This window comes from Caloenas nicobarica, chromosome 8 (assembly GCF_036013445.1).
Source record: "Caloenas nicobarica isolate bCalNic1 chromosome 8, bCalNic1.hap1, whole genome shotgun sequence".
Taxonomy (NCBI): Eukaryota; Metazoa; Chordata; class Aves; order Columbiformes; family Columbidae; genus Caloenas; species Caloenas nicobarica.
This window is the reverse complement of record NC_088252.1, coordinates 20,864,777-20,934,001: the sequence shown is the minus strand read 5'-3', so window position 1 is coordinate 20,934,001 and position 69,225 is coordinate 20,864,777. Positions and strand designations below refer to the sequence as shown.

Below are 69,225 nucleotides of genomic sequence, written 5' to 3'. Positions count from 1 at the left end.
GGGATGTGATAACACCAAGTCAAATCCTCCTTTCAAATGGCCTCTCCCACCAAGTCCTACCTGCTGCTTGGACAGAAGCTGAAGCCTCCCAGTTCAAACCCAGGGGTGTTTTGGGGGCACTGAGGGTGCACCTGCATAGGATGGCAGGGGAAGCTCCCACAGCCCCTGAAGAGAGTCCCCATGCAGCCCAGCTCCCCTCCTGACAGTGCTGACCTTATAGCCCCACAGCCTCCTTCAGCCTGGATTTCACCCCAGCTGGCCACCCCATGGCAGATGAGGATTAATTACACACTTGCCCTCATTTGCTGGGAGCTCCCAGGTGTTAGTGTTTTGGTGCTTCCCGTGCCAGCTCCCTCTGGGGTTTGGAGCAGTGGGACATGGGGATGGATGGGGGGTCGAGGGAGTGGTGGGGGGCTGCCATGTGCCCTGGCAGGGGTTATCACATCAGGGTGGCGCAGATGATAACCAGAGCTCCCTCCTGTCGGCACTGTGGGGTGTGAGAGCAGCACAGGGACAGGGACGGTCCCCAAGCCCCATCCCCTACTTCAGGGATGCCCTGGGACAGTCGGTCCCCACTCCCCACCACCTCCCCAATTGGCTTTGTTTCGGCAGGGCCGTGTTCCCACACGCCCAATATTCATGTGGGCCCCTTACCTCCCCGGGGGGTTGCTAATCCCCCCCGAAACGGGCCAGGGGATTGTTGACCGAGCTGCCATATCCCTTGAACAAGCAAGCCCGGGCCCCGCAGCTGCCGCCGGATTAACAGACACCCTTTCGCTGCCATAGCCCCCACACCAAAGCACCCGGCCCCCCCAGGCACACCCGGCCCCCTGTGTGTGATGCTTGTGGGGGGCAGCCGGTGGGATGCCAAGCGGATGGTCACTTGGGGCACTCCTGCAGTAAAAGTTGCCAAGTTTAGCGCGGCTCTCCTGACACCCGAAATGCCTAATCCACCGGGTCTGGCTTGTGCCAGCGGTGCCCGGGGAGGGGAGAGCGGGAGCTGCCATCGCGCAGGGCTGAGCCTGGGGAGGACACGTCTGCTGGGTGGCACCAGCAGTGGCATCAGTGGCTCTCTGGTCTGTCCCCTCCCTGCTGCCACCGGCCATGGCGTGGGCAGAGGGCGAGGAGCAGCTCTCAAGCTGGGGAATTGTGGGTCATCGGAATTAGATTAATTAGTATGTGCTAATGGTAGCTAATTAGCACCCGGCTGCGCTGATGCAGAGCTTACTAAGCCGGGCACCTGCCCCCTGCCCTGCTGCCTCAGTTTACCCACCTGCAGCACCGGCTCTCCGTGATGCCAGGGGACATCAAATGGCAAAATGTCACCATGGAGAGAGGGGACCGGCTGCTGGCTTGTTATTGGGGCTGGCCAGGGCAGCCTCCAGCTATCTTGTTATCTCAAGAGCTCGTTCTGGGTCGGGGTGGACATGTCCTCACGCAGAAGTGGGTGTTGCTGGATGCCCAAACCACCCTGCCCTGGGCAGTGAGGGATGTCTTGAGGGGTTGAATAAATAAGGGTGGGAAAGACAGAGCACCGTGGCTCTGTGCTGCTCCCACTGTGGGGAGGGATGATGGGGCAGCCCCTCACAGGGGGAGGCAGGCACCCATGGGTGCTATTCATACCTGGAGAGATTACAAATGCCTTTGACTTCACTGACAATCTCCCAGAGCCCAGCAGCAGCATTCATCCCAGTTAAGTGCACAGGACAGATAAAGGGTCCTTGAGAGTCCCCAAGGAGCTGGCTGAGACACTCACTGTCTCCAGAATGCATTCTAGCAGAGAGAAAACACCTTGTCCCTCCCTCACAGGGACCCTCTGGCCCCACAGCAGCCCCAGCAGCGGTGCTGAGCACCCGCTGGGCTGCCTGGGGGGTCATAGGATGCTAAGGGGAAAAGCCCCATCTCGGCTCTGTGCCCAACCCAGCCACTCCTGGAGAGCCTCTGCCTTCAGGTAACATGTCGCCTTTGCTGGGGACACCAGAGTGAGGGCGAGCACTCTCCTCCCAAAGCAGCTGGTACAATGGGTGCCATCCCCTGGTGGGTGGGCTTCACCCCTGGCGCTGCGGAGACCTCCTGGGGGCTGCAACCAGTAGCTTGTCCCAGCTCCACAGGACATGGAGGGTTCCACCGCGCCGGCATTTTGGGGCCAACCTCATCTGGACAAGGGGATGGCGTGTGGGGGAAAGGCTACTTCAGAAATTGCAAACGCCGGCACAAGCTGTCCTGCCTTCAATGCAAGCAGCAAGCGTGAAGTTAAGAGATAAAGAGGGAATTAGGAGATAAAGTCTGCGTAATCCCAGTTGCTCTATGCAATTAAAATGAGCTTCACCCTGCTGTAATTGGATGGAAGCTGCCTGCCAGCATCAGTGAGACCGGGAGCATCGGGCGAGCAGGCGCAGAGGATTCGCCGCACCGAGCACGGAGACTTATCTCCCCACCAGAAAAACCGAGAGGGCAGCGGCACAGAGAGCGGGAGTTAATGAGATGAAAGTGGAAAGCCTGGCACAAAGGATTAGCTCCCTGGCAGCTCTGCTGCTGAAATCCCAAGGTTTCCTGGGAAGCCTTCCCTTGCACTGCAGCCCCATACTGCCTGGGCCCGCTCAGCAGAGGAAGGATGTGCTTGGAGCAGAAAAATTTGGCTCTCCTTCACCAATATGACCCCTCTGTGGGGACCTGGCTGTACCAGCCGCCAGCTTCCCCCACTTAATCCCATCTCATCCCATCCCATCTCATCCCATCCCATCCCATCCCATCCCTGCCCCAGTGCCCAGTCGCCCTCTGGAGGGTCCCTGCACAAGATCAGCCCTAACAGCATTTACAGCTGCCAGTATTGAGCAGAAATAATTAAAAAAAAAAAAACGCCACCAAGTGCAGCTTAAAAGGACACTGATGAAACGCCAGGAGAAGAATTACAGCCCTAATAAACCACCACCTTCTGCTGGGGGTGGGTGACGGGGGGGTTTATGAGGCCATTTAAACTTCACTGTCAGAAAGGTGTATTAAAGCCATAAAGGCCTCGTTGCCTCTCCTGTCCCCTGGATGCCAGAGCACGACTGTGATCGTAAATCCACCTGCTCGCAACCTAGAGCTGGGGGCCCAAAGCCCCTCATCGTTGGGAAAAGCCAGGAGGAGCAGTGAGGCCACCTTGGCCGGGGTCTCGGGGGGTGATGTCAGCCCTGGTGGGAGATAAATGCCGGCCATGGGCCAGCGGTGCTGGAGGGGACGGGATTATCTTGATGCGGAGGCTGCGACATGCCTTGTCCATCATCCACCGCCTGCTCGCTGGGAGCGTGTGAACAGGATCCCCCCGGGGCTGGGGCACCCCATCCCCTGCCTGCTGCCTGGGACCACAGCATGGCCACCGTCACGGAGTCAGGGACAGCCGCTGCTCCATACCAGCCCCCAGATATGCTGTGCCTGTGGGTCCATCACCCCAGAGTCAGGGCTGGTGTGGGACGGGTTCTGCCCATCCCTCTGCCCAGCTCTGCCCCATCTCCGTGTGGTCGCACAGGTTCGTTTGCCCAGGGCCGATGACGCCAGCTCAAACACCTCCTGCCGCGGGCTGGGCTCATCCTCCCGCTCCCTGTTCTGCCAGGTTCGGCTGTGGACAGAAACACCCGCCCCCTCCCTGAAGATTTTCACCTCCCTCCTCTCCGTCAGTGATTCCTGTGGGGTCCTTCTGTCCCGTGACATTGCAGGATGGGGATGGGTTTGGGGACAGGGCTGGGGACAGTTCTGGAAGGTGCTTTCCATCGCAAGCCACCCGGCACAGCCTGACTCACCACACCAGGGATGGGTCACAGTTTCAGCTTTGTCCTCCCGGGGTGCAGCCCCGACTCCCCGCCTGGGTGACGATGGGGACAGCAGGATGGGGGAAACCTGCACGGAGCGGGGTGGTGAAGGGTGAGCTACCCCAGGGGGTAGTGGCACAGGGCACCCTTCTCTCAGGGCACCAGCATGGGGCTGCTGGGGGTGTGCTGATGGTCAGTGGGGGTCAGTGGGGAGCCCCAAGAGCAGGTGGGACCCTGTAAGGGACCAGAGTGGGCGGTGGGCACCTCTCCCCACCATGCGTTATGCTAGGAGGAGCTGCTCGCCCCGCTCTCCTTCCCCAGTTTGGGGGCCCTCAGCCCCTGCCGCTTCCCACGCTTGCTCATTAGCGAGTTCAGAGCGAGGAAACCCGTTAACGGCACGAAATGACTGCAGGCTGCGGGGACCCGAGCCCAAACCCTCACACAGGGCGGGGGCTGCTGCTTTTTGTCTTCCCTTTGAACTTCTCCAGTCGCCTGGAGCTGCGGTTCCCTCGAGCACGGACCGCGGCAGCTGGGGCGGTGGGGTGTAGGGGGGTGCAGGGGGGTGCAGCATCCATAATCCCCCACCCACCGCTGCGCTGCCCCCTCCCTGGGCTCAGCCCATCCACCCCGCAGCACCCGGCCTCAGGGCATCGCCCTGGAGCGTCTGGCTCTTGCACCAGGATGGGTCATCGGAGTTTTGGTTTTGCCGGGCTCCCGGTCACGCCATCCCCCGGGGAAGGGGTGGGGAGGGGGTGCTGCCAGGGCCCGGCAAGCACCGGGCCAGCGGGCGAGTGAGCGTGGCGGGAGGTGGCCCGGGAGGTGGCCCGGGAGGTGGCCCGCCCGCCCCGTGACTCAGCCCGCCCCGGCGGAGGCAGAGGTGGGGTAGCGATACCGGAGCTAAAAAAAACCCCGTCGAGCTGCGGGGAGAGGAAATTTCTCATTAGCCAGAAATGTGTGGCTGAACCTGTCTGACACCCGGGGCGGCCCCCGGCGGCGATACCGGCCCCGGCTTCGCGGGAGATCAAAGCGGGAGCGGCGGCAACGGGGGGACAATGAGGGGGGCAATGCGGGGGGGGCCGGCAGCCGGTGGGGCTGAGGCTGTGGAGGGGAGTGGGGTGTGGGGGGAAGGAGTCTCCCCATTTCCCCCAAGTGCTGCTACGGGAGAAGCCCGATTTGGGGGGGCAGGAGGGGCTGAGTGGATGGTGATGTGGGACATGTGGGTGATGCTGCCGTGGGCAGCGATATCCGCTGCAGGGGGATCTGCACCCACCAGCCACCCAGGGATGGGCAAGGGCGACAGCCAGCGAAACCCAGGCGAGGCAAGCTGGCAGGGACCGGGGTGTCTCTACCCTCACTCCCGGCCCTTTGCTTCCCTTGTTTCCAAAGGAGCAAACGTTTCCAGCCAGGGTGGCCCATGAGTGGGGCGATAAAGCAAGGCTGTTCTGGCTTTCCCTCTGATTTCCTCCTGCAGATCCGGCCTTTCCCTTGCATTGGGTCGAGGCATTGCCCTGGTCTTGTTTAATAACCCAAAGTTGCTTTTCGCCTCCTGCTTCAGCATCGGGTCGGACTCTGCTCCTCGAATAAGGCAGGCGGGCAACGGGTGATTAATGCAGTCGTGTTCACTTGCTGGATGCACGCTGCCAAAGACGATGTCAGCCCCCAAGCATCTCGGGGAGAACTACCTCCTGTTCCCCCAGCAGCCCCCGGTTCCCCTTTTCAGGAGCATCCTGGGCTGGCTGGCAGCCCCTGGTGCGGGGGTGCTGGGCACCGCTCAGAGGGGTCTTGTCCCTCATGGTCCCCCTGCGGGGACACACAGTCCCGTTCGTGGGGGCACAGACACAGCCCTGGCTCTGGTGGGCAGAGACGACAGGCGCTACACCATGTGCAAGCCCCCTGCTAGCTACCAAAGGGGACTGGAAGGAAGGAGTGGGAAGAAAATGATTAAAACAATTTATTTTTTTTAAATGATTAAAAAAAAAGCCCTGGGAAAAAGCTGCGTAGGGTCCTGGCACGTGAACAGAGTCTGTAAGTGGTCTTAAAAATTACCAATAAATAATCTTAACGGGAAACAGAAGGAGCAGAACTGGGGTGTTCGTGGGTGTCTCATGGCTCCATGCGAGCATGGGAAAATGTGCCGGGTCCTGTCCCTCGTGCTGCAGGGACAGCCCCTTCCTGGGCCATGGCATGTCCCCAGCTCCAGCTACGAGGAAACGACCCGCCTGGCCGGCGTCTGTCCGTCCTTGGCTGAGCACGGCGGCAGCATGTGTCCCCTGGCACTGCTGCTCTGGCAATTCCCCTGGGCACAGGGTGGTGGCAATGGGGACGAGGCACAATGGGAGACGTGGGGCTTGCCCGTGTCCCTGCTGCCCTGTGCCCCAGGCTGGGCTGCCGGGTCGCGGCCGAGCTGTGCTGAGCTGTGCCGTGATCCCTTCCAGCTGTGCCGGCCCCAGGCGGGTGACGGGGATGCGGGATCGTCTCTCTGCCAAGTCGCCGAGGTGTCAGCCAAGAGTTAGCAGGGAAAACGCCAAGCAGACGGCGAGCCGAGCCGGCCGACCCGTCATTCCCGGCCTTCATCCTCTTCCTCCTCTGCCAGGGAGAGCCTCCCCCCTCCTTCTGGAGCCCTGAACCCCCAGCCCACCCCGGCGGGGTCCCCGTTAGCACCCGCTGTGCCTTCACCCCAGCCGTGCCCCTGGGACCCCCCACTGCTGCTCCCAGGGTGTCCCCCCCGATCTGGCCCCTCCACCTGGGGTGTGCATCCCCCTCCTCTGGGCCTGTCTGGAAAGGGACAGTCCCCCCCTCCCCGAACTTTCCAGCTCTCTGCAGAGCAGGAACAATTGTAGCCTTTGTCTTCTCTTAATCTCCTGGTTAGGAATTAAAAGGGGGGAAAAAAGCCCAGCAGCACAAAAGGCTCTTTTGCACAGGCTGGGAGGGGGGCAGAGCAGGGTGCAGGCAGCATGCAGGCAGGGCTTGCCTTCACCCCCCAGCATGGCCACCATGCTCCCCAAGGGCCACCCCGTGCTGTCCCCATCCCCACTGCCCCAGGATGTCCCCCCAGCAGCACCCAAGGGCTGTTGGCTCAGGGACCATCACCTGTTCCTCCCAGCCCCACAAAGGTCCCCACCCGCCGCTGCCCTCAGAGGTGCTGGGGAGCGTCTTTGGGGAGGCTTGGGCTGGGTTTGCACCCACACAGGGCCAAGTGCCTCCTGCTCACTGCCATGGACCAGCTTTTACACACACACACACACGTGCCCAAACACACCCACATCCAACCAGCGCAGGGCTCCCCGCCACCCAGAGCCCCCCCAAGAACCACACAGGCACCACAGACCTCCATAAAATTCCTTAAATAATTTAATTGAAAAAAAGTCTTTCTGTTAAAAAATATTTTTACAAATGCACGCTCGCATTAATTTCCCTTGCTGCCGTTTTTTCGCTGTTGCTTTTCTTTCACCATTGAACACAGCTTTCTCCCTGTACAGATCTGTATAAAAAGGAAGGTGGTGGGTACAGCACATGAGGAGCCCCTGGGCGCAAACTGTGGGGGAACAAAGCTGTGGGGAGAACCGTGGCTGGCTGCAGGGATGCTGCATCACGCCCCGTGGGAGCAGAGTGAGCATGGAGAAGTAGTTTGCTGTTTAAAACGTGTAGAAACCCTCCCAAAGCAAAGCCAGGCCAGGATGGAGGGTTGTGGTGGGGATGCCTGGCATGCGTTGGGGCTGGTGGGACCCCAAACCTTGCAGCACCAGTGCTGGGGGAGCAAGGGCAGCAGGGGCAGCCCCTGAGCCTCACAGCACTTCCAGCCAGGGGTGCTGAGAGGGTCAGCAAGCCCAAAATGGGCTCTGACATCTATTTGGCCACCTGCTCCTCAAGGCTTCCCAACACTGGGCTGCTTTGGCTGACTTGGGAGTAGGGCGGTCTGCCCAGCACTGCCATTTGGAGTCCCACCGTGGCAGGGGCTGTGGGGCAGCCAGGGTGGGAGCAGGCAGGGCTGGGAAACCCCGGGGAAACGGGGCTGATGTGTCCCTGGCAGCCAGTATCCCTGATCCATCCCACAGAGGAGGGAGGGTGGGATGCGGGTGGCCCGATCCCTGCACAGGACACGCTGCTGGCCGTGTTTGTTGTTCTCTGGGGAGGAGGATGGGGTTAATGAGAAACCGAAGGGCAGGCGAGTTTCAAGGAAAGGGGAAAAATAGCACCTGCTCGGCCAGCCCGGGGAAGGGGGAGGGGAGCAGGGCCAAGAGCAGGGGGAGTACAGCAGTGCAGCCCCTCATTTTGGGGAGCAGCTGCTTGCCCCTCTACCCTGCCAGCAAAGCAGTGAGCCAGGAGGGTGCACTGCAGCCAAGGGGATGTCAGGACCTGAAAACTCCCAGCATGAGCAACCAGAGATTCCACTCGGCTACTTGGCAGCAACCCACCCAAGCTGAGGGCATGGGGACCCCGCAGTCCTGCTCTCCCAGGCACTGCAGCCCCTGGGGGGTTACTTTGCTGCCAGCAGCCGGGATGGCCACCCTGGTGTGTTCCCACTTGGCTCAGCAGCTGCTATGTCCTGGAGAAGCAAGGCCAGCGATTCTGGGGTGCTAGTGGCTGCTGCAACGCTCCTGCCGGGGGCCAGACTGTGCCTGGGGAGAGCAGGGGAGGATGGTGCTCCGGGGAGAAGCCCGGGGCTATGGGGACCCTCCGGTGCTGGGATGGGCAGCACGCACGGCTGCTCCCCACTCAGTTTTCACACACTGGGTTTGGTTTCCACAGTTCCAGCTTGAAGTGGGGATGCGGGGTAAAAAAAAAAAAAAAAAAAAAAGAGATGAGCATGTGCATCGGATTCGGATGGAGTTTCACAGCTGGCTCTGCCCTGGGACTCATGACCTCCACCCTACACACCCGAGGGGAGCACGCCAGGGGCACTGTGGGGTGGGTACAGCATCGTTGCCTGCACTGACCACCCTGATACATGACAGCAAGAGAAGGGAGGAGCAGAAAGGGGCACAGAGCCAGCCTGGGGCTGGCCGGGAGGAGGATCAGGACCTTGGCAGGCAGCCGGGCCCATTGGAGGGAGAGCGCGATCGAGCAAAGGAAACTCTGGTAAAATTCTTATTGCCTTTATTCTGCCCATTGCCTCACAGAGTCCTGCCGGCCAGCACGCACCCACGCACGCATGCACACACTCACGCACACTCAGGCACGCCGGGAGTCTCTCCCTCGGCTCAGAGGAACCGGGCTGCAGTGAATCCTCGGGGAAAGAAAGGTGAGTGAGTCTTTTGGCAGCAATCACAGCGTGTGTCAGGAGCGGGGCGGCCGTGCTGGCGGCACCTGCTCCTTCTGCATAAAAGAGGAGGCTGGGGGAGCCTCGGCCCCCGGTGCAGCCCCCGCCCCAGCCCCGCTCTCCGGCCCCTCATGGGGAACGCGGCTGCTGTGGGTCTGGGAGCTGAGGGTCCCTGTGCAAACGTGCTGATGGCCTCGCTCTGCAGTCCAGAGTCGGCCAGGAGAACCAAGAGGGTCAGAGATGCGGGGCCAGGCGCCTGGTCCCCCTCCCTCCCCTTTCTGCTCCCTCTTATATCTTTTAATATCTCTTTTTTTTTTTCTCTTTCGCTTTTTTTTTTTTTTTTTAACCTAACTCCCTGCATAGTAAATCTCATGGGGTTCGGGTTCTGGCGTGCAAAGCCAAGAAAGGGAGCGAAGCCTTCCCTTCGGACATGTTCCAGTGCAGACCCCTTGGGCGTAGGGGCTGCCAGGGCTGGAGGAGAGGAGTGATTGTCTGCGGCCGATGGCCCCGGCCCTGACGCCGGCTCGGCATCCCCCGGCTGCTTCCATGTCGGGAACAGAGCTAGGGAAGGCTTCGGACGTGTCTGACGGACTCAGCGGACGGGTCAACAGTCTGTGGCCTTGGGAAGGGAAGTGAGGACTTGGGTTGGAAAACGGGGTGAAAATAAATCCAAGAAGCAGAACAACTCTTCAAACCGATGAGCACCGAGACAGGGCGGGAAGTGGGATGTGCCACCTCTGTCCCATAATCCATCTTCAATATGAAGATGCGTTGCTGCCTCGCCGCTCCAGGACACGGGACGAAAAGCTGGGCTCCCTCTCGGCACGAGCGCCTCCGATCCAGGGAAGGGTGTCCCATCCCGTCCCAGGCGACCATCCGAGGCAGAGGAGCGCCGTGTGAAAGGGGAAACGGGAAGCCTGGCTGCACCGCAAACTGAACCTGGTTGGCAGGTTCCCTCGGTCCATTCCAACGCAGAGTCCCCTGCGGTCAAACCTGCACCGGGAGCGTCTGGTTCATCTGCAACCTCATGTCCTGGATGCTGCTCAGGATCTTCTTCTGGTGCCCTGCTAGCGTCACCCCTATCCTCAGCAGGTCTCTGCAAGGAGAAGGTGAAGACTCAGCCCTCTGCCAGCAGCAGTATCAACACATGGCCCTGCCACATCTACCTGCTGCCAAGGGACCCATCTTCATTCCAGCCCTCTGCCAAGCTCCTGTGTCCCTCTACCACCACATGGGACTGGATGCTGAACCCCAGACCTTAACTGACATGGAAACGCCCACGCACAGCTCAGCTCTCCAGATGCTCAGGCAGGAGGAGCTGGCTGCCAGAGAGGTGAGGGACGACGTGCCACAGCCCTCTCCCTCCTCTGCAAGCAGGGACTTACTCTGCGGTCATCTGTGCCACCAGGTCAAAGGAGGCAAAGCCAGCGTTGACGAAGTTCTCCTTGTACCGTCCCATTTTGATGGCATCGAGCCAGTCTCCCACTGTGGTAAAGGTGGTGTAATCCGGGACAGTGCGGTCCAGGAGTGGCTGGGAGATGCTAAAGGGGGCAAGAGAGCCACAGGTCACAGGGAGCAGGGGACAGAGAGGTGTAATGGGAAGCTGGGGAGATTTCTTATCCCTGCCCTCCCACATCTCTTATCCCAAACACCCCAGTGTTCCTTGGGCTTGGAGGGAGTCTTGGCTGCAGGCAGCGATGCCACTGACCCAGACTGGACGCTGGCAATGACTTTCAGGCTGGCAGCATTGCGGATGAGCTTGTCCAGCGTGTTGACAATCTGTGCAAACTTGGGCCGCAGGTTGCGGTCCCGCACCCAGCAGTCCAGCATCAGCTGGTGCAGCGCCGTGGGGCAGTCCATGGGGGGCGGCAGGCGGTAATCCTGCTCTACCGCGTTGATCACCTGTGGAGAAATGCACAGAGAGGCAGGCTGTGAGCCACCTGGGCTCCCATGGGCAGCCCGTAGCTCAACACTCCCCAGGGAGCACTTACATCCTGGTTGGACATGTCCCAGTAGGGTCGCTCCCCATAGGACATCACTTCCCACATGACAATGCCGTAGCTCCACACGTCGCTGGCCGAAGTGAATTTGCGGTAGGCAATGGCCTCAGGAGCCGTCCATCTGATCGGGATCTTACCCCCCTGCAGGGATGCACAGCTCTGTTAGTCAGCACATTCCTGGGGTGTCTCCCCCCACCCCCTGACTGGGGGATCCCCCATGAGTATCCCATACCAGGGAGCTGGTGTAGGTGGGGTCAGCTGGGTCATCCTCCAAAAAGCGAGAAAGCCCGAAGTCAGACACTTTGCAGACCAAGTTGCTGTTGACCAGGATGTTGCGGGCAGCCAGATCCCGGTGCACATAGTTCATCTCCGAAAGGTACTTCATGCCGGCGGCGATGCCTCGTAGCATCCCCACCAGCTGGATGACCGTGAACTGCCCATCATTCAGCTGCCAGAGGAGAGATCAGAAGGGTTTGCAACACCCCAAATGGATTGGGAAAGGATCCCAATGTGCTACCACCACCTTCCTCCTTCCTAGAGCCACCCTCTTCCCCACCTCACAATGTCTGTGCACAGCTTAGCCCTGAGGATGCCAGCACGACAATGCAGAGGAACGCGGGAGGAGGGTCAGAGCTGCTGCCCCCCATGTGCTGCAGCCCCCAGCCCAGGGCAGGAGGGGACGGATGCTCACCCGGAGGAAGGAGTCAAGTGCACAGTTCTCCATGAACTCTGTGATGATCATGACAGGGCGGCTCTTGGTCACCACACCCTCCAGGTGGATGATGTTGGGGTGGTCGAACTGGCCCATGATGCTGGCCTCGCTCAGGAAGTCCCGCCGCTGCCGCTCTGTGTAGCCCACCTTCAGTGTCTTGATGGCCACGAAGATCTCACGGCGGCCAGGCAGCTTCAGGCGCCCACGGCACACCTCGCCAAACTCCCCTGCGTGGGGAAGGGGAGAAGGGGGCAGCACGGTGAGACACACAGGCAGGATGACAGGCAGCGGTGGCAGCAGCTGCTATGCCTAGCTGTGGGACTCACCTGCTCCAATGACCTCCTCAATTTTGACACAGGAGATGTCAATCTCTTTGGCAAATTCCCGGACGGCTTCGTTGGGATCCTCATAGGTGAAGGGGTCAATGTAGACCTTCATCCCAGGGGCAACTGCGAGGGCAGAGGAATCATTACCGGGAGGGACACAACACGGGTGACAGATGCTGAGCCATCCTGGCCAGCTGTCAGTCCCATGCCTCCCGGTCCCTGGCTACCAAAGGCTGCCTCCTTGCCTTGTGCATGGGACAGGAGTTGGGACGGGGCAGGCAGAGCCTGTTTGCTGGGCTCTCACACTCACCGTATTGCTGCAGCTTCTCTGTGTACTCGGGGTCCGTGCTGTTGCGTTGCTTCCTGCCCAAAGGAGACGAGAGGAGGTGTTCAGTAACCATCCCTTTCCTGATGGGGCAAAGACATTCACTGCCAGCTTCCAAATCCCAGCACAGATGGCGTATGCCAGAGAGCTTCCACTCCGGCAGCCCACGCGCAGAGCCATGCCTCTGCCTGAGGTGCGATGGGAGAAGATGGCCTAGTTGTGCTGAGGGAGGACGGCAGGAGCCTGGGCAGAGCCCCAGCTGGTGCTGGGGAAGCAGAGATTCACAGTCCTCCCCCAGGACCCACACAAGGCAGGTCCAGTCCTTTGCTCTCAGACTGGAGCTGTCAGAGCTCTAGCCACACACAAGGGGGAAAGCTCTGGGGCAACCAAAAAAGCATAGGCAACTCCCAAACCCAGCTCTGTATCTCCAATCCCTGCAAAGCCAGTACCTGAAGCAGACGATAGCGATGATCACCACAACAATGACAAACAGCAGCCCTGCAGTGGCTGAACCCACGATAAGAGGCAGCTCCTGGAAAGTCTTGCTAGTGGAGCCTGATGGAGGCAGAGGCAGGAATCAACACCAAGTTGGGTCAGGAGCACACACAGGAGGGCTGCAGGATGGAGGCAACCCAGTTCTGGTACCTACCGTCCTCCGCAGTTGTCTGAAACTCCGTGGGGAGGCTGTAGCGGCCGTATCCAGCCACTGTGCGTGCCCGGACCTGTACCATATAGCGAGCATTGGCCTTCAGCCCGTCCAGCCGCACTGAGTTCTTCTGGCTGGTGACCGTGTTGGCAATGCCATCACTCTGGCCTTGCTGTAGGGGAGACATGTGGGTGTCATCTCTGCAAAGCAATCCCCCCTTTGCTGGCTCCCACAACCCCCAGGCACGATATCTGCAGGGAACTCCTTGGCCCAGCGCTGACAACCAGCTGGAAGGGCTGGAGGAGGGGAAAGGCCATGCTGCCTCCTGCTTTACCTTCTCCGAGTACTTGATCTCATAGTCAAGAATGATGCCGTTGGGTCTCTCCGGGGGAGTCCATGACAGCGTCATGCTGTTCCCGGTGCTGCTGTGCAGGTGCATTGTAGGCACAGCAGACGGGGCTAGGAAAGAGGGCAGGGGAGGAATGAGCCATCTCTGCCAGGCTCCCCCCTCCACCATCCCACATCAGCCCTCTGCCCAAGATCTGCTTCAACAACCTCAGTGGAACAGCATGGAAAAGCTTTGAGACTGGCCTCCCATGAGTCTCTGTAGGGATGTGTGTGATCCCACCATCTTGCAGCCAAGGTGATAAGGGACCAAGGGGAGCATCGGAAATAGTGCCAAGGTAAGGCTTCACCCCACGCCTAGCTGCAAACTCGTCTGGAGAAGTGTCCTGCCAGCCCAAACTGGGGCTCCCTCCCCTCCTCCACTTGCCAGGAGCTCCACGCTCCACCCCACTGACGAGACCCGTGAAATCAGATCAGATCAGAGCGCGGCGGCTGGAGATTACCAGCACGCTGGAGCCGGGCCAGAGCGGGAGGAAGGAGGGAAGGGCAGAGCAGTCAGCTGGCTGAGAAGGTTTGAGCTGGTGCTGAGCCTTCCCAGGCCCACAGGGGAGAAATCTCATTTCCTTCCTCCTCCCTTCGCAGCAGGCACATCTCTGAGGTAGGTCTAGGAGATCCAGAGCTCTCCGGAGCATCTGCCAACCCTGCCCTTCTTCACCTGCATGCGTTCTGATCTCATCTCCTCCAGGGACACATGTTAAACAGAGAGGAGAATTTATCCAGAGGATTAGATGCAGGCGCCAAGAGACAGTAAGGTGGCAGCACAAAGGACCACAGCCTCCAAGGCTGTCAGCAAGAAATCCCTGCTCTGCTCTGTGGCAGAGAGCCAGCCCTGCTCCCCATCATCTCCACTGACCTGCCTGGTTGGTGGTGATGTTGACGGAGGCAAAATGGGGCGGGTAGGGGCTCTTGTTGGAGATGCCGTTCACAGCCTGGATCTCGAAGGTGTACTGGGTGTGAGCCATCAGGTTGCTGATGTAGATGCGCCGCTCAGTGAGGCCGAGCTGGCGCGGCACGAACTCCACGTTGTCATCGCAGCGGGTGCACAGGCGCCGCTCCACGCTGCACTTCTTGCAGATGATGTTGTAGAGCAGGTCATCCCGCCCGCCCGTGTCCTGTGGCTCACTCCACTCCAGCACAAGCGACGTCTCATTGACGTTAGAGATGACGCTGCGAGGGGCAGAGGGGACACCTGCGGAGGGAACGCGGGGGTCAGGGATGGTGTGTCCCTATGCCTGGCTCACAGTCCCCCCCACCCCGGGCATGGACCCCTGCTGCGCCCACACGCCCAGGGCAGGACTCACTGGTGCAGGCGCTGTCTGCGGGGTCCATGTCCGCCCGGAAAAATCCGTTTCGACACGTGCAGACTGTTGCTGCTCCAGAGGTGGTCCGGCTGTTGGGAGGGCAGGGAGAGCAGGGACCTTCCCCCTGCTTAGATTTGAAGGTTCCTGGGCCACATGCTGGACGAAGAGAAAAGAGACCTGAGTTATAAGGTGCACCCAGAAAACATCCACCGTTCCCCTCAAAGCTTCCTTGCTCCATGCCACATCTCTGATTAGTGGCTCGAGGACTACAGGCCACCTACAAGCCTTCCCACCGCCATCAGCTGTGCCCAGGGACATGATGTCCCTGGCTGAGCAGGGTTGGCTGCTGGCACAGGCACAGCTCTGCCCAGGAGACGCTGTGCTGGGGCAGCCAGAGATGGGAAAAACTGATCACCAGCAGCTGTGTGGGGACCAGGGCAGGTCCAGCCAGGAGAGCACATCCCCAGTTTTGTTTCTTCACTGCACTTCCCAAGGGTTTTGCACACATTGGCTCCCCTTTCCCCAGCTGGTTTCCATGCCCGGCACCCTCCATAGGGTCAGCGATCCATTTGCTGGGGCTGGGAAGGAAAGGACCCGTCAGCCCTGCCCGCAGCAGCCCTCGTGAGAGGCCTCTGCAGCCCCAAATGCGGCTGCTCAGCCCCAAACACTCTGCCTGGAGCTCTTCAGCCACTTCTCAGCCCTGGGGTGGTGGCACCTCCTGAGGCCGGCTCAAGTGGAGTGCCAAGCGAGATTAAAACATTCCTGCAGGTCCTCGGCTAAAGAGCTGCTTCAGCATTGCTGCCACCTCCTGCCTCTGCGTCCCACCAGGGTCCTTCAAGGAGCCACAGGTCCTGGGATCCGGCCCGGCTGGCACCATGGGGCGTTGGTTGTAACGAGGGGCACGTGAAAGGATTAACAGCACTTGAGCCAAGGGGCAGAGTGGCTTCAGGAACCCGACCTGCACCTTGAAATAGCCCGATTTATTGCAGTGCTGCCCCAAGGACGCGGGTCCTGTGTTTTGTGTTTGCAGCTGGCCAAAGTGGCGAGAGACCCGCCAGCACCGGCTCTGCTTTGGCATCACCCCGTTTGCCACGGCCCAGGTAGCATCAGCACCGACGGCCACGGAGCAGGGCACATCCTCCCTGCTCTGCTGGGGTCTGGGCAGCTCCTGAGGGCACGTAACCATCCCCGCAGCCCTGTCTCACCTCCCGCACGTCACTGTAAACAGGAGGAGGTTTCCTGGTACCTCACCAGGCCGTGGCAAGCGGAAGTTTCCTGCTATGAGGCATCTCCTGACAGCCTCCGTGGCAGTTTTCCGGCTGGTTGCAGCCCCACGTGTGGGGTGTGGAGCACTGATGAGTCACGGGCTGCTGGGCCGGCCCCATGGGGACCCACACACAGCTCCAGGGTGACGTCCTGGACCCCTGGCTTGTGCAGACACCAAGCAGCAGCAGCCCCAGGGGATCAGCCCCCCTGCATCGCAGTGCTGCCGGGCAGGGGGCTGTGCAAACAGCCCCATCCTAGGGGAGCACCCCACAGCCGAGGGGGGGACCTGCAAACCATACACTTGCCAGCCCCCCTGCCCGGATGGACGGCAGGAGCTGCTTCCCGCTCCCAGGGTGTGAGCCTTCTGGCGAAGAGACTTCTCTTCGGGCGGAACAAGACTGGCCACATCACTTGACTTGCTCCAGCTCCTTGACCTGAGTTCACCCAGCCCTGAGGCCTTCCCTCGGAAATTAAAGCTTAGTCCATCCCAACTGCGCAGGCTGGAGGGCAAAGGGGTGCGCTGCCTTGCTCCTCTGCGAGTCATGGAAGCCCCTGGAGGGCAGATCCAGGGCTCCTGTCCCCCCAGCCCAGGCCACCCTTGCCACCATGAAATGCAAAGACGTGGACAGCAGATGCCCAGAGGTAGCGGAGCAGTCTCGGCACAGGCAGACCCACCCCAGCTGGAGTCCCGGGCGGTTCAAACTGGGTGGATGCAGATTCGCACATAAGGAACCAGATTGCTGAGGAATGAGAGATGACTGAAACCTCTTGGACAAGAACGCTCTGGGCTCAGAAAGCTGCCAAACATGCTTCGGTTATGGACAGGAGCCCAGATCCATCAGGGACAAAACCCCCTGAAATAACAGGCATGATGGGGGCGAGCAAAGCTGGAGCAACCGGGGCTTTGAGAAGCCGACAGCCCAAGTGTGGCGGCGGGGGACAGCGAGGTGCTGTGCAAAGGGTGCAGGAGGGACCACGGCGCTTGGCCTCTGCGCACTCAGCGCCAGCCAGTGCCCGGTGGGTTACGGGCATGGAGGGGACAGTGTCTTCCATGCTCCTGGGCACAGGAGGAAGGGATGGGCAAAGGTGTCCTTAGGCAGCTGCCTGCCACCCCACAGGAGTACCCAGCACAAGGGATGAAGGTCATTTCTCCTCACGCCACCCCGGCAGGACAGGCACGAGCTACGTCTCAGCTCCATTAAGCTGGGGAAGAGTGGGAGAGGGATCGAGGCCCAGAGGCTCTCCAGTGTTTAAGTTTCAAACCCCGCTTAATAAATCAGAGCATAAAGACCTCGGTGGCAGCATGACAGCTCTCAGCCGCCACATTTGAAGGCTGTAACTGAGCTGAAAGCTGATCCCAGGTCCCCGGTGGATAAGCCGCTGTGTCATCTCTTCTCTGCAAGAAACTGCCTGTACAACAACCACCGTCTTGGCCGGTGTGCCAGGGAACGAGCCTGGGAGCTCCGGAGCAGGAACGTGACTCCATCCAGCCCAAGCCAGGGAGCTGCGTTCCCCTCTCCCCATCGAGAGGTTTGCATAAGCACTTTTCCTTCTGAAGTGTCCTCAAATAGAATAATAACCCTAAACCTCTGCACACAGATCACATCTGCTGGTGCCGGGCCATGGCCACCTCCAGGGAGAACATGACAGTCAGTGACAGCCACAGGATAACAGGTCAGGGAACCGAAGCGGAGCTCCCTGCTCTGAACAGGAGCCACGGGTTTGATGGAAGGAGACAGCGGGGACCGGCTGTGGAGGCGATTTATATGAGGTGCAGGAGGGAGTGGGGGCTGCAAAACTGCCCCTGGACCCTCCATGGGGCATCACACACCCAGCATGGCACCCACCACTGGGATTTTCACCTCCGGGCCTGATCCTGCCTCATGGACCTGCAGCACAGGGCTGGGAGAAGAGGAGGGCACTCTTCCCAAATACAATCTCCACCCCGGTGAATAAAGTCCAAGGGAGGGGAGCCGAAAAAAACACCGAAATAAAACCCTCCTGGCAGTACAGAGAGCAGTGACTCATCCCGCAGGCAGCCTCCATTACTGCATGGGATGCGGGTAAGCAGAGGCGAAACCCGCACGCATCCCCAAAACTTTGGGGTCCCCTCCCTTGGACAAACGAGAGGGGGAGGGATAGCCCATGGCACATCAGGAAATACCAGGCCCAAACTATCCTGTTTCAGGTCTCGACCAGTTTCCCATGCACACAACGCTATTCCAGCATCCTTCCAGCTATTCCTCTCCCAGTAGGACTGATGCAGAACGCCTCACTTGAGCTGAGATAAATGAAACCGATCACATCCCTTTGTCCAGCCACCCTGTAATTTCTTTAAAGGCAGCAATCGAGTTTGCCTGGGACGATCTGTGCTTTATGAACCTGCACGGCTCGCTCCCTTCCTGCTTTCGTAAGCGGCTGCAGATGGATTAGAGCCGTGGAAGCAACAGCCTGGCTACAGCCGAGGCGGTAACTCTCTTTTTAAGTCTCTCTTAAAAGGCACTTGATTTCTTTTCTTTTTTTTTTTTTTTTAAAAGTCACCCTTTGGGTGGAAATATTTCACACTAGCGCAGTCCAAAAGTGAATGGAGTAAATTTGAAGAGGATAGGAGGGAAAGAGCCCTTAGGAGATTGAACAGTGGCATCCAAAGAACAGGCGGGAAACCAATTTTTTTTTAAGCGGGGGGTGGGGTGCACGGAAAATCAATAAGCAAAGCTGCCTCTCGAGCCACAGCGGGTCACAGGCAGGACAGCAGGGGCAGATTTCCTCGACCGTGGTACAAGTAACCCATTGTGGAGCTGCCTGGCTGTAAACCCGCAGCTCTGCGCTGCCGAGCTGCCTTTGATCTGGCATCCCGGGCAATTAATCGCAGGCAGTTTCACTTCCTGGGTTTCATGCAGCAAGCCCGTGTTGCAATGCAAAGCTGCAAACAGTTGGCAAGTGCAATGCTTGCTTGGCATTTTTTTTTTTTTTTAAATTCGGGTGATGTTTCCATTAGTCACTGATTGCAAAGGAAAATTTATTTTTACAAAGATCCTGCTTTTGGCCCCAGCCTCACCTGCTATCACTTATAGATTGCACCCAAATGGACAGCGCCCGCTGCCATCAGAAAAGGGACATTAAAAAGGCTGAGAAATGGGTTGGAGGAGAGCACGGTGTCCTGCTGTGCATTGTCTCCCCAGGTGATTTTCTGGTTTGGGTGTCCACTGCCCCACACAGCCTCAGTCCCCCTCCCACGTGGGGTGCAGGCTCCAGGGGTGCCATCACCCCTCTCCAGGACCCCAAGTCCCCTGAATTACTTGGGTGCTTGCAAACCCAAAAGAGAAGCGATGGGGCTAGGGGAAAGGCTGAACCTTGGGGACTGCAGGGCTCGAGGCGAAGGCAGCTCACCCCTGTCTGCGGAGGCATGCGGAAGCCTTCATCTCCCTCCCCAGCCAGCTCCTCTTCCTCCAGCGAGAGCTGCCTCTGCAGCTCTGCGTGGCGGGGAAACGTGTGGGAAGCGGCACAACCCCCAGAAGGGCCGTGTGCTAATTAAATAAAGATAATGAGGCTGAGAATGAAATGCCAAATCAATGCTGTGGCAACTCAGGACCGGAGCGCCAGATACCAGCCTGGCGTGTCGCATTACAAAGCATCCCAAAGAAACTGCCTTCAGCCGGGTGGGATGAGCCCTCAGCTCCCGAGGGACCGAGATCCAAGCTGCATTGTAACAGGTCTGAATGCGAGGTCTAATCCTGGCTCTGGATGGAGATAAAGAGGAGGAGGAGATCTTCAAAGGCCACTGAAAGTCTAGGGAAAGGGGGAGATTTACAACAGGGCTTATCCCATCTAAGCAGTAACTAGGTATTGTTATTTATTAAAATGCCATCTGGTGCTCCGGAGCGCTCCTCGCCTGTGCAGTGAAGCCTCGGCGGGCTCCCCGGGGTGGGAGTGCCGAAATCCCAGCTCTGCAGGGCCACATCCGCACCACTCTAGATGCTGTGGGGGTCCAGAGCCTCCTCGGTGGAGCCAGGCTGCCGAAATGGGGTAAGGGAACATCCAGCCGAGAGCAGAAAAGGGAGCCGCGGCTCTGGCTTCTCCCAGCCCTTCTTCAGATGTTTCCACTTAAAACACACGATCATATGGCGGAAAATCTGATCCTACAAGCGCAGCACAGCTTTCCCAGAGAAACGTGAGGACACGGCTGCTTCTGCCCGGCGAGAGGGCAGGCTGCCGGATGGAGACGTGCCCGCAGCTCAGTGCGGCTTCCCAACACGCTGGGGAGGAATCCAGGGCTTGGGGGTGGAAATCAAAGGCGCTGGGAGAGCCGTCTGCCTGTCTGGGGGGATGCAGAGAGGGGACTCGCCCTGGGATGCAGCAATGCCCTAAACCCAACCCTCGGGATGCCCCCACTCAGCACAGCCCAGATGCTGGCTGGAAATGGTGTCACTTTGTGCCCAAACCCCATTCCCAGCTGGGAAAGAGCAAAACACCCCATACAGTCTAAGATCTAAGATCTCCCGGCCCAAGCAAGAAGGAAACGAGCTCCTCAGAAGCAGGGACCCCAGCACATGCTTTTAAGCACGGGCAACGATAGGTGCCTGGCACCAGTGTCTGTCTGCCCTGGGAGAAGCCAGATCAGCTGCTCACAAGACTGATGCAGTGGACCGGGGCCACGAGCAACCTGTCCCCAAAGTCGGGGCTGTGCTGGCACCAGCATTACGGGAGGCTCCGGTCCCCCAGCAAAGCCGCAGCCTTGTGCAGGCTGAGCTCTCCCTGACCGGCCACAGCAGCACAGCCGACAGCTACGCAGCTCCCAAAGCCACAGAGAGGCCAGCCTGGCCCAAGCCCCATGTCACGGGCCATCCCAAACTGCATCGCCCCTGCCAAGAGCAAAGGGCCGGCGCCAAGCATCCCGTCATCGGCAAGCACGAGGCATCCAGCGCTGGGGGCCCAGCCAGCGTCCTGCTCTCCACACATTGCCTCCAGCCAAGGGGAGCAGCGATCTTTCTGCCCTAAACCCAAACCACCCCAGGGCAGGGTCCTGGGTGCCAGAGACAGCTCACAAGGACAAAATCACCCCAAGGGAAAACAGCATCAATCTGGGCAGAGTTTTCCTTATCAACATGCCCAACTTGGGGTGAAACAGCAACACCAAAGCTGTTGTGGGAGAGCACGGCAGCTGCAGGACACACACAGGGCTACCCTGCCATCCAGGACAGCTCTCCATCCCCAGTATCTCCGTGTGCAGGATGCTCTTCCCTCCCGTCCGAGCAGGGATGGGGAGCTGTGGCTCCCGTGCCTTCACGCTGCTCCCCACTCTCCCCACTACAAGCCCTCAGCACTGGCAGCGTGCATCCGCAAGCATCTGCGTGGCTTCTCCCGCAGCCAGCACTGCGGGGCTCCGCTCACCACCGGGGTTTCCAAGCGCCTCTGCACAAGCAGCAGGAAATCACGCTTGCCTGGAACAACCGCTTGTCCCAGCCATGAGCATCACAGGAAGGAGAGAGGGGAGACGCTGGACACGGCAGGGAAGCAGAGAGGGAGGTTTTGGTACCGCTCAGGGGATTAAACGTGCTGGATTTGTGCTGAGGACCGTGCCTTGAGCCGTGGCTCCTAGTGAGGAGACACATCCTGCAGAAGACAGCACTGGCTGACGGTAACCAGTGTGTCACAGCAGACACCACACCAGCCTGGACCACCAAGGCTTTAAGGTTTCCAGATGCCGAGTTAAGCTGCGGACCAGTCCTCTGAGATACCACACTGCTCCCTCCTCAGGGAGCCTACCCAGCTCCCAAACCTCCGAAAACAGACCGAGCTCAATGCAAAACCACCTCTTCTACATCAACGCATCTGTGGGGAGAAGGGCCACGGTCACACCGCAATGCACGTACCTTGGCACTGGGTATCCTTCATGGTCGGCTCGTATCCAGCAGCACATGTACACGCTCCCACAGGTACCATCCACTCACCATCCCCGTTGCAGTACAGCTTCAGGGGTACAGACACCTCCACCGCGTTGGGGATGCAGGTGCCCGGCGCGATGACCAGAGAAGTGGGCTCAGCCCCGGTTAAAGTCTCCGGGAAAATAGCAAAGCCAGCAATGGTGTTGGAGCACTTCTTGTAGAAAGCCCGGACGGAGATGAGGGACATGCAGGCTCCCAGGTCCTGGAAGGCCAGGTAAAAGCCATTTTTGGAGAGAGGACCAAAGCTGCGCACCTTGGTGTTCACACGGCCAGACTCCAGTTTGGAGAAGCTCTCATCTGGGGCAATTGTATCCACTTTGATATAGGGGTTCTCCATCCAGAAAGGGCTATTTGCAGAGGCAGAATCAGTATCCGACTCATAATAGAAGAGGTTGAAGGTCTCTTTGCAGGAGCCGGGGATGTTTGGGATGCTGTTGCAGTCCCGCACAGTGAACTTGAGCTCCACATAGACGCGCTGGACGTCCTGGCGGTGGATGAACTTGGTGCGAAGCCAGTTGTTCTGGTTGGCCTCCCGCACGTTGCACACCTGGTACGTGCGGATGGGGTTCATGGCCTCATCGTAACCGCTGACTTCTTCCCACTGCAAGTGAGAAGGAGCAGGTTAGACCCCCAGCCAGGGAGATCCGTGCCACGGACACATCACAAATGGCACAGGGTGAGGGGACCAGGCAATAGTCAACAGGGAAGAGAAGCAGCTGCACCTCTACTCATCCCAACCCTCCTGGTCATTACGGTGACTAAGAGCAACCCGGGCCAGGGACCACAGTGCTCCTGCTCCGCCAGCACAGAGTCAGGAGGAGGTGGTTTCACGAGGTGAGAGGATAAGCACGGGAGGGAAGGAGGAAGATGCAGCCAGCTCTGCAAAGGCACTGGCGAGCAGCCGTGATTCCCATGGGGCTGGGGCCAGCTGTGCCCTTCAGAGGTTGGGACCGGGGCTGGCTCCAGACTTACCCCTGTCTCCGGATGAGTTGTCCATTGCAACTCAGAGGTCACCCACTTCGTGTCCATCAGGGTCTCTGGAGAGAGAGGGAGGAGAGAAAGAAGTAATTGGAGATGGAGGCCAAGATTAGAGGGGAAAAAAAACACAGGAGGAGTGGGGGAGAGGAGAGCCGAGACTGACATTTCTGTGGAAAACAGCAACTTGGGGGGTGAGACATGGTGGGAGGAGGAGGCAGCGGCGCAGACAGACTCCAGATTTCTCTTCTCCGGTCAGGAGAACAGGAAGAGCGAGGTGTCCCCGGAGAGCTGTGCCTGAGCAGGGAAATGGCAGGACAAGGAGCCGGCCAGGTGGCGAGGGGGGAACGGGCTTCCAGCCCCGGCCACCAGCGTGGCCAGCACGGGGGGATGCCAGAGGAGGAAAACCGGGTGCCCCTGTCCACACCCTCCCCCTCCACTTTGGCAGGGCGCGTATTTACTGTGGCTGGGGTTGAAAGGGCCCGTTCCCATGACAGGGCGGTGCGGGCCAGGCAGGTTTATCCAGAGGAGGAGGGACTGGCAGGCTGCTCTCCCAGAGACGCCCCACATCACTCATTTTACAAGAGGGGAGAAGAATTTGACCGTCTGGCCAACATTCCTGGAGCAGACTACAAGACAAACCACCCCAGCAGCATTCCCCAAACAGCCCCAGCCCCAGCCTTGGGGGAGCGAGACGCTTGTCTGGGAAGAGCTGCAATTGCAGGCAGCTGTCGCTAATCCCAGGAAGAGCCGTGCGGCTCCGTGCAAGCACCACGCACAAAAACCGGGAGCGAAACGCAAGGACAGAGTACAACGATGCTCCGGGGCTGGTGCCAATGGCCCCTCTGTGGGCTGCTGGCTCTGCAACCCCCGCTCCATGGATGGCCCTGTAGGCTGTCTGGAGGGGAGCAGGCACCCTCAGGGGCCTCTCCTGCCCATGGGGGTCTAGGGCAAGCGGGGGTGCAAGCACCACAGCTGGGCAGCAGCCCGCTGCAGACCCTGGTGTGCTCAGAGGGGCTCCAGTGCCAGCCCCAAGCAGGACCAGCTCCAAAATGCCACCTGCTGAGGGCATCACTGGCTGCAGGCACAGCCCCATCCCAGACCCCATACAGCTCCCCAAGGATGTCCATCCATCCCTCAGCCTACCCAGCCCCGAGACACAGGGCAGGGAGCCACGGCTGTCTCCAGCCCCCAGAGCTGGCAGCAGGCTGGGAGCCGCTCACTCCCAACATCTGGGGCACAGGACATGCTGGGGCAGCTCAGCCATGCCAGGCACCATGGCTGAGCCCCAGGAGTAAGAGGCAGTTTCAGCTTCTTTCCTTCCATCCCAGGAAAACCACAGGCTGTTGCGGCCAGGGAGGAAGCGCGGAGGAGGAAGGAAATGTTCACGTGTCACAGGGTTTTGGATGGAGCCTGGCTGGAGGTAAACAACTTCCTCCTGCGTCCCACCCCGGGAGACCCGCCAGCAGCTCCCGAGCCAGCACCCACGGACGGGCCAGCAGCACAGGCTACAAGGGCCACTGCAGCACAGATAAACAAGCACATTCGGAGACACGTGGCCTATCCGACGCATCTCGCTGTTTGCCGGGATCCCAGCCTGGCCGGTGAGCCTGCTCCGGCCCAGGCTGCACGCATGGAGCAAACATAAACACGGTCCTGCCGCGGGCTGGTGGCACTGGCAGCGGGCACACCACTGGGGACAGAGCAAGGAAAACTCCACATGGTGCCAGCTCCCCAGCTGGGAAGAGGGTCGGGGGACAACATATATAGCAGGAAGGACAAAATGACACTGGCTCTTGTTTGCAAAAAGGAGCACAGAGGTGGTTATTGGGCAGTAGTTATTTGCTATTTCTCAAAAACACAAATTAAGGGCACTGCCAAAAACAAAGGGAGAGAAAGGAAGGAGCCCTCTGCCAAACAGGTAATGCAAGGGGACTCGTGACAACAATGTCAGGAAGGCCAGGGCACGGCATGCACAGGACAGGGTTGGGCATCCATGGGGCAGCTTCTGCCCAGTCTCAAAGCACCACCTGCCCATGGGATGCCGCAAACCACCATCCTGCTCCCCTCCCCTTCTCCACAGCATCGGCTACTGACCGCCGACAACGGCCGAAGTGCGGCTGTGCACGGCCACGAGACGTCCCCGAGATGCTGCTGCGCTCCCCAGACCCCTGCACTGGCGTGGCTCCCCCCGGTGCCGGACCATGGGGGAGCGGGTTGTCAAGCAGGGCCACCCGCAACCCTCCAAGGGACGGGTCCTGCCCTAATAAGGACGCAGTGGTGCCGGCAGGGGCCCGGGGCATGCCGTGCTGGCGGCGGAGCAGAGCCAAGCGTGTGCTCGGTGCTGACAGCACCGGGCTGCCAAGTCCCGGAGCAGAGACCCTGCACGGGTCCAGCAGCTGGGGGGGTGTTTCTGCAGGGGGGCTGGAGCCGGCGAGAGGTGCGGGGAAGGGTGAGCTGTGTGCTCATGGATGGGGCCAGTGCGGATGAGCAGCAATGGCAGTGTGTCAGGCCAGGGAGATGGGGACACAAGGATCTAGGGGACGGGGTGTGCCACGAGCAGGGCAGTGCATGATCCAGTCACGGCAGAGCCAGGCTGGACCCGACCCTTTAGGCACCCCTGCTCCTGGGGTGGGAGGGGAGCTTTGCTCCCCAAATCTGGCCAGGGTGTGCTGAACTCCCCTGCCAGCCCTCACGCACACAGTCCTTTCCATGCTGGCTTGGCTCCAGAACAGGGTGGACGGGCAGCCATCCCCTCCAGTACCGGCCTGGGGCAGAGACACAGCTCGGACAGGAGGCTCGCTGCCTGCATCCTAATTTGGCAGCATCTGCCATCTGACCGGCAGAGGATGGAAAAAAAACTGACAGAGCCAAGCTGGCCACTGGCGCAAGAGCCATGTAAACCACACAGAGAGCAGGGAGAGAAACAATAAAAACAAAATCACTGAGCAACTTAGCTAAAGGAAACGGGCTGAGCATGGAGGGCAGTGGGGCTTTCCTGCAGCCACAGGATCGAGATGGGCCAGGTGGGGTCAGGAGAGCTGCCCAGCCCTTTGCAGCCCACCGCCGGTGACAGTCATGGGCAGATGGCCCCATGGGCTGCTGCGCTGCCTGGTCCCAGGGCCACTGTGCTAAGCGAAGCTCACCGCAGCCAAGCCACAGAAACCCCTCTCTACCCTTAAAGCTGCTCCTGCCATCTCGCAGCATCCTGGCACCAAACCTGTGTCTTTCCTCCAGCAAACACCAGGGCACGCTAAGCACTGACTCCCCACAAAAGGGCATGCACCAGCAGGGCTGGGGAGACGGGCAAGCCCCAGATTTCGGTGGTTCGGGAGTATCCGGCTGCTCCTTTCCTCCGGCATATGGTGCCAGAGATGGGTTCAGAGGCAGCACTGGCAGTTTCCTGGCTCAGTTCAGGTTTGCAGGTGCTCTGGAGGGACGTGAATGGAATCAGGGCTGGCCGAGCAGTGAGTCAAAGCCACCTCAATCCCACATGCCACAGCGAGAGCCTGGTTCCATTAGTCAACGGGAAATTGGCTCCCAATTTCACCAGCTTGGAGAAGTCACCCTAAGGCTTGCTTTATCTCTGCAGTGCTGGGGAGTTGTCCTCTCCTTACCTTCAGCTGGGCAAAGGCAAGGGATGCAACAGAAGCCTCACTGTGCTCCAGTGAGGGCAGCAGGTCACGGTAAACCCCACATAAAAGCAGGATTTCCATGGCAGAGTTGAATCCCAGGACAGGGAAAGAGTCTCACTCCTTGGATGGGGCTACGCACATTGCTTCAGCTGCCTCCTCCCTGCCCTGCAAAAACCTCCTTCTACACGTACCCTGAGCCACAAAAACAAAGGTTCCGCTGCCAGCAGCTCTCCTGTCACCTCTGCAGAGTCCCCAGCAGTTCAGCAGGCGTTTGAAGCCCTGGCGAGGACCCATCTGGAGCTGGGGACCTCTTCCTCCCCACACAGGGGCTCAGGAATGCGGTGTGCATGGTCTGAGGCCAGTGAAAACGTTTGAACTCCCCCCTCTAAGAGGCCCAGAGAGCCCGTCTCGCGCTGCTGAGCGGCAGACGTGCACAGCAGCGACGGCTGAGCCAGAAAGTGGGGGGGAGAAATCAAAATTCCTTCAAGATGAAGCCACTGGGGAAGACTCAATCGTCTCCACTAACCGGCTCCGATTTGAACGCTCTTGCCTTTGAACATGGGGACCGCCAGCTTTTATCGGGATGTGCTGGCAAGGTAGGACGCCAACTCCTCACCCTGATGAGGAGAAGGCAGCTCATGCAAGTCCAGAGAATCCTGGAAGAAGGCAAGGGAGGAAAGTTAGTAAAGACGCCCACGCAGCCTCGCCACAAACAGAGGAACCTGTTCTGCAACGTGTCCATGCTCTCCGGCAGCCATGCAAAACTCAGCACCATGTTTGCAGGAGCCTGGTGTGGGGTGAATGGCCTGGCCTGGCTGTATGGCCAGGCTGCACCACTTGCCCCACACTGGGCTCCTGTAGCCAACACCGAGGGCTGAGCCATTTGCCCCAGGACATGGCTTGGCTTCCACCGCAGCAACTGCCAGATGCCTCTCCCCCTTGCCACCATGCCATGCTCCTCTGTAGGAAAAGCAGCTTGTTTAAGGATGCGCTTTCAGTCTTGGTGACTGCCTGCTAGTCAAAAAGCCACCAAAAGGGGCATCTCCCTGCACATTTTTAATTTCTTCCTTGGTTTTGGAGATAATTACGGCAGGAGCGAGTGGTCTTGCGTGCTCCCCATTCAAGCACCTATTAGTACAATTAATCCCAGCACCGTTCCGAGCAGTGGCATAAAGGGCCTTTGGTGTAAGGTCCTTTATCTGGGAACAAAGAGCTGCCTGTGGGAGAGAACCTGAGGTTGCACTTTTCCCGCTGACGAGCGTTTCACGCACACAAAAGCTGAGCCACACAGAGCGCCCTGCGCCAGCTTCAGGTCTGGGAGACCCCGTGATGCATTTTCCTGGAGCACACTGCCCACCTGGCTCCCTCCTCCTCCTCCCAGAGGGTCCTTCCTTCTCTGCCCCCAGCCAAACCCCATGGCTGCCCTGCTCCTGGGCAGGGGACAGATCTGCTCTGAGGCCAGGGGACTCTCTGCCTGCAAGGGGAAAGCACTTATGTCCTGCTCACCCCATGGCAGAGCGTGTGCTCCACGGATGGGGCACCCCACAGATGGCAGCTTTGGAGCTGTTGTTCTGGGAGGTTTCAGCACCCAGAAGCCCCTCGTGCCTGAGCTGCCCTGTGGAGAAGGGAGGCTCTTGCTGATACAGCTGAGAGCCAGGAAAGCAGCGAGGAAGACTGCAGCCAGGGAGGGAGGCAGGCAGGGCACCCACAGGGCTGGCAGCACCCAGGGTGGGCAGGGGGCACCCACGGCGGAGGTGCCGGGCACAGGGTTTGGGAGCCTGGCAAAGGTGCCTGCAGATGCTGTCTGCCAGCTCCCTCTGCAGGGACGGGACTGGCAGCACTGCTGGCACACAGCGCAGCCCAGCACCCCCCAGGGAATCCCGGCTCTCCTGGGGACCCCCGCATGCCTAAGCGTCAGGAGCAAGGCTGGGGGGCCATGCAGGGTCCCACCCTTGCCCTCCCCAGCTGTCAGGCCGGGCACGCCAGGGGCGGCGAGGTTCTGCCCAAGGGAAGGGCTGGAGTGCTCCCTACGGCCGCCCACGCTGGGAATACGTCCTTACGCTGAGCAGGGCGCCTGCTGCTCCCCAGCACTGAAAGAGGAGACACGGGGCCACCGTGGGAGCTGACCCCCACACCATCCCTGTCCGGAGGGACATGGGGGGCTTGGACCGCCCAAGCCCACCAACACACGCTTGCCCTGGGGTCCGGGGTGAGCTGATGACTTGCCAATGAACTGGGAACAAAGGCAAGAGGGGGGAAAAAAAAAAATGGGGCCTGTATCACAGCTGTGGCCCTTCGTGCCAAGGGCGTTTGGCCCATCATCAAAGGGGATCGGATTTGCTGAGGCAAATGATGACACATCCACTTCAAGCGGGGCAGGTTCTGCCTGCTGCTGGAGGCAAGCCACCGGAGTGAAGAAGTACTGTGGGCACTTAATAATAGACTCATTATTTCTGCATTATGGCAGGGCCCAGAGGCCCCAACTGAGATTAAGGCCCCTTTGTACGCACCACACACGCACACACAAGGGCAGCAGTCCCTGCCCCAGAGAGCCCGGCCAAGGATGGGCAGCACCACTGGTCCTGGCACCATTGTTGGTCCCAGCTCCATTGGCACCATGGTAAAGTCGCAGCAGAGCCCGAGATGCCAATTCCAAGGATGCTCCAAGGATGCATCCTCCGTTTCCCAATCCCACACCTGCACTGGCGTATAACAACCTCAAGCAGGGAGACATTCCCGTGACTCCGAGTCATCACCTGGCGCATTTCCTTCACAGTCCCCCCATCCGACCCCAATGCCCTGCACCTTCTGGATCGGCCGATCCAGCTCCTGGATGACCGGGAGCTGCCTGGCACGCAGGATGGAGGGGTACGGGAGCGCTCCCTCCCTCCAGCCCTGCCCATCGCCCACCCGTCGGTCACTAACTGGCTGAAGAGGGTTTTCCGGCTGTGTGCTCCTCGCCAGGAGCTGTTTCCTGACGGCCGCGAGACAGACTGAAGCATGTGAGAGGGGACAGGTGCCAGCTCTGCCAAAAGCAGCTCAAGTGGCAGCGCCTGGGATGCAGGGAGGGACAGGCGGTCGCTTCCTCCCGGTCACGCAACCGTGTCGAGCTGGGGAGGGCAGATTTCTGCCACCAGGCGAGCAGGGTTGTGCCAAGCCAGGCTCCAGCACTCGCTGGCACCCATGCTGCACCCCCTCCAAAGCACGGTACTCAGAGCTTTTGCAGGACGGCAGCCTCCTGCCCTGCAATCGCACGCCAAGGACATGTGCAGCCCGCTGCCCGAGCCCTGCCAGGTCCTGCTGCCAGGCCCTGGTCCCGCAGAAAGGCTGTACCGACACCGGAGAGGACGTGAGCCAGCTGCCCGAGTCCAGCCCGGCACTGCAATTACTGTTCTATTAATACTACGGGGATTTTGGATGTCAGAGCCCAGTGTGCCACGGCGGGGTCAGCTCAGAGCTGTCATCCCTGCCCACGCGGTGGATGTGCCCCGCCGCTCGCTGCTTCGGCTCACCCAAGGGAAAAAGCTGATTTTGCTCTGCCGGGCTGTGGGCAAGGGGAATAGACAGACCCCAGGGACAGCTTCGCAGCCCTGCCTGCTGCCAGGCACACTGCTGGCCCGAAAACAACTGCTGCCCGCTCGGGACAGGCATGTCCCTGCCCGGCCCGGGGGAAGGGGCTGCCCGCTGCAGCTCCTCACCATGGGCTACCGTAGGACAACGTGACTAGCCATGCTGAGCAGGCAGGAGAGATTTATAGGTCATCATCCCCAGCAGGAACGGCCATGTAGCCACCCTCTGCTGCCACATAAATAACTCATCCGATCGGGAGATGCCAGACCTGTTCGAGCTGCGAATGCCATCGACCGGGACGTAGGCAGGAAATCAGCTCACAAAACCACCTTCGTTTCCAGGCCCTGCTGTGACGGGGACACTCCTGCTGCCTCCCTCTGCGGCCCCATTGCCCTGTGGCTTCATGGGGCAGAGGTCCCCATGTGGCCACCAAGCCGAGCCGGGCTGGCGCGGGCCGATGGAGAGCCCCAAAGTCCCCGGGGGAAGGAAGGGAACATGGTCGGGGCTGCAAGTCTGCCTCCTCAGGGCAACCATTTGTGGCAGGCTGAGCTCCAAAAGGCCCCTCTCCCCACTCCAGCTCAATTTTTTTTTTTCCCCAGGTTGTACTTTTGGAAAGAGCCCAGGGAAGGAGTAATGATATTAAAAAACAAACAAACAAACCAAAACAAACAAAAAAAACCCCACCACCACCACACCAAAAAGAAAACAAAACCAAAAAACTCAACAATCCATCCCCTCCCCAAAAAAGGTTACTGGCTGCACATCCAAAGGTTCGTCCCACAGACAGGCGGTTCGGCTGCCAAGCTCCAACCCATCCCGGCAGAGCCGAGTGGGAGTTTCTGCCAAGATCTCCCTCCTCTCTCCTGCCTGGGGCAGTTACCCAAATCTCCGCGCTGCTCTCCACTCGCTTCCTCGGCTCTCCTCGAGCACCGAGCCCATCTGGAACTGCTTAAACCCAAATATCGCCCCCCCTCCCCTGCCTCCCCCACCCTCAAAGTCAGATTCTTCCAGAGTTAAAACAAGCACAGAGTCAGGAGGGGGTGCCGGGCCGGGCTGACTCGCTCCTTCATTTCAGTTTAATTTCTGGGGAACTAGAATAAATCTGTTCCTGGCGATCGTTCAAGCCCTGCACATTTTTCTCATTAATAAAAAAAAGGCCTTGGATCGCACGCTACGTGTGCGTGCACGCCCGCCGAGTGCCCCCCGCTCGCCCCACGGGGTCCCTCCCGCACCCCAGCCCGCGCCGGGCAGGCGGCCGAGCACCCAAGTGACAAGCAGGACCAGTCGGGGGGGGAAACATGGACTGGTGTCCCCTCCCAGAGACAGGTTTTGGCAGCCCTGCATGACAGCCACACCTCGGAGAGAACAGGGAGGCCCAAATCCGTGCCCCCCCATTCCCCCTGCAGCTGCTGCCGGGCAGGAAAGCCCTGGGAGGGGGGGCTCCCCTGGGAGGGGCAGGGACCCGGGGAGGGGATGTCCCCGTTGTCCCCCCTCTCTGGCATCGCAGCCCCCGCGGGGCCCCCAGGGCATTCCTGGGGAGGGGGCCGGGAAACAGGTGTTTGTCAACAGCTCCTGCCACATGCGTGAGAAACACCAGGCCCCAGCAGCACGGAGCTTAGTGACGGGCAAAAATAAAATAAAAAGAGCCCTCCTCAACAATCCCCCCCTAGCCTGGGACCCCCGTCCGGCACGTGCTGGCACACGCAGAGCGGCCATGGGGCCGGCGCTTGGCCCGGCCGCCACGCTCCTGCCTCTTCCCAAGATGGCTCCCCTTCCTCCTCAGAGGGGCGGCCATGCGAAGCCGGCTCTGGGCTCACTCCCTCCCTGCTCGAGGAGCATGGGCTAGCGGGTTTGGCTGTGCTGAGTGGAAAGCGGGGTGCCAGGAGAGGGCCGCAGCCCCCCTGCAAATGGCAGCGCTGAGCGAAGGGGACGTGGCCCTGCTCCTGAGCTTGGCCCCACAAAACCTCCGCGGCTGCACCAAGGGTGGGCGATGCCGAAGCCCAAGTGTGGGACGACCAGGACTGGCCGAGAGCCACAAGTGCCAGACCTGGCCTCCGCAGGCGGGACACCCAGCCACCCTGCAAAATGGCTCCTGCTGGGCTCCCCACGGAGCCGGCATGGGGCTCAGCTCGGCGAGGGGACGGCCGTGCCGCGCCACCAGCCCCGCCCCAGCCTGAGCGCAGGACTGGTTTTTGAGCAACAAAAAAAAAACACAAACAAAAAACCAAAACACTAATTCAGATGGGACTGTCTCAGCCAGGTGGGAGTGCCACTGCAAAAGGCTGCCTGGCCTTCAAGATGGCAGGCTTGTCCCTGGGGGCATGGGCCTGTGCCCGGCCCCCTGCAAGGAGCTTCACGGCCGTGGAGGGACACCCCCATCCCCACTGTCCCCCAAATGCTTTGCCTGGGAATGCGCCTGCTCCAAAAGCGATGCCAACTTGTTATGGCTTCGACCCTGGGGAAGCGCAGGGCGATGGCAGCCACCATGCCCAGCACAGCTCAGGGGTCAGTCCCCGTTTCCTGGGGGATGCTGGCACCCGCCCTGCCACCTCCACCAGCCAGAAACAGGGATCCCGACGCCGGGGCCGCCTTGGTACCCTTCCCCCAGCGCGGCTCCCAGGCAGAGACGCTTAATCCCGACAAACCAGTTTGACTCAGCACAACAGGAACAGCTACAATTTAAAAAACATGCAAGTCTGTGATTCAGATTGCTCGGGCTGTTTTAATTAAACGCCAAGCTCCCCTGCTCCAGTGGCAGCAGCAAACGGCTCACGGAAAGAAAATGCAACAAACTGGTTTCCCCAAATATCTCTCGCAGTAAGTCATCACAACAAAACAAGGAGTTTCGGTTCATTCCTTAAAAACCAGAGGCCGCTATTCCCAATTGCGAGGGCCGGGCAGGCATGGCCCCCGCAGCCGCAGCCTCACCGGCTGAGCCATATGTCGAGAGAAACACGGAGCTGAAAACAGACCCCGGCACTGCAAGTTTTCCCTTTCCCCGGCTCTCCGCATGCTCCGCTTGACACAAAGGAAAGCCCTTCTCCCCGCCTCGGGAGCTCGGATGGGGCGGGCTTCCTCAAACTGAGCTTTTAGCAAAGAACGAGAGATTTAATGAATCCAGCGAGCACTGCGAAGCCCCGGTACCTGCTTTCCCTCGGAGCCCTACCCCAAGCATCGATAAAACAGCAGGGCTAACTTCCCCCCGTCACCCCGCCGAGAAACATGCCATTTCAGTGAAAAGTAATTAAACAGAAAGCAGATCTCCCTGCCAAGAAAATACCTGGCAGTTCCAGTCCAGGGGTCAATTAAGCAGGGGTTTGCCGCTGCAGAGAGGAGCGCAGTCAGCCTGCGTAACGCCTGGTGGGGGTCTGGGAGCCGCGAACAGGCAAAGCCCAGATGAGGAAAATCCCCCCTAGAAATCCTCCTGCGTCAGGGTAGTTTGGGTATTTCACTAGAGCCTGAGTTGGCTCAGGGCTGCACACAGGAATAAGATGCCTCTGCGGGGGGGTCCCTGGGGTAGCTCATGGGAAACCCCAACTTTAAACAGAGTCCCATGGCCAGAGAGGCTGCTCGGGGCAGGAGCGAGGCAGCAGGTCCCAGTCCCAGCCCACCCGCACCCCCGGGGCGATGGGTAGAGCAAGCCTGCAGACATCCACGCTCCCTTGGGCCGGGGCATTTTGAAACCCACGGTTTTATCCCCAGATGGTCGACGAGGGCCTTGAACGCAGCGCTCCCCCCGCTCCGTTTCACCACGTCCGTTCCCCGCAAGGCCTCTGCTCCCACAGCCCTGCCGGCACAAACTCCTCAGCTCCGACCCCTGCATGGGAGAAAGGGTCTGCTGTTGCCCCCAGATAGAACATTCCTTCTGCAGCCGGCCCGGAGACTGCTGAACCAGAGAAGAAAAACACATTGTGACTTCAAACAGACCTAGCGCACTTACAGGATCTGGAGAGAAACCATTTTCTCCTCGGCAGCACAAAGCCCTCACTGAGCTGCTGCCGAGCGCGGCTTTTCCCCTCCACCCCCGTGGGGCCTTGTAAAGAAACCCAACTCCCTGCCATCCCCCCGGGGAACGGGCAGCACTGTCCAGCCCCAGAGCCCCCTGCACTTCTAGCCAGGCACCAGCTGCCAGAGCAGCCCGCTGTCCCCTCCGAGGGGACAGCAAGGTGGCTGGGTCCAGGGACCGCTCGCTGCCGTTGTTGTCTACAGGACGTGTGCACAGATTTATGGCCATGCCAGATTTATGATCAGCACTAAAATATCCAAACGAACGTGCACGCTAGATTTACAGTAACCGCCCGAACGCGCCAGTCCCCGTCAGGAAGCAGCGTCGCGAGCGGCCAGAAATGCCCAGCGCAGCAGAAGTGCAGGAGCTCACTGAGCCCGATACGAACAACGGCTTCCTAATGCTGGGCAAGTCAGAAATCTTTCCCGGCCCAGCTGCAACTTTCCTTCCAGCTCAGACAAGAGTGAAGGAGAAAAGAAAAAAAAAGAAAAAAACCAAGAAAATCCCAGGGGAATCAGGGCCAGCCCCAAAAATGCTGGGTGGCTGCCATCCAGCCTCGAAGCGGTCCCATGGGGTTGGCACCCAGCTTGGCCCTGATCTCCTCGGGCGGTGTGTTTGGCCCCTGACCCCTCTGCACACTCAGGAAGCTGAGAAAACCCAGTGACTCCTCAACACGAGCTGTTTATTTTCTTTCTCTCCATCCGGCTCTTCACGCCGTTTCATCCTCGGGTGGCAGCGGGAGAGAGGCCGGGGCTCCCTGCCTGCCCAGGGACTGGTGGGACAGTCCCTGGGTGATGCACGCTGGTGCTGCCAGCCCCCATGTAGGCTTTCCTTCCCCAGTTCCCAAACCGCTGATGGGAAGTGGGTTGTGAAGGGCTGCCCGCAGGCATGGGGCCCCGCTGCGCTCCCTGCCCACAACTCCATCCTCCTGCACATCTCCAGCGCACAGGGCTCCTCAGGGCTCTGCCCTGCACAGCGGTGCCTGGGTGCTCTCGAGCCTCCATCCCGAGAGGGCTGGGTGCAGGGAGGCTGCTCCTTCCCCTCCTGCCGTGGGGCTCCTGTACAGCCTGGAGCTCATGGACTGAGCAGGCCCACAGCTCGGTTTCCTACGGCGTACAAAGAAAAACGATTTTTAAATTTTTTCCCCTTTAAAGGGAAAAAACCCCCAAACACAAACCTATGGAGATAGGGTGAAATGAAACACAGGCAACAAGCAACCCCCCAAACTTTCTGAAAAGCCCAAAGCCGGAGGAAACACGTCCCCCCAACAACCGGCAGCGGGGAAGGGCTCCTGCCCACCGTCACGCCCCGGTGCCGCAGCCCAAACTCGGCACCGCGGGGCGACGGCAGCGGAAGCCCGAGCACAAAACTGCCTCCGAACACACAAAAGCCCCCACCGCCTCCCGCCCGGGCAGCGGCTTCGGTTACCGGACGCCGGAGCGTCGCCGCCCCCGGCGCTGCCGGCCGGAGCCACGCACACTTCGTGCCGAAACAAAAACCCGCCCGGGCCCCTTTCCTCTTCCTTCTCCCCGGTGCCCAACTCGTCCGCCCCGGGACCCCCCGGTTCCCCAGCGGGGCCAGGAGCCGCTTTTCTCGCTCAAAACCGGGGGAGCGACGGCGCTGCCCCGCGGACCGGGATTCCCCCCCGAGGTGGGGGATAATTCAGCGTCCTTTTCTCCCCAACTCCACCGGAGCGCGGGGGGCTGCCGTCCTCCCCGCTTTCTCTCCCCCGCCCGCGGGGGCGGCCGAGCCGCGGAGCGCGGCCCCGCTCGGGGATGGATGCGGCACGCGTGGCCACTCGCCCCGGCGGTCCCACGCCGGAGCCTCGGGGGTTAAGGCGGCGGGCGCGGCGAGTCCTGCCGGGGAACGGACGGAGCCGGACGCGGCGCACGGACAGTCCTCCGGCGGCCCCACCAGTTCTGGCACGCCGCGAGCTTCCACTGCAAGAAATATTAATTTTCCAGCCCTCTCGGTCGTGGCGAAAAGCCTCGGAACGTGAACCGTGTATCCAACGAGGCGCCGCTCCCTGCCAGCAGCCACCGGCCGCGGCGCCGGGCTCGGTTCCACGGGGCGTTGACTCTGAAACCTACTGAGGGCGGCTAAGCGCTGGGAACGGGGTTGGGGCGCGCTGCGGCGGCGAGCTCCCCGCGGGGACAACCAGGCGTCCGCGGCGCGACGGGTCGAGCCGAGGGCGGACGTCAACGACGCCCGGTGGGCCGGGGACACCCCGGAGGATGCGTGCGTGTGTGCGCGGTCGGCACGGGCCCCGGTGCGGAGGGCGGGCACGCCCGCCCGGTACTCACCCTCCAGAGCGCGGCGGCCGCCGGGGAGCAGCAGGAGCAGCAGGAGGGGCAGCAGTGGCGGCGGCGGCGGGGGGGCCCCCGGGCGGGCCGCGGCCATGGCGGGGGGCGGTGCGGGCGGCCCCGCCGGGCAGTCCCGAGCTCGGCGCCACGCGCGGCTCCTCTCGCCGCCGCGCCACGCTCGCGCTCTGGCGCCGCCGCCGCCGCTGCCGCCGCTGAGCCGCGCGGGGCGGGGCCGACCCGCCAATCAGCCCGCCCCTGGCAACCCGGCGCCCCTGGCGACGGCGAGCGCGGCACCCATTGGGCGGCGGCGGGGCGGGGGCGGAGACTGCGCGGAAAGATGAATCGGAGGGGGCGGGCGCTTCCCGGCGCGCCCCCGGTGGCCCCGCCCCCCGGCACGGGAGGCGCAGGGCGGGGAGCGCGCCCCACCCAGCGGCCGCCCGCGGAACTGGGGTCTTAAAGGGGCCGCGCGTACCCCTCAACCCCAGGCCCTCCCTGCACCCCCGCCCGGTGCGGGTGAGTGCGTGAGCCTGTCACTGTGTGTTGACGGGCCCATAGACCCCTCTGTGCCTCACCACTGGCAGCCTGTGCACCCACTGCTGTCCCATCCTCTACAGTCCTATTCCATCAGCTGATGTGTCCCACCCTGTGCAGTCCCATCTCACCTCATCCTGTCCCACTCCATCCCATGCATTTGATCTCTCTCTCCACCCACACCATCCCATCCTCTCGCATCAGATCCCACTCGACCCCATCCTGGCCCCACCATGCCATGATTCCCACCCGGCGGGCCGGGCTGAGTGCTGGGCTCTTGGCTAGAGTGACGCTGTACAGAGAGCATCCTGCACTGACCCCCCTCCAGCTCCCTCTTCCCCACCCCCAGGGTGCATTCCCCACCACGTTCCCCATGGGAGACAGTGCTGGCTGTTGTGCACACAGCCACTGCCTCCGGCCTCTGAGCGCCTCAGTCCTCTCCCTGTTCTCTCCCTGCATTGCCATGGGGAGGTTTTGGGGCCCTATATGGGCCAGACTCTGCTCCCTCAGCATGGTGCACACACATTGTCCCTGTGCCCAGTTGTCCCTCATCCTTCACGACAGGGACATCCCCGCAGTGCTGGATGAGGGACGAGGGCTGAGACCTGTCCTGGACCTGTGTGCCACACCACAAATCTTCTGCTCGGATGCCTGGGGAGGGCTGAGCAAACTCCCTTGAGTCCCTGATTTTGGGGTATTTTGATGCCCCTGGTCCCCAGGAGCTCTGCCAGGTCTGGGGTAAGGGGGTGCACGGCTGGGCGCGTCGCCCTGGGCAGCCTTGTCCCCATGGCACTGCCATCTGGGCTGTCCCTGCCGCAGCCACCTGCCATCTGCAAGCGGCTCCTCACCGCAACGCTCCCTGGCCCAGAAACCTGCCCCAGAAACTCCCTCACCATGCAGCCGCGGCCCTGGCCCCGCACCGGTGCAGCGGGGTGGCCGCGGGTCCATGCTCCTGGCCACCGTCCACGTGAATCCTGGCAGGAGAGGGAATTTGGGATGTTATCGGGGCTGACCGCGGTCGGCCTCTCTGCTGTGCAGATGGATGCAGAGCGTGTCCATATCAGCTCCTCCTTCTGCTGCACAAGCCCACCAGGGCCATGGATGGGTATTTTCCTTCCTTGTCCCAGAAGGATTTGGCTTCCTGAGCCCTGACCAGAGATGTCGGGACAGATCTGGGCTGCTGAAAATCTGGAGATGACCCATTCCTGTTGCAGGAATGCTGGCGTCCCCCGGGAGCTGCAGGAAGCTTCTCCAGGATGCCATGTCCCAAGGGCTGTTGCAGTGCCCCAGCACCGCTGGGCATGGTTCTTGAAGGGAAAAGCCATGTATTGAGAGAGCCAGCATGATAATTTAAGATGGAACATGACATAAGACTGTGATAAATCTCTGCAAGGGACATGAGAAGCAGCAAGTGGGGTGTTGCACTCTCCAGGTAAAATGAAGTGGTTGGGGAGCAAAGCAGCAGAACGGGGTCACCCTGGTGAAAAATAATGAAGTTAGAGCAAAGAAGCAAAAGTTGTTGGTTTGGACACACTGTCACTCAAGGAGATGAGCAACAGAGAAGCGAGTGGCAAAGCTGGCACTGTTAACATGTGTGCTGGGATACAATGCTGCACCAGTGGGGAAGGAGGGTGGTGGGGGCTGATGGAGATGCTGAGAAACTTAACCAGAGGCCACACTCAGGGTGGGAAGATTTGCTGTCTCCCGGCAAAGTCACTCCCGGGAAATCCTCCCCACCGGAGACACCATACCAACCACTGCAGGCAGAGCCTGCCGGCTTAGCGAGATGTGGAAACGTCGTTTATTGTGTGATTCCAGAGGTCTGAGTTACCCAAGCACAAAATTTCTGAACGGAGCACATGGGGAAATTGCTTATTCACACTTGAATAACTTAAAAATGGCCGAACCAATTTTACTTAAACTTTCCTCAAGAATTCCCCTTGGAGTCAAGCCATGCCTGGCAAATTTCAGCCTGAAAGGAATTTATTTCAGAAAAAGGATGAGAAACTGGAGCAGGGAGCAGGGGGGCACGGGCAGGGGGAGGATGCTCCATTTAATCCCTTCTCTCCCCGCACGCTGTAATTAATGAGCCCCTGCTCGCTCCCACTGTGCTGGTGCTGCCAGTCGGCCTCTCTCCGGGAGCTCACGCTCCCCCGGTGCAGGCGGGTGCAGCATTGTGGTCCCAGCGGGGGGCTGAGGATTTGGGGGCCTGGCCAGCAGCGGCACAGGTAGCCCCAGGTCACTGCCTGGGTGTCACAGCCAGCGGGCAACGGGAGGAGAAGTGCTGGTGGGGCTCCGGTGTTTGCAAAATAGGAAATAACTGTGGTGGCTGTGTGGTATTTGCTGGTGGGGGCTGGCTCTGCAATGCCAACCAGCCTGCTTGTGTGAGGACTTGGTGCTGAGGACGGTGCTGCTGTGGTCCCTGTGGGGTGGGGTGATGTCACAGCTGGGGGACATGCATGCCTGTAGAAATCTGGGCATCTCCTAGCTCTGCGATGTCCCTGCACACACGCACCCAGCCCTGGTCCTCTCCACTGGCACCCTAGGGGATGGCTGGAGCAGGACACGGCTGTGAGAGGGACCGTGTCAGCACGACGTGGGCAAGGATGGGCTAAGATGTGAAACGTGGGGCACATGGGGGAGTGTGTCTCCAGCACTCACCTGAGTTAGGGATACTCTGCTTTCCAACAGCCCTCCAGCCTGCATGGCAAAGCTGTGGTGCCCACGGCGTCCCCAGGGCACATTCCCATGCAGATGGTGAGCAGGACAGTCGAATCTGCTGCGAAGAGATGGAAGGAAAGCCCCAAAAAGCAGCACAGACCTGGATGTCCAGAGAACATACCTCTCCATGAGAAATTTCCCACCCAGAGACCCCATCCTGCTGGAGCAAGCCTTTCACGCCCCGTTTCCAAATATAGCCCCGACGTGCTTCGGTGATGGCTCCATGTCACAGCGGCACACGCACGGTGTGTGTCAGATCACGGCCACGCTCAGGGGTGCACCCACGCACAGAGGTGCACCCAGACAGCCTGCCCGCTGCGACCAGCCACCGCCCCTTCCCTCGTTTGCATGTGGCAACCTCAGCTGCAACTTAACGAGGAGAAGGTGATTAGGGAACGATTATTCTTATTTTCTCGGAAGATCTAAGGGGTATCAAATGAAATTACCCAGCAGGAGTTTTAAAACAAACAGAAGGGAGTGCATTCCTGGCCAGGCAGCCAACCCTGGGAGCGTGTCGCCATGAGATAGATATGGGGACGTGTGTTTGGGGGGGCGGCACTGACTGATTGGGAGAAAATACCCCATATGAGGCCTCTGTTGCCTGCTGAGCCTGAACACAGCCATGCTGGGGATGAGGGAAGCTGGGGTGGGGGGAATCCCCCCCATTTCTGGGCTGGGTATGGCTGCAGCGGGGCCATTATGGCATCAAGTGACATCTTCATTCTCCTCATCCTCCCTGGAGCGGGAGAGAAGCACCCGGAGGGGCAACCCCTGAGTGGGCACTTGGGGGATCCTCATGCCATCTCTGGCACACGGGGGTTCTGGGGAAGCCCGTCGCCCCATTCCCAGCGTGGGGAGCGCCATCGCGTGCCAGCTCGCCCAGCCGGCGCGTCGCCCGCCGGGTCAGCACCGGCTCCAGCCTGTCTCCTTCCCAGCCTGGCTGGGTGCTCACCCCTCCGGGCGCTCCTCCCCGCGCCGCTGGGCGCTTGGCACCGCCAGCGGGATCAGGGTGACCGGCAGCAGCCGTGCCAGCCCGGCTGGGCCCCGGCGAGGCGGACACCTCCTGGTTCCCACTTCAAAACCCTTTCTTGTCCCACCCACATCCACCACCCCTCACCTCTGGCAGCTTCAGGATGCAGTTAAACACTTTCAGCACTTAAAATTTCAGGTGCTAATTGCTTAGTAATGAAAACTTTAATCACAGGGCAATTAAAACCTTAAGTAGCTGTGGGAGATCCATTCCATGTCAACAAAAAAAAAAGAGCCCCGTCACTCCTCCGGCACCGCCCTGGCACCATGCGGCACGGCAGGGCTGGGAGACCCCATCCTGCAGCCCCCGCTGCCCCCCGCTCTGAGGATCTGGGGACCCCCTCACTTCCCATGCCAAACGGGAGGTGGCCGAGGAATGATCAGCTACTGTCGTAAAACTTAAACCCCAGCTAATTTTGGATTAAGTGCCATATGAAAGGGTTTTGTTATTTTAAATCTCCTACTTTCCAAATTCCCAGGATTAAAATTCTCTGCATTTATTTTAACCACATAACATTTGCAGACAAATCACTTCTCCCAGTGCAAAGTTTGAAGCAGGCTTAGGATATAAAGCCCAGCCACAAGCTTCAGGGTGGAATCGCTGCAAAGTTCCTGCCAGCAGCCACCAGCCCTGCTCCCCAGCGTGTGCTTGCAGGAGCTCAGCCACCATTTCTGGAGGGGGAAAGGGCCCAGCCCGACAGGTATGGGCGCCTTGGGAGGTGTCGTGAGCAGGAAAGGTGGCTGGAAACCTGGTTCCTGGGCTGATTTCTGCGCTGGGGATGAGCCCTTGGGAAAATCCAGTTGAGGTTTGTGTGTTTGCAGAGCTGGCCTTGTCTGCCTGCTGTGGGGTGAGTGTTGTAACCGTGCTGACGCTGCTCGAGTGACACCGTCCACTTCTGTATCAGCCCTGTCTCATCAGATGCTGACAAATGCTATGCCAAAAAAAAAAAAAAAGAAAAAAAAAAGAAAAAAAAAAAGAGAAATCAGTGTTTGTGCTCTTTTCCCCTCTGCTCTGCAGCCCACCGGGTCTGAAATGGAAAGGAGGCATCTGGCCTCATGTGGCTCCTGCTCTGCCAGGACAGCACCGGGGGGGCAGGAGGCAAAGGCTCCAGGGCCAGGGGCCACGGCTCGACCCCAGCTGCCGGGAGGTGTGGGAAACGTGGGTGCCTCGGGCAGCAAACTGCCCCCCTGTCTTTATCAAAAGCAGCATTGGTGTCTGGCAAATGTCACTCTCCCTTGTGCTTCCCGGCTGCGAGGTCTGTTTCCCCCCACCGCCTCCATCGCCCCCGTCCCCTCGCTGCCCCCCTACTCAATGGCAGGATGGGACACAGCGGGACATGCTTGCGAGTGGGTGGCCACAAGGCTGGGGGAACCAAGGCAGGGATGTACATTGGTGATGCCCCATGGTGTGGTCCTCACACAGCCCACTGCCCACTCGGGCACCACTGCTGATCGGGCAATTAGCAGTTTGGCCCCATCAGTGACATTTTAGGGTGCTACACCTTTTGCACGCCCGGTCCTGAGCTGGGGCCAGCCCGATGCCCGCCTTGGTCACAGGGAGCAAATGCCCTCCATACATGGAGAGATTTAGGGGCTGAATCCCACCATGCATCCCAGCCTGATCCTGCAAAGCTATTCCCAAGTGCGGGGTAGTGATATCCATGCAGGGTAACAAGATATTTGGAGTCCACGCTCACATCTGAAGCATGCAGAGATGCTCAGTGGACACCCCTAGCTGCAAAAAGCCAAGAGGTTTCTCTTGACACTGTATGTGCCGCAGAGCTGGTCACTGCCTGGGACTGAGCACCCAGCCACTGGCACTGTGTCCCACTGAGGCTGCCTGGGAGCAGCTGGAGGTGACGGTGGCAATGGGCACAGCATGGCCAAGCGCATGGCCTGGAGCCCGCCAGACCCCTCCTGCCTATCCCCTCCAGGCACTGTGGGCCAGGGCAGGCAGAAGGGCTTTCCCATACCCTGAGCTGAGGCTTTGGCACTCCCCAGCCCTGGGGGGTACCCCAGTCCTGCCTCTCACCCACCTGGAGCATCCCTCGCCCAAAGCTGGCTCTGGATGCTGCGCCTCCCGTCGCCATGGCAACCCCCATCCTTGCCGGGTTGCCATGGCTCCTCAGCCCCCAGCCGCAGCCTCATCCTCAACGCGGAGAGGACCCAGCATTTCGGGTCCTCGGGGACTGACACCACGGGGGATGCCATGTGTGGCCTGGGGACAGAGGAGTGAGCTGGGGCCAGGTGGAGGGCTGACTATGTGCTGGCATCCCCACATCACCCCAGTACTGCAGGGGGACGGGCTCTGGGGCCACCTGGGACCTTGGGGAGCTGGTGAAGATGGGGTCTCTCAGGAGCAGCACTGATGGCAAGGTGGTGGCATCACCTCGTGGGCCACCCTCATGCTTTCCAAATTTATCTCCTTCCCACCCAGGGTTTCTCCGCTCAGCACAGCTGTCCCAGACCCACGGGGCTGTGTTGGTGGGAAGGCAGGCAGGTGCCAAAACGCTTTAGTGTGGCTGCATGCTGGCAACACCGACAGCACCAAGCATGCATGACCACCCTCCTGTACCCTGTTGTCTCCTGTCCCCTTAAAATATCATCTCACTCCTGTAGACATTGCAAACACCCATCAGGCACTCAGGGAAACCTCCACGCCAGGGTTACAGCCCTGCTCGGCAGCAGCACGCGAGCCCGGCAGGCTCCAGGCTCGCCGTGCTAAATAAATACAGCCACCGTGAGAAAAAGACAGCCAGGAATAAATAGTCAAACAAAATAATAAGCTGAAAGAATAAACAAAGCGGGGACGTGCCCAGGCACGGCACAAGCCTCCCGACATAGCACTTCCAAGCTGGGCTCTGACCCAGCCCCAGTGCCCTGCGGCAGTGGAGCCTGGCTTGCTGGCAGCTCCCTGGCTGGCGGTGCCCCCCCCGTCCCCCCTGGCTGCAGGGATCCCCTCTCCCTGCCACGCCGCATTCCTGGGGCGCCCGAGGACGAGGGTGCAAACGTCCTGGGAGAGGTGCCAGGCAGTGCCTGGGATTTGCATCCGCTGGCCTGGCGCTCAGCTGGGATAAGCCCAGGTTTAGCCACTGCTTCCCCTGGGGCCACGTCCCAGCTCCAAACCAGTTCTGCCATAGCCCTTTCCCACACTAACTGGGGTCAAGGGAGCTGTGTGGCCTCCATCCCCCTCTCTTCTCCAGCGCTCGGGAGCTTTCATTGCTAAACTTGCTGCAAAGTAGACAGTGCATGGATGGGGAAGGGGCAGCCCTGTGGGCAGGGGGCTGCAGGCAGGGGGATGTGGTATTGCAGGGGCATCCACCAGGAGGCTGTGGGTTGCCTGTGGTTGCCCCCTGGAACAGGTTTGGGTGATGGGATGGGGGCCAGGTGAGAACCTGCAAACTCAGTGCTTCCCTGGGAAAACCCACAGCACAGGGCTCTGCTGGCAGCAAGGGAGAGGGCAGCTCGAAGGACTCGGGGTGTAACATGCTGTCCCCATCACCACAAACCTCCTTTGAAACTCTCTGCAGGGCCCTGACACTTCACCTCTCTCTTTCTCCAGCTGGCATCCAGTGGTGCTCAGCTGGGGAACAAAGGGACACGGTTTAAAGTGGCCAGCTATTTTAAGAGCCTACACTAGCAGTAACAGGCAAAAAATAGAGAGAAAGCCAGAATAAGCGACAAAAGAGCATTCCCTAATACATACTTTTTGCAGCAGTGCTTCCATGCATTCCGTATAAAATTTGTTGCATACAAAAAAAATCAAAATAAAAAGAAAACCACTGCAAAGCCCATCTGCAAAGCAGCACCAGGGCATCCCGGTGGGGCAGGACACCAGCGACATGGCACTACCAGCAGTCAGGCACTCAGCTGACAGGATTTTGCACGTAAACTTCTCATCTGCAGGTTTCCCTTGGCTTTTCCAACCTGAAAGCGCAAGTACAGAACAAATTGCTGGCACGCTGTGCCCTGCTCCAAAAGCCAGGCAGCCAAGGCTGCTGGGGCCCTGGCACAGCCCAGCTCACCAGCGATGGCAGAGCTGCGGGTTTGGTTTGGCCCGGACGTCCGCCATGTCCTCTGGCACAATTTTGCCAAGATTTCCAAGCAAACCTTGTTTGATCTTTGCCTCCACACGTCTGGAGATGCAGCCCAGCTTCTCCTGAGCCGTGGCGGGACGCTTTCCCATGCTGCTTGGCTGCAAGGCTCCAAGGGCTCAGCTCGTTGCAAAGAGACCAGCGATGTAAGATTTATTGCCTCATGAGTGCTATATTCCTAAAAAGAGCCTGTCATGGCACAGCCCTCACCACCATGCGCTGGCTGGGATGCTGTACTGGCCATCCCAGCTCCCCCGACGTGGGAAACAGCCCCCAAAGCTGGCAGCAACGTGGGCTTTTGCTAAAAGCATCTGAATGCAGCTTTATTTTGGGGAAAAGTCCTGCAAGAAGAGGTAGAGTAACGCGTGACGCGTTGCTCCAGCAGGCTGTGGGTGCTGGGGCCGGTTCGGCGGGGCTGTGGGTGAATGACCCTGGCGTGCCCTGGCTCCGTGGGAGCCCGATGGGATGGGGAAGAGCAGGGAGGTGTGAAGGACCTGCCCACCTCACCCCAGCGTGGAGGAGAAAAGTAGATGGGCAGAGAGATGCACCCGGGACTGTGCTGCGTGCCTGGGCAACCCTGGTCCCAAAATATCCCCAGGCTGAGAGCCGGTGGCCCCAGCACAAGAGGAGACCTGCTCTCCTTTGACAGGTGGCCGGATCCAGTCTCCTTGGCCCCAGTGCAGACAGAGCAGGAGCTGGCCCAGAGCTGGGGGCCGTGTGCTGTCCCCAAATCAGCTGCACTCCACCAGAAAGCAGCAGCTCCCGACCCAGCCAGGTACCGTTTCGTCCCCTGCAATGGCTGCCTGGGGTGCAGCGGCACATCCCTGAAGCCCGCAGGCCAGCATTTTTTTCCTCCTAACTGCTTACCAGCCTCCAAAACACCACAGAAAACGACCTGCACTGAGCCACTGGGATGCCATCAGGCTGGGATGGCAGGAACATCGCTGCTCACCCCTTGCTGGGTTCCCAAAATGCCCCCACACCATGCCTGGCACCATCCTCACCTGCAACGGGGACGGCAGAGCATGGGATGGAGCCATGGGGACCGGAGACCAGACACTTACCACAGCTGTCCCGCTGGGCACCCACAGAGACTCCCGAGTGATGCCCTGAAGACAAAGGTCAGGCTGAAGGGGTGCTGGGCACAGCCCCCAAGGACAAGTGGCACCCACTCACAGTGTTTGGGGCAGGACCCCCGGGGTGCCAGGCCCCCCTTGACTGGGGGCTCGGCAGGTGCAGCCGTGGATGCCCCACATCCCCCCCGCACGGTTCCTGGCCTCCAGCAGAGCATTCAGGGGGAGGGCAAGCTTTTTCTTCCTTCTCCCCCCTCTCCCTTTCCAAGATGAAGAATTTAATTTTAGTTTTTACAGCTCCTCCTAGGTGGATAAATCCCTTCCTGGCGAGTCCAAGCCCTGGAAAAATCTTGTGAATCTAACGCCGGCCCTTCTGGCAGTCACTGCAGCAATTCCTGTTTCTCTCCAGCCGCACTCTGTAAAGTTTTATAGTTTCCTGGTTGTAGCTGCAAGGCCCCAGCCGTGCCGAGGAGGGTGGCGGGGGGAGAGCCCGGCACTCAGGAAACTCGAGGCCAGGGAGGCGAAGGGGGGAACCGCAGCCAGGTGGGATGTGCCAGGGAGCTGGGGAGCTGCCAGGTCCCTCTGCAGGCTCCCGGGGCAGAGATGTCCTGTGTGCAGGTCTCAGTCCATCACGGCTGTCACTCCATCCCGGGGAGGATTTGGGCCGGCTCTGCCCGTGTGCCGGTGGCGGGGAGATGCCGTCCATCCCGCGGTGCAGGGCGGGTGCCCAGGGAGCGGGCAGAGCCACTGGCATTGCAGCCCCTTTCGGTGTGAGTGTGGCCCCACGACGAGACCCAGAGCTCCTTTGAGATGGCTTCCTAATGAAAATCAGCTTTATATCTGCTTTGTTTCAGCTCAGCGCTGCTCCAGCCCCGGAGGAACGAAGAATGGGGATCATCACTTTGCTCATCCCCATCGGCCTAGTGTGTGTCCTGGGAGAGGTAACATGGCACTTTCACAGGTTGGAAAGTGAAGCACAGAGGTGCTCCAGATAGGACCAACGTCATCCCAGGGTGGGATGTGATACTTCGCTGGCCAAGTGGTGCAGGAGCCTTCTCGTACCTCTGGCTTTGCAATGGCAGCAGAGCTCCCCATGGTGATTTGCCCCCCCTGGACTGGGCGGATGAAGCACTGCAGCACCAAATCTATTGATTTTCTTTCTGAACCTTACCTATATTTGGCAACTTCTGATGGAAAATTTAGCCCCCTGCGAGGTCGTGGGTGGGAGGATGAGTCTGGCAGCTGTGGGAGGCAGCAAGAAGCCCCTGTTTAATGCACCACCATGCCTAAAAATCCCGGCTGATGTTAGGCTGTATTAGGGAAGTGGTGGGAGAGACGAATGCCAATATCGTAACACCATCAGCTCCGTTAATGCTTGTGCTCTGACTTTGAATGCCAAAGTCACTGTACTCAGCTCTGGCTGCTCCGTTTCCAAAAGGATATGGAAATAGCCTGGAGAGAAGCAGGCAATGTGATGGGTAAGAAGGTGATTTCTGGAGGAAAAGAAGGAGGATTAACACAGAGAGGAGAGGAACAAAAGAGATGTAACAGCAGTACACAGCCCTCCAAATTGGCCTGGTGCCCTGCCACCAGGTCTGGGGCGGCTATAAGGCATTGCAGGAGCCAAGAGACAGTGACTGGGATGAGGACAGCTGGGTGGGAAACAGCGTTTCCACCACTGACTCCGCACTGGGGATTTCTCACATGCTCCCCAGTCACGCAGCAGCCAGGGACTGGAGGGTACCTGTGGGTGCTGGGGCACCCATGGGTGCTTGGGTGGCTGTGGCACAAGGAGGACCTGGGGATGGGGGTGATCTCAGGTGAATGTCACACAGCAAAATCTCTCCTTGGCTTCCTGCAGCAGCCAGACTGGGATGTCCCTGTCCCCTCTGCCAGCGTTGTATCACTGAGGGACATCACGGGTCACCGAGCAGCAGAGAGACCTGTCTCACCCTTCACACCCTTCCCAGAAACAAGGGGCCGGGGAAGCAGTGAGGGGGGCTGTAAACTCTGCATTACCACTAATTAAGCACTTGGCTGTCACCGAGGCTTCCCAACACGCCTCTTTCTCTGACACTTTTACTGTTTGGGGAAATGGCGTCTCAGGCCTTTGATGAACTCACTATGAAGTTGAAAGGAACTTGTGGCGCGGTGCCAGGGCCCATTGCAATTGTCTCTCAGGCTGGGGATGGGAAATGACCCATTTATAAAATGTGAGGTGATAAATTAGACCTAGGAAACGGGAGACACTGACTCTGGGCTAAAAGGCAGGATGGGCTGGACCGGCCACCAGGCACCCCTGCCTGCCCCAGCCCCGGCGAGCGCAGCTACAGCCTGGCTGGGGTGACCCCACAAATCTTGCCCTGCCAGTGATGCCAACCTGACACCGAATCCCTGCTATGGCGGGGACATGAGCTGGTGGCGAAGGTGGCAGGCACTGGGCAGGGCACCATGCAGAGGGGGACTCCAGCAGGGTTATTTATAAAAAGGTATTTTTGAGGTGAAGCAAGTTCAAAAGCTGGAAAACCAGGGCGAGGAGAAGGAAAATGTCCCACTCTCAGGCTGGTGGGAGGGGCAGCTGCAGTCTGTGTCCCACCAGGTATGGCTGAGGAGGTTATCAGAGCCCCCCACACCACTGCGTGCATTGCTAAAGGGCCAGCAAGGCACAGGGGCTGGCTGGGGTGCAGGTGACAGTGAGTGCAGCCATGCACCCCCGCTGTCCCCCTGTGGGGACCCTGGAACTATTGCCAGCATAGACCCTCCTATTAGGGCAGGCCAAGTTCACCCCTTAGGTCAGGGTGGGCCGCAGGTGCTGACTCCTGCTGGGGTGCAAAGAACCTTCAAGTTCATTTCATGCAAGGCGAGCCACATCCATGGAGGACTCCGTGGCTCCTCATGCCCTGAGCAAATGAAGGGGTCACCACATTGATGCCAGAGCTCAGGAGCTATCACCCACAGCTACATCACTGGCCACCTTCAAGGCACTCCCCACCCGCCATGTCTGTCCCCGGCCCTACCTCTGCTTGGCCATGGCCCAGCTCTGGGGTGGAAAAGCAGCCAAGGGGTCTTGCCTCAGGGTCACTCCCGGTTAGCTCAGAGCAGCTCCCAGGACAACAGCCAATTCCCCGTGGCTCCAGGGAGCTGGGACTGCAGGAAGGCGGCAGCAGCAGCTGTCCCTGTCCCCCAGGCTGGGGTGTCACCCCTCCGCAGGGCTGGCTCCAGCACCCGGCTCGGGGCAGAGGAACACCAGATCGCAACGAACTCCCTAGGACTGACCAGGCTGCAGGGTGATATAGCTCTGCAGGAGGGCTAATTACTGCCAATTAGCGTTCCTCAGGCCCGGCAAGCAGCTCAGAGGCCTGAGGAAGCAGGTGATAGGCTCTGCCATGTAGCTTGACAGAGAGTCTCTGGGTTTCACACATGGGTGCACAACACGGCTGTGGACGACCCAGCCTTCGCATGTGCAAGAGGCTCAGCCCTGCACAGAGGCAGCAGCGGCCGCGCAGGGTGGTGGTTTTTTCTGGGCTGCAAAACCCCAGGGCGCAGAGATGCTGTTTCTCATCCTTCCTCGGGCTTTGCCTCCCACTGCAGCACAGGTGCTCACCGGAATCTCGTCCTTTCCCCGGGGTAATGCAGGAGCAGCCCTTGGCATCGCCCTCTCCTTGGAGTAACCCCCCCCAGCTCCCAGGCCAGGCAGGGGGTTGGGGGTCCCCACTGCTGGACCCTAAGGGCTCTGCAGGGCAGCCTGGTTGGGGCTTTCCCTCCATAGGAGACAGCACCTATATCCCATCCTCTATATCCCTCAAAACCCCCCCATCTGCCTCTTAGGGCTTTCCTCTGTGTCCCTGTTCTCTGCCCCACATTTTCACAGCTGCTATACTGCAACATCCCTCATACATTACAGCCTTACTTCTTTTTAACACTATATACATTTGTGTGTGTGTGTGTATAAGTGTATATATATTCATCTTATCCTCCCTGCATTGTGTTTCTCATTAATTATTCACATCTCATGAAATAGGAATGAAAACAGATTGCACGGTGCTGGCCGGAGTCTTAAAGGAGGGAAATCAGCCCGAGGATTTCCCACAACCGCTGCTGGGCTCAGGCACAAAACCCTTCGCCCCAGGCGCAGGGTGCCTGGTGTTGGGATGTCCTGCTGAGCACTGCGGCACCCAGGGAAAGGGACCCCGGCTGCGGGGAGGCTGTGGGAAGCCCCTCAACCATGCAGGGTGGGGGAGGGAGCGCTCTCTCGGGCCACAGCAAATTTCTGCCGTGATATGAGACCTGCTCCAGTCCCCGGCCACTGGGTTTCATTACACGTTTTTGACTGAAAGAAATCCCTTCCCCAGGGAGGTGCGTGCTGCCTGTGATGGATTCACGTCCTAACCTCGCCTGCCATAGACTGCATAGACAGGGGGCTGCTTCAGCATCCTTCTCAAAGGCAATTTCCCATATTCCCGAGCCCTCTCCAACTTTTCCATATCCTTTCTTCAGCTGGGATGCAGTGTTTGCTCCTGGTCTCACCCACCACACACAGAACCCAGCGCACCCATCTCCCCTTGCCCACCTTTTCTCCTTGGGCATGCACGCCCCAGCCGGGACCCGGGTGCTGTGCCTGGGGTCCCTGACCCACACGGACAGGCACCACTGCTCTTGCTCCTCCCAAATAGCACTTGCTTTTAAAAATAGCTCTATTTCCACCCCCGGCCTCCCCATCCCGTTATTTAAAAACCTGCTGCATATGCTTGATCTCTTCAATTTTTAAGAGGTTATTAGGAAGAGAGGGCTGAAGCAGGTCCCTTTTTGTGCCTTTTTAGCCTCTCACCGCATCGCCTCCTGCCCATCACCCTCACCCTCCTACCCTCCATGTGCTGGTGGAGCTCTGTTGATTTAAGCAGCAATACTGCAATATTTCCACCGCTTTGCTTTGTACTCTCTGCCCATTGTAATCTTTTCTTTGCTCTTTTGACCATCAGCATATATTGAATAAGAGTTCTTAATTGAGCTGTCTGCATTGACATGTTGGGCTTGTACTTAGTGGCTATAATTAATTTAGGACAATATATGCGAATTATCTTGATTAGTCTATCCAAGATGCATCATCTTGCATGGGCACATGGTGAATGTCATATATCTTTGTTCAGCCCTTTCCCACAGCAGTAAAGTCCTTCAGCCTTAACTAACCTAAATATGTCACGTTTTTGCTAACACGCTGCCTTCTCCACATCATTAATGAGCATAATCACTGATGGTGATGCTCAGCAGCCCACCCAGCCCTCCGCTAACCTCCCACCACAGGGAACAGAGACTCTTCCCACAGGCTGGGGGCAGAAACCAGGACCTGGGGAGGTGGAGGTACCTGGTTGCCTGGGCAGATGCTGAGATTGGGGTGGCTTTGTGTGGTGGATGCCACCGAGGGCTTCCCCACCTCCCCATTGGGTTGGCCAATGGAGAAACCAGCCCATGAAAGATGAAAGCCAAGTCTCCCTGGTGGACTGCACTGCGGTCAGCACATGGACCCTGAGAAGTGTGGCCATGTTCACGTTTCTTTAGTGTCTTTTTCTAGGTGCAGGGGTGTCTCTGTCAGCTTTCCACAAGCGAGGAAATATAATGGTGCGCCTGCTCAGCCCTGCTCCCATCGACTTCCCCTCTCCCCCTGCCTCTCCACCACCACATTTTGGCTACGTCCTTCCGCACCCACTGCTTGCCCCTTGCAGAAAACCCTTCCTGGGGCTCTCCTGGAAGTGCTCAGCGATGTCACAGCCTGTTTTCAGGCACAGCAGGCTCCCGCTCCTGCGGGAATGCTGGCTCATCTCCAGAGCCGCCACCAGTAGGACAGGTTATGCTTATGGGGACGTGTAGTGGCTCGACCTGGAGCAGGGCTGGTGCTGGCTCCAGGGCAGGCCCTTTCTTAGAAGCAGTGTGCATCACCGAGGCCTCCTTTGATAGTTGTACTACAAACAAACACACAAACAAACCAACCAACCCTCCAGATAGCACTGGGGCAGAAAAATACTATTACAGGGCTCAGGTTTCCAGCACCAACCTCACCCTGGTGCTTTGGAGAGCCCAGAAACCAGCAGCTGCTTCACTCTGCATCCATTTGCAGGTCTCACTGAATTTCCCAAGCTCTGCAGAGGTATTTACCCAGTGCAACAGCGCACCGAGATGGAGGGAACTCGGTGGCCCTGGCTGATCTCGAGGCAGTGGGGAGATACGGCACACAAACCTCGGCACGCCGGCAGCCTGACCTTGCCCAAACAACCGCACGCTGCAGGATCCTGTTTGGGACAGATGGAGCAAGATGGGAGAGATGTTTAGGCTAAGTCCTCTGTATTTTGCCGTCGGAATTTAACCCTGCTGGTTCTGATTATGGCTCAAGAAGTTCAGTTTCCACCCCAGACCACCGGTTTTGCCCACTTAAGAGCAGTCGGTATCACCTCTGACCCCCCGGAAAGCTTTATTGCTGCAGCCCGCAAGGAAGCAGCCACATTGGCTGCCTCATAAACCCCAGGGCTGCGGAGGGCTCGTCCTGGCAAATATTATAAAATCCTCGCAGATTCCCACAGCCAGCATGCACTCCCTGGAGTCTCCCAGGGCCATCCATTGTCACTGGCCCCATCGCAGGAACCCCTGGGGGTCTGTGGGAAAGGGGAAGGGCAGTGGGCATGCAGAGCAATGCCACTCACTGGCATGGTGGCCAGTCCGCAGGAAAAGGTGCCATGGGGACATCCCTCACTGGTACGGGGCTGGGGCGGCATTCCCTTGCAGTGGCTTCAGTTCAGCCATGTGTTGGTGCAGCACTGTTTCTTGCCCTGTGAGTGCTTTGATTGCAGCTATGAGCGAGCTTTCTTGTGTTTCTTATGCTATTGCCATGTGGGGGATGTTGCAGTCCCCTTCCTCTCGCCAGCCCTCTGTTGAATTACCGACACCCAGAGACAGGCATTAGCCCGAGAAGGAACACATCTCTCCCCTGCATCGGGGGTCCCCCACCTCCTGCCCCTGCTTCCATCCTTGCCAGGGACATGTGGGCAATGGAGGAGAGCAGCCCCATTACCCCTTATCTCTGTCCCCACTGGGCTGGGGACCAGGAAGGTGGCCCCGAGGAGTCCCTGTCCCCACCAGGATCTCTCTTCCTCATCCTGAGCCCACTCGCTCACCACCATCCCAGGTCCTTCTCCTCTTTGAGCCTTCCCCAGACACACGCGGTCCCTGGGGCTGCCCCCACTCACCCAGACCCTCGGCTCCACAGCCTGTCCTGGGTGCTTGGCTCAGGGGTGTTTCCCACTGGCCTGGGACATCCCTGAGGACACCGCAGCTGGTGTCCACCCTGCTCCTGGCACACGAGCCAGCATGAACCCCTCCGGCGTCTGTGTTGCCAGTACCTCCTCCTCCTCACCCAGATGTTCCCAGCTGCAGCCACTCCTCCTGCTGTGGCCTGGGGGTCAGGGACTGGCACTGGTGGCACCTCAGCTGCCATGTTGTTCATCTTGGCTGCAACGCTGCTGGGGATCCTCATCCAGACAAGTTGAAGGAAAACCTCTGGGAGCTTTCCTGTTTCTGTGTGATGAGCCAAGGCTCGATATTTGTTTTGGAAACTCTCCCAGGGGAGGCTTTGGGCTTGAATTTTTTTTTTTTTTCCCCTTAGAAGGATGAGGTGTGCCCATTTTGGGCTCCCCAGCATTGCCTGCAGTGGCTTGGGGTTTCTCCCAGGACGGGGAGTGAAGCCCATGGGGACAAAACCGCATGCCCAGGTTGGCTTGCAGGTCCCCTTCAAGGTGACACTGCCATACACAGCCAGCATCCTCCAGGAGAGCTGATACCCACATTGCTAACATACACAGCAAGCAAATACATAGGCATTTAAATTAAGAGAACTTAGTCTTCCAGGTTGCCCTGTACCTTGTAAAGCACCACAAAGAGGGCACCCACCCACAGTTCCCCCTTTCCAGGCCACCCCTGGGGATGGTGCCCAGTGCCAAACCAACGCATGCTCCCCAGCACCCAGTGCTGCCCTAAATAGGTTGCAAGACCTCTGACCTGCTGCAGCAGCTGTGCCCACGTCACCGGGGCAAGGAAGCTGCATCTCTCCCCACCATGAGAGCCAGGGGATGGAGGCACCCTGCGGGGCTGGAGGAAGGAGGCAGACCCAGAAGCTGGTACCGAAAGGGACTCAGAGCCCCAAAGTCCCCTTGGGATGCTGTCAGTGCCAGGGCTGCACCCTCCATCCTCCTCTCACAGCTTGCTAGGAAGAAGGCTGTTTTGGCAGGAAGGGTGGCTTTTCAAGGAAAATAAGAGACAATTCATGCTAAGCTGGAGCCCCCCAGTTCCAAACTGCTGTGTGTGTGAGACAGGGACGTGCAGGGACATGGCTGGCCCCAGGGACAACACGCCAACACTGATGCTCAAGACACTTCAAACGGTACCAGCCAAAGCCCCCGAGAGCAGACTGCTGGCAGGGCTGCTGGCGCCGTCCCCAGACGGGCTCCTCGGGTCCGAGGAGGGCTGCGAGAGCTCGCCTCTCTATTTACATTACCAGGAATGCACAAAACAGGGGGGCGCAGGCTGAGGGGGGGTGGGGTATTGGCTGATTGTTCCCAGGATCCCCTTGTCAGAAACCCTCCCTGCTCCGTTAGTGTCTCTTGATATATGGCTTGCATTAGGGGATGAAAGTGAGGCATAGCTTGGGGTTTTGGCACGACAAACCCCATTAAACTCTCTCTGGGAAAATGAGTCCAAAAAAGCATTTCAGGGAGTTGAGTCACTAAGAGAGTTGTGAGCAGCATTTACCCGCACCTCCGCCAGCCTGGCTTGAAAACCCAGCCGGGGCAGGCGAGGGGAGGGTGCTGTGGGGTACTTGGTGCCAGCAAGCAGCTACAGCACCCTGTTCCACCCACCACCCCCCAACACCCGTCCTTCTGCCTTGGACCTGGGAGCACCGCCAGAGGTGGGACAGCTGCCCTCAACCCTCGCAGGGTGTCAGTCCCAAACCCAGGCACCCCTCTACCACCTGGAAATTTGGGGCTGGTTGGAGGAATTGCAGGGGTGGGGAGGGTCTTCCCTGCTCTCTCAAAGGTGTTTTTGGGGAGGGGATGGAGGCGGGACCCTTCCCCACCACAGCAGCCTGACCTGGAGGTTACCTTACACCCTTGTCCCTTGTGTGCTGGATGGACAGCAGGATGCACCCTCCTGGCACTGCACACATCCCTGGCTGCTTTTCATTTCCCCAGGGACAGCAGGGCAAACCAGGGGGGAGCCGGTTGAGCCCCACTTGGGATTGCCAGGGAATTCACTTCTCCATTGCTTAGAGATCAGGTGGAGCAGGAGCGAGCCGGGCCTGGGTGATGTGAACTCTTATGGTCTGAGCTGCTGGATAAACCTTCTTCTCCCTCCCCTGCAGACCCAGAATCAAAGCCAGGCAGAGAGGAGGGAGGGTCAGCGCAGCCCCAACCCCCCCAGCGCCTTTTCCTGCCATTCCCAGCCCGGGGGGCCAGGCAGTGCAGCCACCTGCCTGCACCTCCAGCCCCGCACAGGCCACTCTGCAGGTGATCCGCTCCAGGGCCAGGGGAGGGGGCTGCCGAAAACTTTCCATCACCTGGTGAGGGAGCAGGAAAATCCCCACAGAGGTTGATGCAGGAGTCAAAGCAGCAGCGGAGAGAGCTCAGAACAGGGGAGAGGAACATTTCTCCTCCCTTGAAGAAGGCAATCCCTTCCCAAGCTGGTTCTGCTGCCTCCTGGGGCAAACCCAGACCCCCTCCGGCCATGCTGGGTTTGCTGGTCCCCATGGTAAGAAGCTACATGAATCCCTGCGTGCCAGCTGTGCGGCAGTGAGAACATGCCCGACCACAGGTGTCAAGAGCAACACAACAGAAGGGGTGGGAAGGGGGCAGAGAGGACCCTGTTCGCCCTCCTGCGCCCCACTTCCCCCACAGACCCACCACTCTGCTGCACTCATCTCTCGTTTCATTGCAAAGGAACCAGGAATTTTCCAGGGACGGGGGGCAATGGGCAGGAGGCAGAGCATCAGCCACTGCGGGAAGCATCCGAAAGACTCTGGCTGCTGCCCACGTTGCTCCCAAGGCCCTTTCCTGGGGGAAGGGTAAGGATCCCAGTCCCAGCCCTGCAGCATCTCCTGTACTCCATGGGTCAGCATCCCAGGACAGACAGCAGAAAGATACCCAGGGACTTCTAGTGACATTTGGGTCACTATCCTGTGGGACATCACCCCCAGCTCCCCTGGTCTGCCATCCCTGCCCAGTGACAACACCTGAGGCACCCCAAGCATCGCCTGGCGGGGTGACGTACCGTGCTGTTGCCTGTGGCACACTCTGCCCGAGCCCTGGAGCGGGGGTGGCCGTCAGAAATGAGAAACGAGGCCCTGGAAGATGTCCAGCTCTCTTTTAATTAACCTGAACAAGCCAGAGTTTAAGTTTCCAAGCCAAGCTGAAGTCTCCCTGTTAGGAAAAGCCTGGAGTACCTGGCAGTAATTTAATAACTCTCATTTCGAGCTCTCTAATAGCACTGCTATGGAACGGCTCCAAACCCGCTGGTCTCCCTGCCTTTCCGCAATCAAGTTCCCTTTATTGCTTTATAGCAATATTAACAGAGATACCAGTGTTAATGCCTCACCTCAGACTCAGCTGGCAGAGGCCTGGCATTGCCAAGAGGAAACCTGGCGACGCACAATGAGGCCAGGCTGGCTGTGTCCCAGCAGACACCCCAGCACCCAGCCCTCACCCCAGTGAGCACAGCACTGTGCTCCAGCCCTGGGTGCCGAGCATGTGGCAGGGCGAGCTGTCACCTCCGGGATGCGGACCGGCTCAGCGGCACCCTGGGGTGCCCATTCCCAGAAAGACCTGTCTGGGTGACACACACCATCACCCTGGGATCCAGCCCTTTTTGGGGAGATGTTTGCATCACTGCAGGGGACCAGAATCCAGCCTCTTCCCAGGCACCACAGGAGCTGCCGGGATCCGCAAGGGTTGTAGCATCAGCCCCCCTGCTCCAGCAGGACCTTCACTTGCATGGCAGAGACCACCTGCCTGTCCCCCACCCCCACAGGGATGCAATTAGCTTGATTGTACTTACCGAGAAGGGGTCCATAGCTTGAGGTGCCTCAGAAATATTCCTCCCTCTTTCCCTAGGGAGTGCAGACTGTATTTCACCCTTTGAACCCACAGGAAGGAGACAAGTCCCCCTTTTGCTTAGAACCCAGACCTTACTGCTCTGCAAACACCCATCACACAGCTGGGGGCCTGCAAGCTGTTTATAAGAGCCCCCACCCCACCATCACTCACAGGTGTCCCTCTGTGGGGCTTTCCCTGGCTTCGGTCTCTCCCAGCTGAGCCCTGTCAGCCGGCATCTCAAGGAAAGCTTGTCCTAAAGCACAGCCCTGACTGGGGGTACCACATAGGCACACTGTCACCCTGCTCCCCCGATCTCCCCTGGGCTGGGGGGAGATGTGTTTTGGGTGCTGCTGGCCTGGGTGTCGAGGGGCAGATTCGTCACCGCTGCCACGAGCACAGGGCTGAGGCGAGGAGGAGGAAGGGCTGAGGAAGCTGGTGTGGGGCATCTCAGCTCTCCGTGTCCCTGCGGTGCCATGAGCAGAGCGGGGTGCTGCCATGGGGAGGGCACTGTGCCCCAGCCCCACTGCAGCGGTCACAGCACCGTGTCCCCAAGGAGAGCGGGATCCCGCACAAGCCCCTGGCCACGGCTGGCCGCTGGCGCGGGAGCTGACAAAGCAGCACTGTTCCAGTTTATGGGATTGGAAACAGCTGCCCGTGGGATACCGACAACCTGACATTGCAGGGACTGCACGGGCTGCCCGCAGGGGACAGGCTGACACTGAGCATGCCCTGCTGGGACTTGCCCGAACTCTACTGGTCCCCACTGGTTTCAGCTGGGAGCTGGCTGGGGCAGTGGTCGCTCCCCGGACCAGCCGTGGTTTCCTTGCGCATCTCCCAGTTTGGGTGGGAGGTTTCTCCCCAAGCTGGGGAGCGGAGCCGAGTGTCAGCCTGAGCGTGGAGCCGCTGCTAATACCGTCTTTGCTATTTTTAGCTCAGCAGCCTCGTGCTGTTGGTTTCAGCGTATTTTTCTTTTTTTTTTTTTTTCCCCTCCCAGTAAATTCCAAATCTTTTCCCTCTTTCGCCTTCTATTCCAGGATGCTGCCTGCACCATTCAGCTTTGATCTGCACTGATGCCAAGTGTGTTTTGAAACTCTAAGTATAGCACATCCCTTGAATTTCTCTTATCTAGCAAAGCAGTAATATCCTCAAAGAGCTCCAGCAGGCTGGTTGAACACCTGACATCGCACGGCTCAGTCCACACCGGCTGCTCCTCAGCCTGGATCCCAGGCACCCTCCCCTCCCCAGTGCTCCACAGGCTCGTGACCCGGCCTGTGCTCTGCTGCTGGTGTCTCAAAGTTGCTGTCAGTCTTATTTTACAGCTCAGAGACTGAAAAGGGCAGCTAGGAGAAAAGAGGGCAAATATTTCCTTGGTTTTTTTTTCATTTTTTATTTTTTTTTGTTTTCCGCAAAGATGCCTGAATGCAGCCTCTAATTTTGCATCTGTAAAATGATTGCAGATAAAAATAATAGTATTCAGGACTTCAAAATAACCGATTTTCCAATGTAGGCAGGTAACTAGATGGCCAAACGCTGTCGTTTGCAACTTGCAGCGGATTGCAAGGGCAAAGATCTGAAGGCGGCTCTTAAATCCGTCCCCAAAATGTCGAGTGCTCCATACACAAATTCTGTAACAAATTAACATCAGATGCTACCCTTGGTATAATTAGACAGGATTTAGAGTGGCAGACACAGCACATTGCTATGATTTACGTGAAGCCCCTACACAGAAATCTGCACCCACTGCTGGTTCATCGCCCCTAAAAATTCATTTATCGGTTGGACGCTGCCCAGGGTGAGCAGCCCCCAAATCGGCTCAGTCCTTCGGGCCGCTCTCCCATGGGCAAACTGCGTGTTTTGCACTGCTTGGCCCCAAGTTTGGTCTCTGGATGGGGTGGTGGCATCAGCTCCTTGGGATGCTCTTTGGGGTGTGGGGTCTTAGGGGGATACAGCAGCGCTGGTAAACTCTGTATAACCCATTAAAGACACATACAGCATCCAGAGCCAGAGCACTAGGAAGCACCAATCTTGTTAGTAAATCTTTTTCCTCCTCTCCCCAACACACAGTATGAATTAAAAAAAAAAAAGGCAAAAAAGAAAAAAAAAAAAGCCCTCATTCCCTAGGTCTCATTAAGGGATAAAACCAATCTGGCCTAACTAAGCCAAGCTCTGGCAGTGGTGGGCACGTGAGCGGCGCGGGTCTGCTCCAAAGTGGAACCAGCTCCCAGCCCCATGCTTCAGGAAACGTCTCATCCAGCGAACCTCGTATTTTTTCCCACAAACTCCCCTCGAGCTGTAAAGCACATCTGGATAATTTTAGGCAGAAAGGGATTTTCCCAGAAAGTTGGAGAGGGAGGATAGGGGGGGAAGTGAGGGGCTGGTTATATTCGGAAACCTCTTTTAAGCGCAAAGACCCCGTCATGTCTGCAGCATCGTGGGGTGATGCTAAGCAGTGCGGCAGCGAGGACGGCTCTTGCACTGTCATGGGGAAATGTCTCTGGCAGCAATTCATTGCTGCGCGTGGGTTTTGCTCCCTGCGGCTGACTTTTGCGGTGTGCTGCTGCCCATCCTCCCTCGGCTGCCCTGGGATGAAATGGGGACCTGGTGAAAACCTCCAGAGATTTGGTCCAGTAGCCCTGGGGCAGCGCTGGACACTGCATTGCTCAAAAGCAATGGAAAGGCAAAAAAGAGAAAAAAAAAAAAAAAGAAAAAAAGAAAAGCCATTTTGAAAAGACAAAAAGCCCCAAAGACCTCGGGGCCCAGCCAAGCATTGCTTGGAGGGGCCAGTGTTGAGGCTAAGAGGAGGCAGCTCATCAAGGCCTTATTAGCACAGGAACTAACGAGTGCAAATCACCACGCCAGACTCCGGCTCGTCCCAGCCCTACGCCGTGTGCACAGCCACGCTGAGCAGTTTAATCAACTCAGAAAGCAATTTGTTCTCTGTTTATAACCTTGACAAGCTAGCGGGTTATTTTTAAGCACACCGGCAAAGGCAGAGGCAATTCCCAGCTGGGCGTCAGGCAAACAACCCCCTGCCAGCCCCACCACCACAGCCCGGTGCCCAACTGGCAAAACCCTTCTCTGAGTTCCAGCCCTTTCACCTCCGCACCCTCGGGTCAGGGACACGCTGCTGTGGGCACGGTCCATCACTGTGGGGCAATGTGACACTCTGGGGACATGCAGTCACCCCGTTTGCTCTGTGTTGTGCCCCGGAGAAGGTCAGAGGAGCTGAGCCGGGCGCAGGGCTCCGTAACTGAATCAGAGCAACCCAGGCACAGTGTTTCCCCCGAGGGCGGGCGAGTAATTGAGGGGAACAGTGTTGTGGTGACATTGCTTGCCCTGCATAATCCCTTCTCCCCAGGGAGGGCTGTCCCCGGGAAGGGAGGCTGGAGATAGTTCGGTGGGATGGCAAAGCCCCTCTCTGCAGAGCCGGCTCTCCCCAAGGCACACACCGAGCTGACCAGCCTGCTCCTTCACCGCTTGCCTCCCATCGCCCAGCAAAGGAGGGCAGATGCTTTGCTGGGCACGGTGCCCACTATGCAGGGTGCCCAAGGTCACGCAGGCACCGAGGTCACCAGCTTTTAGCCAAGGCAGCTCCCTCCCTCGCCGCCGCAGCATCCCTCCTGTGCCGCGGTGCTGGCCAGGTTTGCCCTGCAGAGCCTCCTGCTTTCCAGGGGACAACTCTGCGGTGGGAGCAGGGGGACCTGGTAACCCCAGGGCCGGCACAGCTGCCTCTGACGTGCTCCCTGTCCTTGGGGCGCTGGGCTGTATTTGCTTTGGCCTGGTGCTGCCCCAGCAGCTGCTCAGATGTGCTGGTGATAACACATGAGCAGCAAATTGGTTAATGCTCTCCCAGGGTGCGGGACACATGGGGTGCTGAGGCCACCCTGTTCCCCTTGGCCTAAGAGGTACTGGGGGTTCTTGGGGACGATGCTCCCATGCAGGTCCCCCTTGGCCAGGAGCTGGAGAGGGCTTGGGGAGACGATGGTATGGTTCAGCGCCTGCACTTCCAGCTGATTTAAAGCAATGCCCAAGTTTATAGTGCATTAGCCAGACTAAGGAACATTCTTTCTCTTTATTAGGTTAAAGGGTAAGCAAATACAATCAATCTTGTCATGTATCACAAGATGTCAGCAACTTCCCACCTCAGCCAGAAAATTACCGACTCCTAAGTGGATTGTGGAATTACATTCATAACCACAGAAAACAAATATATACATGTATATTTTAATGCAAACACTAAAGGTCGCTACATCACATCATCATCACAAATAGGTTACTTGTGAGCTAATTTAATCAACAACCAAACCTAGGCCCTGGAGGAACACCCACTTGGAGGAAGATGCAGTCCACGTAGGGAAATGAAGGTGTTGGTGAAGGGAACTGTAAGGGACAGAGCCAGCAAATGCAATACCAAACCCCAGCCTGGGCTGGTGGCCACAGGGAGCTGCTGCCCCAGCCCTGACCCGGCCACAGCTCAGTGATCTACCCCGTGTTTTAGCAGTGTGACCATCTTGCATCATCCCCGCTCTGGCTTAGTTTGGCTTCTTCATTTAACAGCTTCCCTAATTCAATTGCTCTCATCCCCATCCTTCCCTCACCATTGTTGGTGCCGATAACCTCGCTGAGCCCCTCTTCGATATTTACCAGCGGGAGGGAGCCCATTAACTGTTCTAAGCTTCAGAGTCGCTAATCGAAGCTAATGAATTAACCAAGTGGGTGTTGATTTCCTATCTGAACCTTCAGGAGGAGAGGAGGGATGGGACCGGCTCTCCCCTCTGCCCCATCTCCCGCATCCCTCCATGGTCCCCTGCCCTGGCGGTGCAGGATGCTCCCACTCCCCTTGCTCCATGCACAGTCCCACCTGGCCTGGGGCCAGCCAGGAGCAAGGTGAGAGGGGAGCACTTTCGAGCTCGGAAAACAAAAATAATCGTTGTAATAATGGCTGGTAAGACGCTGAGCTGCCTGCCAAGATCACAAGCTGCTCGGAGAGCCCAAAGAGCGGTGAGGCTGGAAATTAGCTGGCAAGGACAGGGCTGCCCACAGCAGTGCTGGGGCAGAGGGCAGGGGACACGGGGAGGAGAGGAGGAGTGCAGGGCCGAAGGCTTTCCTGCCTGGCAGGATGAGGGCTGTGCAGGGCCAGTCTCACCGGCACGGGCACTGTGCCATGAAGGAAGCGGTGTGTGCCAACCGGCACTGCCGGAGGGCTGCTCTGCCCGCGTTAACCCTGCTCTCCCCACGCTCTGTGCCGCCAGGGCGGTCAAGCCACAGTTTGTCCAGCACCAGGCTGTTTGTGTTTCTGAACATCAACTCATGCTCTCCTCACACAGCAAGGGACAGGACAGAATCACCCCTTTGGCAGCACTGGGCTGGGTCTCTTCTGCAGCTCCAGGGTCCCAGCTTCACTGTGTCTGCATGTCAGAGACAAACCCAAAAGTAAAAATGTGAGGGGATGCTCAGCAACGTTCCCCAGACTGCAGGCAGCAGGAGGAGGGGGGTGACCTGGGCAAGCTCTGCTGTCCTCATTTCTCACCTCAGTTTTCCCACTCCAGAGCAGTGCTGACCCCGAAAGCCGGGGTGCAGGGCAGTGACAATGGCGATGCTGCCCTGTTCCACTGTGGCATTGTGGCTGAGCCGGCTGGTGCTGCGGTGGAGCGGGATCGAACCTTGCCCTGGAGATGCCCATGAGCAAGCAGCCTTGGACGTGCATCCTTCCTGGAGATGATCTGCAGACAAAGCTGCCAATGCCTGTTGTCCCCAGTTAGGTCACTATCTGTCCATGTCCCACCCACAGAGCTGTGCAGTGAGGTCTCCATCAACCCCGTCACCCAGCAGGCAGGGACTGCATTTCCCAGCCCTTGGACAGCAGCATTTCCCTGAGTCAGAAAGCAATTGCTGTTGTCCTGTCTGCCCACAACTCCTCCAGCAGAGCCCGGAGCTCTGGCTCTGCCCCAGCGAATAGCAGGGAACCCACAGCAGGCTCGGAACTGCAGGAACATCATCGAGTTTCTGAGGTCACATAACTTGTTGCTTGCCCAGCTGGCAGCTGGCGAGCACACGCTGATGCTCACTGGCACTCGCAGGGGGATGCTGCCCGTGTTCCCTGTCCCATTTCTGCCTGCACCACCCGCTGCCCATCAGGCACCAGCATCTTGAGCATGCAAGCCATGGGCGTGCAGCACAGTGGTCACACCGACCAGCGTGCCAGGGGAAGCCGAAACACATGCAGGCACAGACACACATGGCATGCAGCTCCCTGGCCTCAAGCTGGACTCCTCTGCCTGGAACCAGGGCTTTCAGCTGAACCCAAATACCCTTAAAAACAAACAAACAAAAACTGTGTGTTTTTTGCCAGCAGGGCACAGGGATGCACACGTGCAGGAGGATGGTGGTGAGCTGGCTGCACCCTGTGTTTGCAGCTGCCTCTGTGCAGCCTGAGCCTGCCCTGATTTATCTCCCTTCCAAATTGTGAATGAACGAACTTTCTCCCAGAATAAATAACAATCGCTTGAAAGTTATTTTAGGGCTGGTCTTGGTCGCTGGAGTTTCCGCGCCTGTCGAGGCCCATCACATTGTTTTCTGCTGCTTTCCTTGGCACGGCCCCAGTTCAGGGTTCAGAAGTTATTACTATAAAAGTCAAATTGCTTTGTGGGGGGAGAGGCTGGGGGAGGCAGGGTCAGGAGAGAGAGACGGGATGGGATTCCTGGAAAGTCTCCAGCCCAGGATAATTGGAGCTGCGCGGGGCTGGACCAGTCCCGCCGTGCTCGGGAGAGCCTTTCTGCTGGCCCAGGGCCAGTGGGAGCCGGGGCGAGGAGGCTGGGGAGCTGCCGGTGCATCCCCCCCGCAAGATGCTGGAGGGGCATCTTGGGGAGCTCCAGACTCAGTCCTTGCCATCTCCTGGAGAGGCCCTGCCCATCCTCCTCCTCACAGCCCCTTCAACCTGCCCTCGCCCTGCTTACATTTAATGCTGGTTATTTCCCCATCTACAGCACTAATTACTTTCCTGCCTTGGCACCAAGGGTCGCCTAAAGCCCTGAGCCATCAACGTTTTATTTCCCTTCTAAAAACTTCCTTTTTCTGTGTTTGCTACCTCAACTCTTAGTAAATTTTGGCCATCTCTAAAAGCAAACCTCCTGCCCCTTCACACCAGGCACCACACTCGCTTGCAATAAAGCTGGTGACAAGATGCCAACCCGCATCCCACTCTGAGCAGCTTCTCCCTCTGCAGCCTGGGCTTGCCCTGGACCTTCCCCAGTGCAGGGGGGCGGGGGCAGCTCAGCAGCGTGGGACCTCGGTGGGGAGGGAGGCACAGACCCCCTCCATGGGACTGTGCCCTGGCTGCTGTGTCCCATATCCTTCAACATAAACTTGATGCTTTTTTTCCTTTTTTAAAACTATTTCCATGAAATAATCACACCGATGCACCCATGCAACCTCATTAGGACTCAGTTTCTCTCTCCTTCCCTCCAGGCTGCCTTGTTTTTATTATCCCTATTATTTAAGGCTGACCTTGCAGAAATGACCAGCATCCTCCTGGCAGATGGAGCCCCCACCAGGCTCATCCCTCTGATCTGCAGCCCAGAGACCTGCCCTGGGCCTCCCCTCCAAAACTGGCACCTCAAATCCACCATGACACATGGTGCCAGGGAGCTGCTGCAAACACCCCACAGCCAGGACTGCCAGGCTGGGAGCAGTCAGGAACACAGCCAGTAGATAAGAAGTGGTTCAGCTTTGATACGTGCAGCTCGTATGCCTGGAGCAAAATCATCAAATGTGAGAATCTGCTCAGTGAGACAACCGCCCGGCAGTGTCGGGAGGGACAGGGAGCAGCAACAGGAGGTTACCTGGCAGCGGGATGCAGCAGACGTGACCTGCAGAGGCACTTCAGAGAGGACATCTTCGCGGCATCGCTGCTGGGAAGAGCCCAGCACTGCTCCTGGTGCTTCAGTCCCACTGCTGCTCCAGCCTGGCACAGCCACCCCAGCACAGCACCGGCACGTCTCAACCCCTGCCCCATCACTGGCCAGCAATGGGATGCTGTGCTGCCTGTGATGCTCAGCGTGAGAAAATACAGAGGCATCAACCAAGTATAAAGAAACAGAAGTGAGGAAAGTGGAGCAAGCAGGGTGAATCACAGCTGCCGTGGTGGCTGGGCAACAGGCAAACGTGCATCAGGGACCTGTTATGATAGGACAAAGGGTGATGGTTTTAAAGAAGGTGAGATTCAGGCTAGACATGGCGAAGAAATTTTTTACAATGAGGGTGGTGAAACACTGGCCCACGTTGCCCAGAGAGGTGGTGGGTGTGCCATCCCTGGAGACATTCAAGGCTCTGAGCAACCTGGTCTAGTTGAAGATGTCCCTGCTCACGGCAGGGGGTTGGACTGGATGAGCTTTGAAGGTCCCTTCCAACCCAAACCGTTCTATGATTCTATGACCTCACTGCCTTACGGCACACAGGAAATCCCAGCCCGGAGCAGTGAGGCTGCTGTTCCACACCTGCAGCTCTGCTTCTTGCAGCTTAAAACCAGCAGAAAGCACGCCCAGGGCCACATCTAGCCAGGCCGGTGGGCGAGGTGGGCTCCTGGCTCCTCCATGAAACTCTTCCTTTTAATCCCCCGGCGCTTGCGAGCCCGTACCAACCCGGCAGCCCCCCACCACCCCTCTCCCGCGATCGCCGCCCGCCAGGCACAGCTGGTTCCTTCCCTGATGGATTCGGCAGCTGCTCTCAGCATTGAGCTGGGTTTTGGTTTCCTGGTGCTGAGGTTTTCTCGCACTTTCTGCTGCAAAGTGAGAGCCAGGGCTGGTTCAGCCAGGCAGCAGCGATGCTCCCCTCGCCCTGTGGGTCATTGTACCGGGACCCTCGCAGGCAGCCACCGGCACACCGGGGAGAGGAAGGAAGAAATAGAGTCGCAGGAATCAGATTAACCGAGTAATATCACATGCGGAAGAGCCCGTGGGGAAGGGGCTTCCAGGGTTATTTTCGCCCAACGAAAGTTGCAATTAATTTGCAAAGGAAGTCACTCGGCATTAAGAAACCCTCCGGGCAGAGCCCGGACCCAGGGACGCACATCACATTATTTTCTCGTTTAAAAACCATCGCGGTGGTGAAGCGGGCTGCTCCCCCCGGGGTCAGGGTGGGGGGCTGGGAGAGGGGGGAGCTGGCTCCAGAGGGGCAGGCGTGTTTGGAGAGAGAGAGTGAGCAGAAATTAACCTTGGAAAGCATTCAAATTAGGCTGTGTAATAAGAGACCCACTTCTCTGGGTAAATTTGTTAGGATTAGGGCTCACTGAGCTGTTGAGGAGAATTCATCGTGGCTCGGAGCCAGGGCGAAATGAAGCTCCTGGCTTGGTCGTCTGCGGGAAAGTCCAGGCTAATGGGCTTTGGTTCAAACTTTGATAGGAAAAAAATCCAGGAACAAAGGCACTAATTCTTCCAAAAGCCCCAAAATCTCAGTTTATACATTTCTGTTTATGTTCATTCATAATAGATATACACAGCTGTTCTAATCATTCATATTCAAATTCCATATGCATCTTTAGCAGTTATTACTCTTGCCTCAAAATGAAAGAAAAAAAAAAATAAAGAAAAAGCCATGTGGTAGATTAAAAAAAAACCCAAAACCAACCTGCCTTGGCGTGTGAATTCTCTCAGTGTCTGTGTCCGAGCTCAGGTCCTTGCACTCGGGTGCAGCCTCGGGGCAAGAGAGGAGCCTCTGCCAGCCTGGGCTGGTTGTTCTGGGGACTCATTTGGGGCTTTTTGTCATCTGCCATAGCTTTTTGGGCTGAAATGGCCCTGTCTGCTGAGCTCCCTCCGCTCCAGGTAGCGAGGTGGCTGGTTGGGGTTCACCCTGTACCGCTGCTCCTGGCATTCACCAGCGAGGGCACGGCTTGTCCCGGCGATGTTCTGCAAACTGGAGTGGACAAGCCTGACCTTCTCTCCATGGAAGTCACACTTGTACCACCTTGGGTGGGCAGATGGAAACTTCTCCAGATTCAGAGGTCTGAAGCTTAAAAAAAAAAAAGTGTTTTAATTTTATTTACTCTTTTCTTTTTAAAAGTTTCTCTGTCTCACACCCCAGAGGATCTTTCCTGGCTTCCTTTAAAATCTATTCCTGAACTCCAGACTAAGGAACTAAGAAAAAGACATTTAAACCCGGATATCTCACAGAATATTTGCATCTTTAAATCTTATTTCTTGATTCCTCGGTGGCTGCTCTTACAGACAAATCTAGTGCTATTGAGTAAAGCTCATTAGTAAGAGCTAGCTGCTAGAATGAGCAGCAGGGACAGAGGTAGCACAGATGCTTGAAGCGTTGTCACTAGGTTCCAGAGTTAATCCTGCCAAGAAGTTCCCCTCTAACTCTGAGCTGTTTTGCACACGCAGCGGGGCTGGAGATGCTGCAATTGATTCTTAGGATTATTAGGGGGTGGCTGAGACTCCATCCCTCTGCCACCGGACGTGTGACCTGTGGTACCTCACTGCGGAGAGCAGGAGCAGCAGCGGTGGCACCGGGCTGCTGCAATAGTCGCTGTCCCTCCTCCTCCTCCTCATCTCCACGCAGTGTCCAGTCAAGACACAGGTTCTGCCATCCCGTGGCACCGATGAGGTCTGAGCTGTTGCAAGCAGCTCTTGCCCTGGTCCTGGGACCAGGAGGGGGGCGACAAGCCCCGTGGAGCAGCGTGCCGCTGCCGTATTTACATTCCAGCATAAATTGGCTTCTCCTCTCATCTCTCACGCGTCCTGTCCCCATCCCCTCCTGCTGCGCGTTCCCCCACTGCTGCAGCCCCTCCGTCTGGTCGAAATATATTTTAATCAGGAGCTCATGTCTTCCAGCCGCAGCAGAAATGGAACATCAGCCTGGGGACAGGGGACAACTCAAGTTGTCAACCAGGGCCCCCTGTCCGGTGCCCTGTATCCCCCCCATGCTGTGCCCCAACATGGTCGTTAGTCACCTGCCCCTTGCACCCCAGAGCCACATCATCCCTGTCACCCAGAGCACATGTTTAGCATGTGACTGGGGGCATCGGGACATGTCACACAGGACATCGCCCCACACGGATGTGCCCCCCGCTGTGTGTTGGGGCGCCTGCGAGACGCGAAGGGAGGTGTTGCCCCGAGGCTGAAGGACCCCCACGGGCTGCAGGAGAGGGGCTGGGGGAGTGGAAAGCAGGCTCACCCAGCCGTCTTTCATTTAATGAACAACCACACAAAGACCTGGAAGCAATAAATCCAGAGCTTGGACTACAAAACGAAGCATGGCTGCAGATCCCCCTTGGAACGGGGGAGCGAGAGGAGGAGGACGGCCACAAAGCCGGCCGGGGAGCACGGGAACCGTGTCCCCTCCTGAAATCGCGCCCCTCGGCAGCAGGGCTGCCTGCTCAGCAACCAGTGGGCTTTAAAGGGGCCCTGTCAGGATGCCCCAGGCAAAAATGTACCCTCAAAAAGCAACTGCAGCGGTTCCTTTGGGCTCAGTCACCGTGCTCGAGGGCTGCACAGAGCATCCGTGCAGGCAGCCGGGGTTGGCAGTCCCAGAGACAGCAGCTGTCCCTTGCCCTCCTGCGAGCGGCAGAACCCAGGGGGGCAGGGGATGCAGGGGACAGACACACACACCTTCCAGTTCTACGGTATCACCCGCACGCCACACACAAGGTGTACTGGTGGGGGGTGTCTGGCTGCTGCCCCGACATGGGGCTGCCCCGGGGGGCTGCTCTGGGATGGGGCTTCCCCGAGCAGCTCTGCTGGGCAGGATTCAGCCTGCACGGGGGCACCCAGCCCGGTGTCCCCCAGCCTGGGTGCTGCTCGCCCGTGGGTGCAGAGCTGCGTGGGATGGCCAGGGTGATTCCCCACCTCCCAGCACCCCCGGAAAAACAGCCAAGAGCTGTCAGACCCCACTGCTGCAGGCTCCTGCTGGGTGTCCCTAGTCTGGTTGGCCTTGTCCCACTGCCAAACCCCACTTTTGTGCTCCCTGCCCTGCACCGGGAGCCAAGCTCATGTGCTGCTGTGCCAGCCGCACCGAGACCCTCGGGCTCACCTTCCAGTGCAGTATGGCCCACGTGGCTGCAAGGACAAGCATGCCCCCAGGTCGTTGGTATTGTCCCCAAGCCAACGCAGCTCACTTTTGGAAGCCTGATTCCCATGCAGGAGGGAACATACCACCCCAGAGCCTCTCAAAGTTCCACTTAT

The 69,225-nt window shown here is 58.8% G+C and overlaps 1 protein-coding gene and 1 long non-coding RNA gene across 3 annotated transcripts in view; both read right to left on the bottom strand.

The window, feature by feature from the left end:
• Positions 1–8,562: 8,562 nt before the first annotated feature.
• Positions 8,563–36,533, bottom strand: EPHB3 (EPH receptor B3). 2 transcript variants are annotated; one of them, XM_065640522.1, is made up of 16 exons: positions 36,467–36,533; positions 22,950–23,014; positions 21,906–22,578; positions 14,767–14,922; positions 14,319–14,654; positions 13,395–13,519; positions 13,064–13,232; positions 12,864–12,969; positions 12,400–12,497; positions 12,090–12,212; positions 11,743–11,990; positions 11,284–11,499; positions 11,043–11,192; positions 10,760–10,953; positions 10,437–10,592; positions 8,563–10,147 (listed from the first exon to the last, which is right to left on the bottom strand). In XM_065640522.1, exons 2-16 carry the CDS (start codon positions 23,004–23,006, stop codon positions 10,039–10,041), a joined length of 2,916 nt encoding a protein of 971 aa, XP_065496594.1. In that variant the 5' UTR covers positions 23,007–23,014; positions 36,467–36,533; the 3' UTR covers positions 8,563–10,038. The 2 variants fall into 2 exon arrangements, with proteins under 2 accessions (XP_065496594.1, XP_065496595.1); XM_065640523.1 differs by having other exon boundaries at positions 12,400–12,452.
• Positions 36,534–67,025: 30,492 nt separating this feature from the next.
• LOC135991277 (uncharacterized) overlaps positions 67,026–69,225 on the bottom strand; it is a 12,773-nt gene continuing 10,573 nt past the window's right edge. Inside the window, exon 3 of the long non-coding RNA XR_010606506.1 lies at positions 67,026–67,048. This is a non-coding gene — a long non-coding RNA (uncharacterized LOC135991277). The remainder of the gene's footprint in view (positions 67,049–69,225) is intronic.

Excerpts from the sequence above, each read along its gene's own strand:
- EPHB3 (XM_065640522.1), bottom strand. The coding sequence starts at position 23,006 with ATGGACACGAAGTGGGTGACCTCTGAGTTGCAATGGACAACTCATCCG. Across the intron at positions 14,923-21,905 it reads GAAGGATACCCAGTGCCAAG|CATGTGGCCCAGGAACCTTC; the intron begins GTACGTGCATTG and ends CTCTTCGTCCAG. Across the intron at positions 13,233-13,394 it reads AGATCAAGTACTCGGAGAAG|CAAGGCCAGAGTGATGGCAT; the intron begins GTAAAGCAGGAG and ends TCTCCCCTACAG.